The sequence below is a fragment of the Scyliorhinus canicula genome, chromosome 6 (assembly GCF_902713615.1).
Source record: "Scyliorhinus canicula chromosome 6, sScyCan1.1, whole genome shotgun sequence".
Classification (NCBI taxonomy): domain Eukaryota; kingdom Metazoa; phylum Chordata; class Chondrichthyes; order Carcharhiniformes; family Scyliorhinidae; genus Scyliorhinus; species Scyliorhinus canicula.
Window position 1 is genome coordinate 219,330,601 of NC_052151.1, and position 72,089 is coordinate 219,402,689.

At 53.4% G+C, this 72,089-nt stretch overlaps 1 protein-coding gene across 2 annotated transcripts; it reads right to left on the reverse strand.

Moving 5' to 3' along the window:
• Nucleotides 1-4,262: 4,262 nt before the first annotated feature.
• Nucleotides 4,263-25,713, reverse strand: LOC119967883 (beta-1,3-galactosyltransferase 5-like). 2 transcript variants are annotated; one of them, XM_038800970.1, is made up of 2 exons: nucleotides 25,612-25,713; nucleotides 4,263-5,933 (listed from the first exon to the last, which is right to left on the reverse strand). In XM_038800970.1, exon 2 carries the CDS (start codon nucleotides 5,919-5,921, stop codon nucleotides 4,872-4,874), a length of 1,050 nt encoding a protein of 349 aa, XP_038656898.1. In that variant the 5' UTR covers nucleotides 5,922-5,933; nucleotides 25,612-25,713; the 3' UTR covers nucleotides 4,263-4,871. The 2 variants fall into 2 exon arrangements, with proteins under 2 accessions (XP_038656898.1, XP_038656899.1); XM_038800971.1 differs by lacking the exon at nucleotides 25,612-25,713 and adding an exon at nucleotides 21,804-21,831.
• Nucleotides 25,714-72,089: the final 46,376 nt, after the last annotated feature.

Sequence of the window (72,089 nt, forward strand, 5' to 3'; positions counted from 1 at the left end):
TCCTGACGCAGTATGCAGATAGGCCAACAAGAGGCGAGGCCGTATTGGATTTGGTACTGGGTAATGAACCAGGACAGGTGTTAGATGTGGAGGTAGGTGAACACTTTGGTGTTAGTGACCACAATTTGGTTACGTTTACTTTAGCGATGGAAAGGGATAGGTATATACCGCAAGGCAAGAGTTATAGCTGGGGGAAAGGTAATTGTGATGCGATGAGGCAAGACTTAGGATGCATAGGATGGGGAAGGAAACTGCAGGGGATGGGCACAATGGAAATGTGGAACTTGTTCAAGGAACAGCTACTGCGTGTCCTTGATAAGTATGTACCTATCAGGCAGGGAGGAAGTGGTCGAGCAAGGGAACCATGGGTTACTAAAGCAGTTCAAATACTTGTCAAGAGGAAGAAGGAGGCTTATGTAATGATCAGACGTGAAGGTTCAGTTAGGGCGCTTGAGAGTTACAAGTTAGCTAGAAAGGCTCTAAAGAGAGAGCTAAGAAGAGCCAGGAGTGGACATGAGAAGTCTTTGGCAGGTAGGATCAAGGATAACCCTAAAGCTTTCTACAGGTATGTCAGGAATAAAAGAATGACTAGGGTAAGAGTAGGGCCAGTCAAGGACAGTAGTGGGAAGTTGTGCGTGGAGTCCGAGGAGATAGGAGAGGTGCTAAATGAATATTTTTCATCCGTATTCACACAGGAAAAAGACAACGTTGTCGAGGAGAATACTGAGATACAGGCTACAAGACTAGAAGGGCTTGAGGTTCAGAAGGAGGAGGTGTTAACGATTCTGGAAAGTGTTAAACTAGATAAGTCCCCTGGGCTGGATGGGATTTATCCTAGGATTCTCTGGAAAGCTAGGGAGGGGATTGCAGAGCCTTTGGCTTTGATCTTTAAGTCATATTTGTCTACAGGAATAGTGCCAGAAGACTGGAGGATAGCAAATGTTGTCCCCTTGTTCAAGAAGGGGAGTAGAGACAACCCCGGTAACTATAGACCAGTGAGCCTTACTTCTGTTGTGGACAAAGTCTTTGACAGGTCTATAAGAGATAGGATGTATAATCATCTGGAAATAAATAATTTGATTAGAGAAAGTCAACATGGTTTTGTGAAGGGTAGGTCGTGCCTCTCAAACCTTATTGAGTTCTTTGAGAAGGTGACCAAACAGGTGGATGTGGGTAAAGCTGTTGATGTGGTGTATATGGATTTCATTAAAGCATTTGATAAGGTTCCCCACGGTAGGCTATTGCAGAAAATACGGAGGCATGGGATTCAGGGTGATTTAGCAGTTTGGATCAGAAATTGGCTAGCTGGAAGAAAACAAAGGGTGGTGGTTGATGGGAAATGTTGAGACTGGTGTCCAGTTACTAGTGGTGTACCACAAGGATCTGTTTTGTGGCCGCTGCTGTTTGTCATTTTTATAAATGATTTGGAGGAGGGTGTAGAAGGATGGGTGAGTAAATTTGCAGATGACACTAAAGTCGGTGGAGTTGTGGACAGTGCAGAAGGATGTTACAAGTTACAGAGGGACATAGATAAGCTGCAGAGCTGGGCTGACAGGTGGCAAATGGAGTTTAATGCAGAAGACTTTGAGGTGATTCATTTTGGAAGGAATAACAGGAAGACAGAGTACTGGACTAATGGTAAGATTCTTGGTAGTGTGGATGAGCAGAGAGATCGTGGTGTCCATGTACATAGATCCCTGAAAGTTGCCATGAAGGTTGAGAGGGTTGTTAAGAAGGCGCATGGTGTGTTAGCTTTTATTGGTAGAGGGATTGAGTTTCGGAGCCATGAGGTCATGTTGCAGCTTTACAAAACTCTGGTACGGCCGCATTTGGAGTATTGTGTGCAGTTCTGGTCGCCACATTATAGGAAGGATGTGGAAGCATTGGAAAGGGTACAGAGGAGATTTACCAGGATGTTTCCTGGTATGGAGGGAAGATCTTATGAGGAAAGGCTGAGGGACTTGAGGCTGTTTTCGTTAGAGAGAAGAAGGTTAAGAGTGACTTAATAGAGGCATACAAAATGATCAGAGGGTTAGATAGGGTGGACAGCGAGAGCCTTCTCCCGCGGATGGTGATGTCTAGCACGAGGGGACATGCCTTTAAATTGAGGGGAGATAGATATAGGACAGATGTCAGAGGTAGGTTCTTTACTCAGAGAGTAGTAAGGACGTGGAATGCCCTGCCTGAAACAGTAGTGGACTCGCCAACACTAAACGCATTCAAATGGTCATTGGATAGGCATATGGACGATAAGGGAATAGTGTAGATGGGCTTTAGAGGGGTTTCACAGGTTGGAGCAACATCGAGGGCCGAAGGGCCTGTACTGCGCTGTAATGATCTATGTTCTATGTTCTAAGACATAGGAGCAGAATTAGGCCACTCGACCCATCGAGCCTGCTCCGCCATTCAATCGTGGCTGAAATCAATAAATTTACAGTGCAGAAGGAGGCTATTCGGCCCATCGAGTCTGCACCTGCTCTTGGAATGAGCAACCTATCTACCCCACACGCCCACCCTATCCCTGTAACCCCGCCCAACCCAACCTTTTTGACCCAACCCAACCCCAAATCGGCTTTTCTAATTCTATGGCTACAATGTGGCCGATGTCTTCGGCCGTCACCAGCATGGTTGGTAGGGGAGAAAGGGAGCCCCCTCCCACATCATCTTACTTTGTGCCCAATCCTGAGACGCCTAAGAGTCTGATGAGTGATTACGACCCAAATCCTTCAGGCTTTTATCTCTTTTGGGCATTTTTATAAAGCAAGTGTCTTCCTCCGCCATGTTGCTGAGTTTTAAAGTTATTTCAATTGTCCACTCCATTCCGAAAAAAGTATTTTAATAGAGAACCTTCCATGTGCGTGTTACATCAGCGGTTCATCACCTCTGCTCCTTCTGTCAATTGCCTGAAACAATTACAAGATGAGATTGGAACAGGATGGGTCAATATGGTTCAGTGGAGGGTGTGGTGATGTGCATCACTGTAAATACACAAGGGGTTAATGTAAATACATGTAGACTAGCTAGACACTAGAGGGAGCACCAGAGACATGACACACAGACACTCAATCAATAGATCAGTTAGATAGGACACGACCAATGGGCATTCACGATACACACAGAGGTGACACTGCCACAGGGGGGTATTACACCAACCCATATATAAGGACACAACACACATGATCTTCCTCTTTCTAGTGGAGACACTCAGTGAGTACAGACACAGGGTTGACTGAATATCACACCCAACACGTGGATTGTAGCAGACTGGTTCATCAGTCTGAGTAGCTGTAGAAGGATTAACAGGAGAGTCGAATCCATGTAGGAGAATCGTTAACAGTTTAATAAATATGTTAAAGCTACCTCCAAGTCTGAACCTTCCTTTGTCAGAGTGCCCGTCAAGGAAGCAGCTTATGCTACGTCAAGAGCGTAACAAGACAGAGGGTAAACACCATCAATTGCTAGCTGGGCCGAATGTGGTATCTATCTTGCAACCTCTATGTATTTCCCCGGGGTCAGCTTGAGTTTAGTGATTCAGTATTGGGGGGATGAGGTGGTGATTCTCCGCACCCACCCTGGCTGTGAGGTAATGTGGTTGACATCCCGGCTGGGCGTGAGCCAGACGGGGATATCTAAATTATAAGTCAAACCTGCAGAATCGGCTTTGAGCTGAATCCCCTGGCCTCCAATTCTCCCGTCTGCCACAGCGCAAGGTGAAGCTGGTAAGAATCGCTGCTGGTTTCCAAAAAAACAGAGACCAGTCCCAGGGGGTGGTCAGGGAAATGGCTGGAAAGGTGACGCGCACTGCCCTCTGTTGGCTTGGCAGTGCCAGGGTGCCAGGGGAGCATCGCCCAGTTGGCACTGCCCAGGGGTGGGACCTGAAGGGGGGGGGCAAAGCTTGAAGTGGGGAGGGGTGATCTTTGCCGACCCCATAGCGGGGTGTCGCTCACATTGGGGGGGGGGGGGGGGGCCATGACAGCAATTTGGGGGGGGGGGGGGGGGGGTTTGCGGACAATTGGGGTTGTGTAGTCCTGTCTTCAGGTCGGACGCTCTTCAAAAACGGCCTCTGAGGGACAAGGTGGCCTCCGTGTTTGGGCCCCGCACATTTCGGTAACAGCGCTCACCCCAACCTCACAACAAAATGGCCTCGTCTGGGTGGGCTGCGATCTGGATTGCGTCGTCCGACCCAACGTGAATTGTAACCCGCCTCCTGCCTCAGACCGCACTTAGGAATTTGTTTCGAGAATTGGTCCGTGATTTTTAAAAAACTTAATTTAGATTGTGGCTGAGCTTAGAAATTCCAGCCACTGTGTTCCCTGAAAAGCATTCAGTTCAATTTGACCGTCCCTGGACCCCCCTCCCTTCCTGTGAAAGAGCTCTCTAATCAGTTCCAATCTCACCCAGCTCTTTTCCCCAGAACTCTGGAAAAACAATTCTCCCCTTCGACAATTTATCCAGTTCCTCTTTGGAAAGTTATTTCTGAAGCTGGTCACAGCGGCGGACAAGTTCTCCACATCTTCACCCTGATCCATTTATCTTCCCAAAAAAAAAACTCTTCGATACGATGATATTAATTTTAAAATGACACTAGATGTCGGGATGTGACTTTGGCTTTGCTCCAGGTTGAGAAGCTGGGAGATGCCAAACTGAGTCTCCGCAGCACCATCACTGGGTGGAGGGTGTAACTACAGCATGGCCACCACTTAAACTCTATTTCCACAATAAATGTGAAGAGAAAGGAGGAAATGTGTGCAGGTGGATCATTTTCTTCAGTGACAAGAGAAACGAAACACCTTGTATCTCTTCGCAACATGTGCAACATATTTATATGAATGTGCATTAACTATTAAGCCAGCACAGCAGCAACAAGGTCCTTACAAGGTTGCAATGATGTTGAAGAGCACAGGGATTAGGGGAAGTGTATTTGATGGAGTCAGCGTGAAGCCTCCCCCAGATAGCCTCCCTCCTTCGCCCATCTCTGGGCAGTGCTCATCTGCTGCATCTTCCAGTGATTCCCAGTAGCTCAGCAGCTCGGAGGGATTCACCTGGTGCACGGTGATGAGTTTACGAAACTCGCAAACAGAAAACGTCACCTTCCAATTGTGGAACTTCTCCTCCGAGTGGATTTGCACTGGATCAATCTTCAACTCCGCCAAGCACAGCCCGATGTAGACGTCCTCCAGTTTAAAATGGGGGACGATCCTGGAAATGTTCCAGACTCGATTGGCAACATCGGCCGACATCACGTACCCAGTGCCGGAGCAGAATGGTGGATATTTTTCCTGAGGATATTCCTGTCGACTGATGAACCATTTACTGAATATATTCCTAACAGGTCCAAAGTTTCTCATGATGAATCCAGTGAAGATGTCCTTGTGATTCATTTGCAACAAGAGCTCGGTCAGATAATCCACGTTCACAAACATGTCGGAATCGGTTTTCATCACGAAGGATACGGACGGACAGAATCGGTTCACCCATTCCAGGCCCATCAGCACCTTGAGGGTCAGGTTGTAATAAGTGTCGGTGAAATCTTTCTGGATGATGTCCTTGTGCAGTGAACTCTCTTTCTGCAGCTGTTCCTGATGCTCTCGGCTGTACCCCAGCAAGAAGTAGGTCACCACCCTCTGGCCGTGGGCGGTCCTCACTCTCCCCCACGTCTGGCGAATGGCCGAGCGAGCTTCCAACTGGTCCTGGGCACTGGTGACCAGGAGGACCAGGAATGGGGGCCGGGTCTGACAGCTGCTTTTGGGCAACATGAGGAAAGGAATGTCAATGAGGTCTGCAGAATGCCAATCGTCAACCCTGTACTGGCTTAAATATCCAAGTATAATTAATAACAGCAACAAAGGCGCTAAAAGCAAAATAAATTTGTTTTTTTGAAGCAATTTGAAACAACAACTTGCAGCATAAAATGTCTTCATGCTCCGAGTGATCTGTAACATAAAATAAATAAAACAAGTTGGTTTTAGTGGGGCCCAGATAACACAAGGGGAATCATTTTCCAATTTAAAATTATTTGCTTCAACTGGGAACACAGGAATCCAAGGCCATTCAGCCCGATGAACCGCTGTTCAGGAACAGCAGGAGGCCATTCAGCCACCTGAGCCTATTTCAAGGAACAGAAAGAGGCCATTCAGCCCCTTCTCCAGCCTGTTACACAGGAACAGGAGGAGGCCCCATTCAGCCCCTTCTCCAGCCTGTTACACAGGAACAGGAGGCCCCATTCAGCCCCTTCTCCAGCCTGTTACACAGGAACAGGAGGCCCCATTCAGACCCACTCCAGCCTGTTACACAGGAACAGGCCCCATTCAACCCCTTCTCCAGCCTGTTACACAGGAACAGGAGGAGGCCCCATTCAGCCCCTTCTCCAGCCTGTTACACAGGAACAAGAGGAGGCCCCATTCAGCCCCTTCTCCAGCCCGTTACACAGGAACAAGAGGAGGCTCCATTCAGCCCCTTCTCCAGCCTGTTACACAGGAACAAGAGGAGGCCCCATTCAGCCCCTTCTCCAGCCTGTTACACAGGAACAGGAGGCCCCATTCAACCCCTTCTCCAGCCTGTTACACAGGAACAGGAGGGGGCCCCATTCAGCCCCTTCTCCAGCCTGTTACACAGGAACAGGAGGGGGCCCCATTCTGCCCCTTCTCCAGCCTGTTACACAGGAACAGGAGGCCCCATTCAGCCCTTTCTCCAGTCTGTTACACAGGAACAGGAGGGGGCCCCATTCTGCCCCTTCTCCAGCCTGTTACACAGGAACAGGAGGCCCCATTCAACCTCTTCTCCAGCCTGTTACACAGGAACAGGAGGGGGCCCCATTCAGCCCCTTCTCCAGCCTGTTACACAGGAACAGGAGGGGGCCCCATTCTGCCCCTTCTCCAGCCTGTTACACAGGAACAGGAGGCCCCATTCAGCCCCTTCTCCAGCCTGTTACACAGGAACAGGAGGAGGCCCCATTCAGCCCCTTCTCCAGCCCGTTATACAGGACCAAGAGGAGCCTTAACTCCGAACACCCCATCCCATCACAAATCTGTCAATCCCCGATCCAACCCCTTCAAATGACCCGCCAGCCTCAAAATCTTTTGAGGGACAGAGTTCCAGACTTTCAACTCCTCTTTGGTGAAAGTTGTACATCCTGAATGGCTGAGTTCTCATTTAAAGATTCTAACCCTCACTTACATATCCCTTCATCAGAAGAAATCATTTATTTCTATCGTCATTCGTAACATATTTAGTAATTTTAAATACTTTAATTCAACACGAAATGGAATCTTTGGACGATATTAACACAAATCTATGAGAAAGACAAATGGGCAGAAAATGTTAGTGGAGGTTGCATGCAGATCCCCAAAATGATGTTGGAAATGGCATTCAACAGGAAATTAGAGACGCATGCAATAAATCAACATGGGTGATCTTAATCTGCATATACATTGGGCAAATCAAATCGATTCCCGGCTTGGGTCACTGTCTGTGCGGAGTCTGCACGTTCTCCCCGTGTCTGCGTGGGTTTCCTCCGGGTGCTCCGGTTTCCTCCCACAGTCCAAAGACGTGCTTGTTAGGTGAATTGGACATTCTGAATTCTCCCTCCGTGTACCCGAACAGGCGCCGGAGTGTGGCGGCTAGGGGATTTTCCACAGTAGCTTCATTGCAGTGTTAATGTAAGCCTACTTAGGGGCAGCACTGTAGCACAGTGGTTAGCATAAATGCCTCACAGCGCCAGGGTCCCAGGTTCGATTCCCGGCTGGGTCACTGTCTGTGAGGAGTCTGCACGTCCTCCCCGTGTGTGCGTGGGTTTCCTCCGGGTGCTCCGGTTTCCTCCCACAGTCCAAAGATGTGCGGGTTAGGTGGATTGGCCATGATAAATTGCCCTTAGTGTCCTAAAAAATAAGGTTAATGGGGGTTGTTGGGTTACGGGTATAGGGTGGATACGTGGGTTTGAGTAGGGTGATCATTGCTCGGCACAACATCGAGGGCCGAAGGGCCTGTTCTGTGCTGTACTGTTCTAATTCTAATTCTAATTCTAATTCTACTTGTGACAATAATAAAGATTATTATTATTCGTACTAGTACCAATACCGTCGAGGAGGAATTCCTGGAGTGTATACGGGGTGGTTTTCTGGACCAATATGTTGAGGAACCAACTAGAGAGCAGGCCATCATAGACTGGGATTTGTGTGATGAGAAATGAATAATTGACAGTCTGGTTGTGCGAGGCTCCTTGTGGATCAGCCACCATAAGATCCTCTTATGAAGATGAAGAGTGAAGTAGTTGATTCTGAGAGGAGTGTCATGAATCTCAATAAACAAAAGTATGATGGTATGAAGCACGGGTTGGCTGTTACGGATTGGGAAGGGTTACTTAAAGGGATGATGGTGAATAGTGTAACGATGTCCTGACAAGCGGTAAATTCCAGGCGCACTTGTCCCAGAATCATAACACAAGTGGGCGGCACGGTAGCATGGTGGTTCTCCCCGTGTCTGCGTGGGTTTCCTCCGGGTGCTCCGGGTTTCCGCCCACATGTCCCGAAAAACGTGCTCGTTAGGTGAATTGGACATTCTGAATTCTCCCTCCGTGTACCCGAACAGGCGCCGGAATTTGGGGACTAGGGGCTTTTCACAGTCGCTTCATTGCAGTGCTAATGTAAGCCTACCTGTGACAATAAAGATTGTTTTTGAATTTAAGTGAATTCAGAAGGGGAAAATGGAGTACGAGCGAAATCTTGCGGGGAACATGAAAACTGACTGTAAAAGCTTCTGTGAGTATGTGAAGAGAAGAAGATTGGGGAAGACAAATATCTTCATCAGAAACAGGGGACTTTATAATGTGGAACAAAGAAATGGCTGAACAACTAAATACACACTTTGGGTCTGTATCACAAAGGAGGATGCAAATAATACACCAGAAATGTTGGGTCGCACAGGGTTTAGTGAGAGGGAGGAACTGGAGGAGATGAGTATCAGTAGGGAGATGGTGTTGGGGAAATTGATGGGGTGAAAGGATAATAAATCGCCAGGGCTGAATAATTTACATCCCAGGGTACTTAAGGAAGTGGCCCTCGAAGTAGAAGATGCGGAGGTTGTTATCTTCCAAGATTCTATAGACTCTGGAACAGTTCCCACAGATTGGGGAGTAGCTAATGTAACTCTACTATTGAAAATGGGAGGTCAAGGGGCTTCCGGTGACGGCCATGGTGTGAGTGGTCACGTGGGGCTGGTTTAGCTCACTGGGCTAAATCGCTGGCTTTTAAAGCAGACCAAGGCAGGCCAGCAGCGCGGTTCGATTCCCGTAACAGCCTCCCCGAACAGGCGCCGGAATGTGGCGACTAGGGGCTTTTCACGGTAACTTCATCGAAGCCTACTCGTGACAATAAGCGATTTTCATTTAATTTCATTTCATTTAATAGCTCCCACTTGTTGCGAAGTTTTTGGGTATTTTACCCGGTTAATGGGCAGACTTTTTAATGGAAAAAGGTACAAAAGTAGCGGAGGAAGGGTTTGTCCCACCAGTAGATGGATTCATGGACCAGGAGAGGTTTGAGGCGAAAGGAGCTGCTGGAGCGAGCAACTTTCCCAGGGACACAGGGGAAGATTTCAGAGGGTAAAGGACCGGCCCTGATGTCACAGTGGTCAATCGAGCAGCTGGTAGGCCTCTTGAACGAGTTCACCCAGCAGTGGTAGGAGTCTCTGGAACATCTTGACCACGTACAAGCCAGCGTCCACTCTCCCAATGTCCTCTGGCAACTCCACGATCCTCAGGGTCTGTCTCCGGGGAGCGCTTCTCCAGATCCTCCACCTTCTCATGAAGTCGCTTCTGGATATCACGCATCGCCCCCATCTCAGCCAGCAACGATGGACGGTAGACCTGATTAAAGCGGGGATCGACCATGCAGTGATGAAGTTGGAGGCTCAAAGCCAGGCAATGGAGAAGGTAGAGGAGATGGTGGGGGAGTATGAGGTTCAGCTCACATCGTTGCCCGCAGAGATGGGGGCAATTCGTGATATCCAGTAGCGAGTTCAGAAGGTGGAGGATCTGGAGAGCCGCTCCCGGAGACAGATCCTGAGGATCGTGGGGTTGCCAGAGGACGTTGAGAGAGTGGACGCTGGCTTGTACGTGGCCAAGATGTTGGAGAAGTTGTTGGGAGAGGAGGTCTCCCAACGGCGACTGGAGGTGGACCGGGCGGACAGGACGCCGATGAGGAAGCCGCAGAGTAACGAGCCTCCGAGGGCGATGATGGTGCAGCTGCACTGGTTTCTGGGAGATCCTGAGGAGGCAGACGAGGCAGTATACCTGGGCGGGCAGTGAACTTCGAGTTTACCAGGACCTGGGCGCACAGCTGGCCAAAAGGAGAGGAGGGGTGCACCAAAGTGAAGGCTGCCCCTCTTTAAGAACGGGTGAAGTTTGGGATGCTGTGCCCAGCCCGTCTCTGAGCGACCGACAATGGCCGATAATATTATTTTGGGATGTCGGAGGAAGAGATGGATGGGCAGGAGAGGGAAAAACTTCGCAGGAGGTGTTCCTTTTTCTTTGGGGGCCATTGTTCTTTGTTCTTCTGTGAGGGATGGGCGGTTGTTCTGTTCTTTTTTGGTCTTTGAATGTTGATATTGTTGTTTGTTACCAAGATATTGTGAGAGCCGGGGGGAGGGGGAAATGAGTGTGAGATAGAATGGGGAGTGGGAAATTGGAGGGGATGCTGGCGGTGTTGGTGAATGTTTATGTCCCGAATTGGGACGATGTAGAGTTTACGAGGCGGGTGTGGACTCGCACCGGTAGATATTGGTGGGGGGGGGGATTTTATCACAGTTCTGGAGCCGGAATGGGATCGGTCCAGCCCAAAGTCGCTGAGGGTGTCGGCGGTGACAGGGGGGAATTGAGGCGGTTTATGGAACGTATGGGGGGGGAGGGGGGGGGGGGGGCTGGAGGCTTGGTAGGCCGAGAGCGAAGGAATTCTCGTTTTTTTCTCTCTCATGTGCACAGGGTGTGCTCCCCGATCGATTATTTTGTGTTGCGTACGACGTTGTTGGCAGGGGTGGTCGGCGCGGAGTATTCGGTAATTGTGGTTTCAGACGCCATGTTGGTTGGACTTGCAGGTGAATTGGGGAAGAGGGGGAGGGGGGTAACGCCCGCAGTGGAGTTGGGATTGGCAGGTGAGGAGGTCCCTGAGCGGGCGAGGGCTGCCATTCGCGGTGTGTAAGCTGAATGACGCGGTGGGGGGGGAGGTTTCGGCCGCCATGTTGTGGGAGGCACTGAAGGCAGTAGTCAGGGGGGGGGGGAGCTTATTTCAATACGTAGTGTATGAGATTCTGTAGGTGGTTAGGAGATATTCGGAGTCCCCCAGAGGCCCGCATCCGGGGGGTTGTTGAGGGAGGGGCAGAAATTCCAGGTTGAGTTTGGGCGATACAGGCGGGGAATGCCCCGTGCCCGGACAGGTTCCCGTTGGAATTTTATACAACGCCTTTGGGGGACTAGGGACCCCCTGCTGGTAGGGGCGTTTAATGTAGGATCCTGGCATTGATAGAGGATTGGCTGACTGGCAGAAGGCAGAGAATGGGGATTAAGGGGTCTTTTTCATGGTGGCAGCTGGTGACGAGTGGTTTGCCTCAGGGGTCGGTACTGGGACCACAACTTTACACAATATACATTAATGATCTGGAAGAAGGCACTGTTAGTAAGTCTGTAGATGATATGAAGATATGCAGAGAAACATGTAGTATTGAGGTAGCGGGGGGGTGGGGGGAGGGGGGTGCAGAAGGACTTGGGCAGGCTATGAGAGCGGGCAATGAAGTGGCAGATGGAATACAATGTGGAAAAGTGTGAGGTTATGCAGTTTGGAAGGAGGAATGGAGGCACAGACTATTTTCTAAATGGGCAAATGCTTCGGAAATCAGAAGCACAAAGGGACTTGGGAGTCCTTGTTCACGATTCTATTAAGGTTAATGTGTAGGTTCAGTCGGCAGTTAGGAAGGTAAATGCAATGTTAGCATTCATGTCGAGAGGGCTAGAATACAAGGCCAGGCATGTACTTCTGAGGCTGTATAAGGCTCTGGACAGACCCCATTTGGGGTACTGTGAGCAGTTCTCTGCCCCGTATCTAAGGTGTTAAGGGAAATTTACATTAGATGTTATTCATTTAATTTCTTTATTTTATTATGTTTAATTATTAACTTCTGCCTGCAATAGTGTGGACTGACAATGACGACAATCTAACTCTGCAATGACCTGAAAAGAAGGGTCAGTGGTGAATCATTCCCTCTGATTAATTGTTGAGTCACTCTGTCGCTGACAAACTCACTATTGACACACCTATTATCCTTGGAATTGTGAACAAGGAGTTGCGAGCATCAGATAACGAATGGTTTCAGAGGAAAGTGATTGGAAGCTAATTATTGCTAGGGGGGTATGTAACCCCTACCCCTACATCCCCCAAAAGCTGCCACCAATAAATTGACTTGACTCAACTCTTTGGTGTGAATACGTTAGTTGCCATTTCTAAGGAAGGATGTGTTGGCCTTGGAAAGGGTCCAGAGGGAGGTTCACAAGAATTATCCCTGGAATGAAGAGCTTGTCGTATATGAGAAACATATGAGGACTCTGTGTCTGTACACGTTTGAGTTTATATGGATGAGGGTTCTTGTTGAAACGTACAAGATACTGCGGGGCCTGGATAGAGTGGACGTGGAGTGGATATTTCCACGAGTAGGAGAAACTAGAACCAGAGGATACAGCCTCAGACTAAAGGGACCATCCTTTAAAACAGAGATGAGGAGGAATTTCTGCAGCCAGAGGGTGGTGAATCTGTGGAACTCTTTGCCGCAGAAGGCTGTGGAGGCCAAATCACTGAGTGTCTTTAAGACATAGATAGATAGGTTCTTGATTAATGAGGGGATCGGGGGCTGTGGAGAGAAGGCAGGAGAATGGGAATGACAAACATATCAGCCATGATTGAATGGTGGAGCAGACTCGATGGGCCAAGTGGCCTAATTCTGATCCTGCATCTTATGGAATAATGGCGGTGGGGGGTCCGGAGGCTGCAGTGGGAGGTGATGTGTTGGGCAGGCTGGGTCTATGTGGACTGCGTTTGATGCAGTGCAGAAGAGAGACAGGCTTCCAACACTTGATGAGATGCAACACGATATTATTTCACATCGAACTATAATACATGCTTAACTGTGGGTTGGCACTATGCTGAGTTGACTGGAGACCTGAGGCTAACCTGACCAGACTAACTGACTACCACATGGTGTTTGTACTAGTTGCTGCTCACGAGCTCTGACTATCCCAGAGGCTGGATCCCGAGGGAGCGGGAAAACTGGTGCCCTCTGGCTTTTTAGTGGTCGTGTCCTGTCTGGTGATTGGCTGCTGTGTTCTGTGTGTTCACTGGCCATCCTGCGTGTCAATCACGGCCTGTCTGTGCATCATCATATACATGGATGTATATTATGACATCCCCCCCTTTTTAAAAAAATATGTGTTCCGGTAATATATAATGAGGTGTGTGTGCGTGAAGATGTGTACAGGTACTTGACTATATACAGAGCATGCTAACTTGTATACATGGGAAGGTGTCTAGTGCAGAGAGAGGGCAGATAAAACATTTTTAAAAACGATATGTACAGATGTGCAAACGATGAGAGAACAAGGTAATGCAACAGACAGTCTATAAGTTCAGTCTCGGTGGTGGGCGACGAATTCTGGTTGACCGTCTCAAGGGTGGGTCAGGGGCTGCCTGCACCTGGTCGGGGGGGGGAGGGGGCTGCCTCCAACGCGGTGGTCGCAGAGGTCGGTAGAATAGCTGGTGGCCTCATGGCAGGGCGAGTCCGGAGGAAGCAGTGTGCAAGGCGAGCTGGAGACATCCCAGTGGACAGCGGGGTCGCTCTGTATGCCAACAGCGCCAGGTTGAAATCGGAGCCTGAGTTTGCAGCCTTACATAGTAATCTTTTGACAATGTGGACCCCTTTTTCGGCCTTCCCGTTTGACTGGGGGTAGTGGGGGCTGGATGTGACGTGCTGAAAGTTGTACAGCCGGGCAAAGTCAGACCACTCCTGGCTGTAAAAACAGGGGCCGTTGTCACTCATCACCGTGAGTGGGATCCCATGTCGGACGAAAGTTTCCTTGCATGCCTTGATCACCGCCGCTGATGTGAGGTCAGACAGTCTGACCACTTTAGGGTAATTGGAAAAGTAGTCCACTTGGAGGACATAGTCACGCCCCTTGGCATGGAACAGGTCAATCTCGACTTTGGACCATGGGGAGGTCACCATCTCACGTTGCTGTAGAGTTTCTTAAGGCTGAGCCGGCTGGAGCTTTTGACACGTAGAGCAATTGACGACCATGTTGACGACGTCTTGGCTGATGCCCGGCCAGTAGACTGCCTCTCGAGCTCGACGGCGACCCCCAGGTTACCCTCATGGATTTGGCCGAGCACCATATCTCGCACGCTCTGCGGGATCACAGTTCTGTCAAGCTTCATGAGGATGCTGTCTCCCACCATCAGATCGTCCTTGACATTGTAAAACTGGGGACACTGCCCCTTCTGCCAGCCATTCGTGAGGTGCTGCATCACCCGCTGGAGCAGAGGGTCCCTGGCCGTCTCCTCACGAATTTGCACAACCCTCTCATCAGAGGCCGGGAAGTTGGAGGCACAGAGTTGCACCTGCGCGTCGATTTGACATACGATGTCAGTCTGCTCACACGGTGTGGTGACAGACCTGGAAAGTGCATCTGCAACAATGGGCTCTTTGCCCGGGGTGTAAACCAGGTCAAAATCGTAGTGACGGAGCTTGAGGAGGATGCGTTGTGAACGTGGCGTCATGTCATTGAGGTCTGTTTGGATGATGTGGACCAATGGCCTGTGGTCCATCTCAACCGTGAATTTTCGGAGGCCATACACATAGTGAAACTTGTCGATTCCCGTTAGGACGCCCAGGCATTCCTTCTGAATCTGAGCGTACCGTTGCTCAGTGGGCGTCATGGCTCTAGAGGCATAGGCAACTGGGCCCAGGAGGAGGAGTCATCCCGTTGGAGGAGCTCCGCCCCAATACCGTCCTGGCTCGCATCAGTGGATATTTTGGTCTCCTTGGTAGGGTTGAAGAACACCAGAACCGGGGCTGTGGTGAGCTTCGCCCTCAGCTCACGCCATTCTTTCTCATGAGCGGCAGCCACTGGAATTCTGTCGATTTTCTGACGAGATGGCGGACGGCTGTGGTGTGGGACGCCATGTTGGGAATCAACTTCCCGAGGAAGTTGACCATCCCAAGAAAGCGGAGGACCGCCTTCTTGTCCTCTGGGGTCTTCATGGCGTTGATCGCCGAGACCTTGTCAGCATCTGGCCGCACGCTTTGCTGCGCGATGTGGTCGCCAAGGAATTTGATTTCTGATTGGCCGAACGAGCACTTGGCCTTGTTGAGCTGGAGGCCATGCTCATAGATTCTGTGGAAAACCTGCTTGAGGTGATCGATGTGTTCTGTGGAGCAGGTTATGACATCGTCAACATACACGCGCACCCCCTCGATACCCTCCATCATCTGTCCCATGATGCGGTGAAATACCTCTGAGGCAGAGATGATGCCAAAAGGCATCCGGTTGTAGCAGTAGCAACCAAACGGGGTATTGAACGTGCACAGCTTGCGACTGGATGCGTCCAGCTGTATTTGCCAAAAACCCTTGGAGGCATCCAGCTTAGTAAAGAATTTGGCATGAGCCATCTCATTGGTCAACTCTTCACGTTTCGGGATCGGGTAATGCTCCCGCATGATGTTGCGGTTTAAATCTTTGGGGTCGATACAGATTCGAAGTTCCCCGACGGCTTCTTGAAGCAGACCATGGAGCTGACCCAGTCGGTGGGTTCTGTGACCTTTGGTATGATGCCCTGGTCCTGGAGGTCTTCCAGCTGCTGCTTGAGGCGGCCCTTGAGGGGTGCCGGCACCCGACATGGTGCGTGACCCACAGGGATGGTGTTTGGCTTCAATAGGATTTTGTATCGGTATGGGAGTGTGCTCATACCTTCGAACACGCTATGGTATTGCGCTATGATGTCATCGAGTTGAGCCTGGAAGTTATCATTCGGTGAGGCTGGTGCCTATGCGGACGACATGGTGTGAACCTGCTGTACTAGGTTCAGGGGTTTGCAGGCCCGAGCACCGAGCAGGGAAGCTCTGTCAGGCCCGAGCACCGAGCAGGGAAGCTCTGTCAGGCCCGAGCACCGAGCAGGGAAGCTCTGTCAGGCCCGAGCACCGAGCAGGGAAGCTCTGTCAGGCCCGAGCAGGGATGCTCTGTCAGGCCCGAACAGGGAAGCTCTGTCAGGCCCGAGCAGGGAAGCTCTGTCAGGCCCGAACAGGGAAGCTCTGTCAGGCCCGAGCACTGAGCAGGGAAGCTCTGTCAGGCCCGAGCAGGGATGCTCTGTCAGGCCCGAGCACCGAGCAGGGAAGCTCTGTCAGGCCCGAGCACCGAGCAGGGAAGCTCTGTCAGGCCCGAGCACTGAGCAGGGAAGCTCTGTCAGGCCCGAGCACCGAGCAGGGAAGCTCTGTCAGGCCCGAGCACCGAGCAGGGAAGCTCAGTCAGGCCAGAGCAGGGAAGCTCTGTCAGGCCCGAGCAGGGAAGCTCTGTCAGGCCCGAGCACCGAGCAGGGAAGCTCTGTCAGGCCCGAGCACCGAGCAGGGATGCTCTGTCAGGCCCGAGCACCGAGCAGGGAAGCTCTGTCAGGCCCGAGCAGGGAAGCTCTGTCAGGCCCGAGCACCGAGCAGGGAAGCTCTGTCAGGCCCGAGCACCGAGCAGGGAAGCTCTGTCAGGCCCGAGCAGGGAAGCTCTGTCAGGCCCGAGCACCGAGCAGGGATGCTCTGTCAGGCCCGAGCAGGGAAGCTCTGTCAGGCCTGAGCACTGAGCAGGGAAGCTCTGTCAGGCCCAAGCACCGAGCAGGGAAGCTCTGTCAGGCCCGAGCACCGAGCAGGGAAGCTCTGTCAGGCCCGAGCACCGAGCAGGGAAGCTCAGTCAGGCCCAAGCAGGGAAGCTCTGTCAGACCCGAGCACCGAGCAGGGAAGCTCTGTCAGGCCCGAGCAGGGAAGCTCTGTCAAGCCCGAGCACAGAGCAGGGAAGCTCTGTCAGGCCCGAGCAGGGAAGCTCTGTCAGGCCCGAGCACCGAGCAGGGAAGCTCTGTCAGGCCCGAGCACCGAGCAGGGAAGCTCAGTCAGGCCCGAGCAGGGAAGCTCTGTCAGGCCCGAGCACCGAGCAGGGAAGCTCTGTCAGGCCCGAGCAGGGAAGCTCTGTCAGGCCCGAGCAGGGAAGCTCTGTCAGGCCCGAGCACCGAGCAGGGAAGCTCTGTTAGGCCCGAGCACCGAGCAGGGAAGCTCTGTCAGGCCCGAGCACCGAGCAGGGAAGCTCTGTCAGGCCCGAGCAGGGAAGCTCTGTCAGGCCCGAGCAGGGAAGCTCTGTCAGGCCCGAGCACCGAGCAGGGAAGCTCTGTCAGGCCCGAGCACCGAGCAGGGAAGCTCTGTCAGGCCCGAGCAGGGAAGCTCTGTCAGGCCCGAGCACCGAGTAGGGAAACTCTGTCAGGTCCGAGCAGGGAAGCTCTGTTAGGCCCGAGCACCGAGCAGGGAAGCTCTGTCAGGCCCGAGCAGGGAAGCTCTGTCAGGCCCGAGCACCGAGCAGGGAAGCTCTGTCAGGCCCGAGCAGGGAAGCTCTGTCAGGCCCGAGCAGGGAAGCTCTGTCAGGCCCGAGCACCGAGCAGGGAAGCTCTGTTAGGCCCGAGCACCGAGCAGGGAAGCTCTGTCAGGCCCGAGCACCGAGCAGGGAAGCTCTGTCAGGCCCGAGCAGGGAAGCTCTGTCAGGCCCGAGCAGGGAAGCTCTGTCAGGCCCGAGCACCGAGCAGGGAAGCTCTGTCAGGCCCGAGCACCGAGCAGGGAAGCTCTGTCAGGCCCGAGCAGGGAAGCTCTGTCAGGCCCGAGCACCGAGTAGGGAAACTCTGTCAGGTCCGAGCAGGGAAGCTCTGTTAGGCCCGAGCACCGAGCAGGGAAGCTCTGTCAGGCCCGAGCAGGGAAGCTCTGTCAGGCCCGAGCACCGAGCAGGGAAGCTCTGTCAGGCCCGAACACCGAGCAGGGAAGCTCTGTCAGGCCCGAACACCAAGCACGGAAGCTCTGTCAGGCCCGAGCACCGAGCAGGGAAGCTCTGTCAGGCCCGAGCAGGGAAGCTCTGTCAGGCCCGAGCAGGGAAGCTCTGTCAGGCCCGAGCACCGAGCAGGGATGCTCTGTCAGGCCCGAGCACCGAGCAGGGAAGCTCTGTCAGGCCAAGCAGGGAAGCTCTGTCAGGCCCGAGCACCGAGCAGGGAAGCTCTGTCAGGCCCGAGCAGGGAAGCTCTGTCAGGCCCGAGCACCGAGTAGGGAAGCTCTGTCAGGCCCGAGCACCGAGCAGGGAAGCTCTGTCAGGTCCGAGCAGGGAAGCTCTGTTAGGCCCGAGCACCGAGCAGGGAAGCTCTGTCAGGCCCGAGCAGGGAAGCTCTGTCAGGCCCGAGCACCGAGCAGGGAAGCTCTGTCAGGCCCGAGCACCGAGCAGGGAAGCTCTGTCAGGCCCGAGCAGGGAAGCTCTGTCAGGCCCGAGCACCGAGCAGGGATGCTCTGTCAGGCCCGAGCACCGAGCAGGGAAGCTCTGTCAGGCCCGAGCAGGGAAGCTCTGTTAGGCCCGAGCACCGAGCAGGGAAGCTCTGTCAGGCCCGAGCACCGAGCAGGGAAGCTCTGTCAGGCCCGAGCAGGGAAGCTCTGTCAGGCCCGAGCACCGAGCAGGGAAGCTCTGTCAGGTCCGAGCACCGAGCAGGGAAGCTCTGTCAGGCCCGAGCACCGAGCAGGGAAGCTCTGTCAGGCCCAAGCACCGAGCAGGGAAGCTCTGTCAGGCCCGAGCAGGGAAGCTCTGTCAGGCCCGAGCACTGAGCAGGGAAGCTCTGTCAGGCCCGAGCAGAGAAGCTCTGTCGGTTCCCCCGATTTCAAATCGCAGCGTCGCTTTCAATGACCTATTGGACACCCCAAGCTGGCATGAGCCACTGGCAGCAATGGCAATGCCATTGTAGTCAAGGAGCTGGCAGGCCGGTGGAAGAATGCTTGGTTTGACACGGATGGTGTCGAGGTCAGACTTTGAAATGAGGTTTGCCGGTGTCCAGCCTGAAGCGTGTGCGAGCCTTGTTAACCGTAAGGGTGGCACACAACTCGTCGTCCGGATCAATGCTCAGGATTGGGAAGTGTTTCACCATCGTTGAGAAAGGCAGCGCATGCTCAGTAATGATGCCCACCCGGAATGGGGATTTGAGGCACTCGGTGTCAGGATCTGGTGGGCTGTCGGGGTCGGAGTCTGTAACGGGCTGCTGTACTGACCGGACGCCCCTGCGCTGTGGCTGGGATCGCTCTGTGCTGGGCAGTGGAGCAGATCTGCAAAGAGCTGCATAGTGGCCAAGCTTGCCACACTATAGACACCGTCGTGATTTTGCTGGACATTGCCGCTTTAAATGGGCAGAGCCACAATTCGGACACGTCATGACGCCAACGTCAGCGCTTTCCGTGCGCCAACGCACCTGCGCAGGCTGGTCGTCTGTCTCGTCGTCCCCTTGGCCATGGCGTGCATGCGCAGGGGCCCGGGAAAAGCGAGCGAAATGGCCATTCTCATTGATCTGTCGGCCCTGCATTTGTGCGATAGCCGGCAGCCGTTCCGCCTCGTGGGAGGTTAGCTTTGTGGTTTCTGCCGCCCTGATGTGGGAGTACCGGTTGTTAGCGTGCTCGTGGAGAACGCACGTTTCGATGGCGATGGTGAGGGTGAGCTGCTTGACTTTCAGGAGCTGCTGGCAAAGGGAATCGGAGTGGACCCCGAAAACGATCTGATCCTGGATCATGGAATCAGTTGTTGAGCCATAGTTACATGACTGCGCGAGGATGTGGAGATGGGTCAGAAAGGATTGAAAAGGTTCATCCTTACCCTGAAGCCTCTGCTGAAAAACGTACCGTTCAAAGCTCTCATTTACCTCAATGTCACAGTGGCTGTCAAACTTCAGCAGGACTGTTTGAATTTTGTCTTGTCTTCGCCTTCAGCGAATGTAAGGGAGTTGTCGATGTGGATGGCGTGGCCCCCGGCTGTGGAGAGAAATAGTGCGATCTTCCTGGCGTCCGATGTGGCCTGGAGGTCAGTGGCTTCGAGATAGAGTTGAAACTTCTGTTTGAAGATCTTCCAGTTGGCACCGAGGTTGCCGGCGATGCGGAGCTGCGGGGGAGGGCGGACGTTGCCCATGTTACCGGATGGCTGATTGCTGGTCACGGCAGATTACCTCAAGGTAGGTCCGTCAATTCTCAACATCCAGACCTGGTACCATGATGTGTTGGGTAAGCTGGGTCGATGTGGACTGCGTTTGATGCAGTGTAGAGAGAGACAGGCTTCCAACACTTGATGAGATGCAACACAATATTATTTAACAACTAACTATATTACATGTTTAACTGTGGGTTGACACTATGCTGAGTTGACTGGAGACCTGAGGCTAGCCTGACCAGACTTACTGACTACCACATGGTGTTTGTACTGGCTGCTGCTCACGAGCTCTGACTGTCTCAGAGGCTGGATCCCGAGAGAGCGGGAAAACTAGTGCCTCTGGCTTTATAGTGGCCGTGTCCTGTCTGGCGATTGGCTGCTGTGTTCTGTGTGTTCATTGGTCGTCCTGTGTGTCAATCACTGCCTGTCTGTGCACCATCATATACTTGGATGTATATTATGACAGGGGGCACTGAGGGGGACTGAAAGATCAGAGCTGCCTTTATAAAGGGCGTCCTGAATATGACTTGAAAAATGAACACATGAAATGAAAAATGAAATGAAAATTGCTTATTGTCACGAGTAGGCGTCAATGAAGTTACTGTGAAAAGCCCCTAGTCGCCACATTCCGGCGCCTGTCCGGGGAGGCTGGTACGGGAATCAAACCGTGCTGCTGGCCTGCCTTGGTCTGCTTTCAAAGCCAGCGATTTAGCCCAGTGTGCTAAACCAGCCCCTCGACGGGGAGTTCCTCGCTTTGGCCAAAATAAATCGGCAAAATGCCATTGAGCAGCGGGGGTTTAAACAGACTTTAACTCAAGTCGTGATTAACCGCACCCAATGGTTGATGTTGGAGTGAAGGTTTGGACTTGGCCATGCATGCCAGCCAGACTTGACCATTGTACAAACACTGAATTCTGCAGAACACGAACTTTGGGCGAAGCAAGTGGCCCCTGACCAGGTGCATGCTGTGTCTGTGACTGACCCTTGCTCCCCACCCCACAGGACGGGTGCCCAAACCTTCGAGACAGCAACAGGAAAAATATTTTCTCCCAATACTTAAGATCGGCAATCATTCTTTAGCGCTGCCAGATCTGGCATGTATTTCCATAATCAAATTAGCAAAGCCGTGTTCTACATCCTAAACATGAAATACATTTGCTACGGGGCAGGAGGGGTGGGGGGTGGCACGGTAGCTCAGTATTTAGTATTGTCTGCGCAGAGTCTGCACGTCCTCCCCGTGTCCGCGTGGGTTTCCTCCGGGTGCTCCGGTTTCCTCCCACAAGTCCCGAAAGACGTGCGTTCGGTGAATTGGGCATTCTGAATTTTCTCTCTGTGTACCCGAACAGGCACCGGAATGTGGCGACTAGGGGCTTTTCACAGTAACTGTGTTGCAGTGTTAATGTAAGCCGACTTATGACAATAATAAAGATTATAATTATATGTTAACACCGTCATTACCTTCTTTCTGTACCCAGCAAATCTGAACAAGTTTAACTCACCACACTTTCCACAACATTTAGCTCTGACATACCTGACTAAGTCTTCAGCAGCCTGTCTCTGAATTACTTTGACGCAGAGTGAGACTGCAGAGGAAGCAAACCCGTGCTCTATATTGGGCGGCTTCATCCTGATTGGTCACTGTGGATCATACCTGTAACTACCTACAGGCTCTGGACTGTTTACAATGAAGATGCAAATAACCTCACCCACCCCATCACCTCATTCACCGCACGGAACGTCCCACTCACATCGGTTTTCTGTGCATTATTTCAATGCTGGAATTGTCTATTGAAAAACAACATGCCAACGTTCACCTTAAATGCCACACCCTTCTTTATAGACATGCAGGCAGCTCACCGGCTGTTTACATGATCAAATCATTGGGCCTGTACCAACGCTGTGAAAAATTTGAATCATTAATGCCAAAAAGTGGGAAAGATCCGTTGGAGTGTGTGTCTTATTGGCCCATTTCATTGTTAAATACTGACATTAGGATGCTGGCCAAGGTGTTGTTGGGAAGGCTGGAGGGATGTGTGCCATTGTTGGTAGCAGAAGACCCAACTGGTTTTATAAGAACAAGTAATATCATAGATCATAGAATTTACAGTGCAGAAGGAGGCCATTCGGCCCATCGAGTCTGCACCGGCCCTTGGAAAGAGCATCCCTACCCAAGTTCAACACCTCCACCCTATCCCCATAACCCAGTAACCCCACCCAACACTAAGTGCAATTTTGGACACTAAGGGCAATTTATCACGGCCAATCCACCTAACCCGCACATCTTTGGACTGTGGGAGGAAACCGGAGCACCCGGAGGAAACCCACGCACACACGGGGAGGATGTGCAGACTCCGCACAGACAGTGACCCAAGCCGGGAATCGAACCTGGGACCCTGGAGCTGTGAAGCCATTGTGCTATCCACAATGCTACCGTGCTGCCCTCTCAGGAAGCATTTAAATGTGATAATGACTCAGTCGAGGGGGCTGTTGTCTCCATAGATGTGGAGAAGGCCTTCGACTAGGTGGAATGGAGCAGATGGGAGTTACTGTCTTACTTGAAACTTTGGACAGGTTTGGATTTGGACTGAAGTTTGTGGCGTGGGCATGCTTGTTAGATACAACCCCAGTGGCAAGTTGCCACAAACGGAATGAATTCACGAAAATTCGAGCCATACAGGGGTATGAGGCAGGCAAGTCCACTGTTGATGTTGCTTTCTGTGCTGGCGATTGAACCCTTGGCGATGGCCCTCAGGGGATTGACGGAGGATTGTGAGGGGCAATAGGGAGCATCGGGTATCGCTATATGCGGGCAATCTGTTGTTGTGTGTGTCAGATGCACTTGAGAGAATGGACAGCATCATGAGAATACTGGAGAGGCTGGGGCCTTCTCAGGGTATAGATTAAATGTGGAGAAAGTAGGCTGACATTAACACTGCAATGAAGTTACTGTGAAAAGCCCCACTCTGGCGCCTGTTTGGGTACACTGAGGGAGAATTCACAATGTTCAATTCACCTATCAGGTCTTTGGACTGTGGGAGGAAACCGGAGCACCCGGAGGAAACCCACGCAGACACGAGGAGAACGTGCAGACTCCGCACAGACAGTGACCCAAGCCGGGAATCGAACCTCGGATCCTGGCGCTGTGAAGCAACAGTGCTAATCACTGTGTTAACCAGCCGCCCCACACCTAGGATTCGGGTGACAAGGGAATGGGAACTTGACAACACTGGTGGAAGAGATTAAAGGGGACCTTAAGAGATTGGATACACTGCATCCGATGTTGGCAGGGACAGTGCGGGTCAGAAAGATGAATGTGTTCTCAAGGTTCTTGTTTGTCTCCGAGGGAGTACACAGAGAGCCCAGTGGTGCAATCACTGGTTGAGGTATGGAACCGACTGAGAAGGCAATTTAAATTGGAGGGACGGCAGCGTTGACACTATTGTGTGAGAACCACAGGTTTAAGCCGGGGGAGATGGATGTGATATATAAAAGATGGAGGGAGGTGGAACTGGAGAAGGTGAGGGGCTTGTACCTGGAAGGGCAGTTTGCGGGTTTAGATTTGAGCTGCCAAGAGGGGGTGAATTTAGGTTAATGCAGGTATGGGACTTTGTAAGGAAGGAGTGAAGGGTGTTTTCCATGCTGCCTGGGTGTACTCTGTTGGAGCATTTGATGCTCCCAGACGAGGCTTGAAACGGCGATTGGAGATATATGGGTTGCTTGGGGAGCTGTGGGGGTGGTACACAACTCAAGAGGACTAAATGTAAGTGGGAGAAGGAGAATGTCATAATGTACACACAGGTATATGATGGTGCACAGACAGGCATTGATTGACACACAGGATGACCAATCAACACACAGAACACAGCAGCCAATCACCAGACAGGACACGGCCACTATAAAGCCAGAGGGCACTAGTTTTCCCGCTCTCTCGGGATCCAGCCTCTGAGACAGTCAGAGCCCGTGAGCAACAACTAGAACAAAAACCATGTGGTAGTCAGTTAGTCTGGTCAGGTTAGCCTCAGGTCTCCAGTCAACTCAGCATAGTGTCAACCCACGGTTATAGATCATAGAATTTACAGTGCAGAAGGAGGCCATTCGGCCCATCGAGTCTGCACCGGCTCTTGGAAAGAGCACCACACCCAAGGTCAACACCTCCACCCTATCCCCATAACCCAGTAACCCCACCCAACACTAAGGGCAATTTTGGACACTAAGGGCAATTTATCACGGCCAATCCACCTAACCTGCCCCTCTTTGGACTGTGGGAGGAAACCGGAACACCCGGAGGAAACCCACGCACACACGGGGAGGATGTGCAGACTCCGCACAGACAGTGACCCAAGCCGGGAATCGAACCTGGGGCCCTGGAGCTGTGAAGCGATTGTGCTAACCACAATGCTACCGTGCTGCCCCGAGTTAAAGTATGAATGATAGTTAAGAGTTCAATAAAATCGAGTTGTATTTCTCCAAGTGTTGGAAGTCTGTCTCTCTCACTGCTGCAGTAAACGCAGTCCTCGCAGACCCAGCTTACCCAACACATCAGAGAAGAGTAAGAAAATGGATTGAGTCTGTGGTGCAATGCTATTTATGGGGTGTATGTTACTTCCTCTCGTATGTAGGTGAGACCAATGCAGTTTAAGACTGTGCACAGAGTGCAAACGACTCGAGCACGAATTAGCGGTTTTTTTGTGAGGTAGTTAACGTTTGTGGAAAATATGGGTGAGGGCGAGTGAACCACATGCTCATATTCTGGGGGCCAGGGAGGGGGGAAGCTGGCAAGGGACTGGGAAGCTGCGTTTGGGATATTAAGTTAAACTATTGGGGTAGAGGTCAGGCCAGACCCGATGGTGGGGAGGATTTTGTTAAATTGAAAGGCGGACTCGCCAGCAGGAGTGGCAGCCAGGCTGGGTTTAGCTTTCTACTTTTGGAAAAAAAAATCTAATTTGAGTTCAGGGGGTCGGAGGAAGGTTTTGAGTCACGGTGGGGATTGCTCATGACAATGTTTGAAGAGCTGTTCATCATGCGGAAGGGGCAGGGTCCGGGAAAAACAAGATCAAATGATACAAACTGAATGTTGCTGATTGTTCTGTTGGATTTATTACTGTTCTTATTTATACATGTTTGGAATAAAATACAATTTAAAAAAAAGACAATCTTTCTTCAGAACTGTATCTTTCAACTGTTAAACATGCAAAGCCGTTCGCTACGTCCTAAATTCAGACATGAAGCAATACATGTTGCTACGGGGCGGGAGAGATACGATAAAACCATAATTACCTGCCACAAATCCGAACAGGTTTAACTCACCACACTATCCACAACATTTTGCTCTGACATACCTGACAACGTCTTCAGCAGCCTGTCTCTGAATTACTTTGACGGAGAGTGAGACGGCGGACGAAGGGAACCCGTGCTCTACCTTGGCATGCTGTATCCTGATTGGTCATGTGGGTGAGACACTGAGACAATGTAGGACTGTTAAAAAAATGTGCATGTTATCCCACCCCATCAACTCATTCACTGCACAGAAAGTCCCACCCATTTGCTGCGCATTATTTCAATGCTGGACCCCGAAAAATATTCAACACCACAAATGCAGGCAGCTCACCCACAGTTGAAAGATGAAGTTATTACTCCTGTGAGAACTCTGTGAAAGACTCGAATCAATGATCCTCGTACCCCTGTTCCTTATCTCCCTGCGAGAGTTTATGCAATTTCTTTGAGAAAATTCCTATTGAAACTACACCCTCTCCCATCCAGTCAATTCTGGATTACAACTCTCTGTGCTTAATATTGTTTCACATGTTGCCTCTGTCTCTTTGCCAATTGCCTTACTCCTCTCCTCTCTGATTACAGACCCTTCACTCAGGGGGTACATTCTCTCTCTGTTTATGTGTGTCTTGAAAACACACATGATTTTGATAAACTATTAAATCTTCCCTCCAACTTTCCCGCTCCAAGGAGAACAGCTGCCGCTTTGACAAAGAGAGATCGGACTCGAAATGTTAGCTCCTTTCTCTCTCCCGACAGATGCTGCCGGACCCGCTGAGCTTTTCCAGCATTTTCCCTTTCGTTTCAGATTCCAGCATCCGCAGTAATTTGCTTTTATCCCCTATACCCAACGGCCTGGCGGAATGATTACTGTGCTGCACGCATCCGCCTGTGAATCTACCACGACAGAAGCTGCCCCAGAACGACTATTCTCCAGGTGTACCCCCTTCTAATTCTCACTACTAAGGCCCTGCTTGCAGTCCAAACTTGAGACCAACATGAATGAAGTAGGCAGATTAAGAAGCAAAACGCATTCTGATCGAGATGCCCACAGACTCGGCCCTCTGAAACCTGGTCAAAGGGTCAGGATTCAGACCGCAGGGAGCCATGACAGGTTGGCGATGGTATACAATCATTCCCCACAACTGAACAGTTACATGGTGGACTCAGATGGTGCCCACCATGTACGCAACCACCGTCACCTCATAAAGGTACCAGAACCAGCGCTGGCTGATACCGCAGCATTCCCATCATCCAGTCTACACAACAGGCCCCTCTGCCCCAGTGGACGAGGAGACACAGCGAGTCCGGCACTCAACGGGTACGCTGACGGAGCACTCCAGGTGGTTCCACACTGAGAATCTCAGCCTGAGAGACGATCCCCACACAGTCAGGGCATCTGACAAAGCTGCACACTACAAGTTTCCAGGATTTTATTATCACCTAATCTAGGAGTGGGTGGGGGAAGGGGGTTGGGGGGGGGGGGGGGGGGGGGGGGGGGTGCACGATTGGATAAACTGCGCACCGGCTGCATCAGTTTAATCTGTGCTTCAACCTAATGCAAATAGTTATGTGTTTCTAGTCTGTTGAATTTGTGTGCTGCAAAATGGTCTGCACATAGTTTCCAGCCACACACACTGTTACACCTCACGCCCCCGACACGAAACAGAGAAGGTGTCGACCAAGTGGTCACGGGATGAGGGGGGCGACTAAACAGGTCACGTGTCAGGAGTGCGGGACTCCCCCCCCCCCCCCCCCCCCCCCCCCCCCCGGAGAACGGACAGTGTACAAGTGTGAAGGTTGAGGCCTAAATTGCTGGCTTTTCAAGCAGGCCAGCAGCACGGTTCGATTCCCGTACCAGCCTCCCTGGACAGGTGCCGGAACGTGGCGACTAGGGGCTTTTCACAGTAACTTCATTGAAGCCCACTCGTGACAATAAGCCATTTTCATTTCAAGTCTTTGTTGTCAGTGTTTTGGGAACCCAACACACTTACAGGCAGATATGGAAACTCCTGACCTAACCCTCCACCACCTTTCATAGAATCAGAGAATTTGCAGTGCAGAAGGAGGCCGTTCGGCCCACCGTCTGCTCCGGCCCTTGGAAAGAGCACCCTACTTAAGCCCACACCTTCACCCTATCCCAGTAATCTCACCGAAACGTTTTGGTCACTAAGGGACAATTTAGCACGGCCAATCCACCTAACCTGCACGTCTTTGGACTGTGGGAGGAAACCGGAGCACCCGGAGGAAACCCACGCACACACGGGGAGGACGTGCAGACTCCACACGGACAGTGACACAAGCGGGGAATCCAAGAGAGTTCCAGAAACTCGGGACCCTCTGAGAGAAAAACATTTCTCCTCATCTCCGTCTGAAATGGGCGACCCCCTTATTTTCAAACAGTGACCCCCAAGTTTGGGCAGCACGGTAGCATTGTGGATAGCACAATCGCTTCACAGCTCCAGGGTCCCAGGTTCGATTCCAGCTTGGGTCACTGTCTGCACGGAGTCTGCACATCCTCCCCCTGTGTGCGTGGGTTTCCTCCGGGTGCTCCGGTTTCCTCCCACAGTCTAAAGATGTGCAGGTTAGGTGGATTGGCCGTGATAAATTGCCCTTAGTGTCCAAAATTGCCCTTAGTGTTGGGTGGGGTTACTGCGTTATGGGGATAGGGCGGAGGTGTTGACCTTGGTAGAGGTAGGGTGCTCTTTCCGGTGCAGACTCGATGGGCTGAATGGCCTCCTTCTGCACTGTAAATTCTATGTAAAAAAAGTTCTAAAATCTCCCACAAGAGGAAACATCTTCACATCCATCCTAATGAATCTATTCATAGGTTGTCAAATTCCCTGTCAAACTCCACACACCAAAGCTATCTGGCTGACGTTCTCCAATGTCCACGGCCATTTCACTTTATGGGCGGCACAGTAGCACAGTTAGCACCGTTAGTGGTTAGCACTGTTGCTTCACAGCGCCAGCAGCCCGGTGTGTCTCTTCCCGGCTTGGGTCACTGTCTGTGCGGAGTCTGCACATTCTCCCTGTGTCTGTGTGGGCTTCCTCCGGCTGCTCCGGTTTCCTCCCACAGTCTAAAGATGTGCAGGTTAGGTGGATTGGCTCCCACAAATCCCGAAAGACGCGCTTGTCAGATGAATTAGACATTCTGAATTCTCCCTCTGTATCTACATCGCTTTGTAGCTTCCTTATGTCCCCTTCACAACATATCTCCCGACCTATCTATGTATCATCAGCACAGTTAGCAAACATACCTTAGAACACTTCACCTAAATCATCTCTATGAATTGCAAAGATCCCTATGGCTTACCAGAACTTGCCCCCAGAAAACAACACATTTTTTTGCCTGCTCAATGCTTCCTGTTGGCTGGGTATGTGTGACATGTACAGCAAAATTCAATGTCATCTTCATGCAGTCCAATAAAAATGTATTCTAACTGAGTTTTCCTTAGTCCTAAATAATCCCCAACTACAACCTCATGCGCTATCCGCATAACCTCCTTTCTATAACGCAGTGGCAACGCCACGATGAACCTCTGCCCATTTCTATTGTGCCTGAATATGTAACGGTCTCCATATTCTCATTAGTACATTAGTTCTAATGTAATAACACTCTAGTATGCACTCAGATTTTATTTCTGCATATGCTCTCTGATACAACTGCTCCAACTTTTTGATTTGATTCATTGTCACATGTACCGAAGTACAGTGAAAAGTATTTTTTCTGTGGCCGAGGGAATGTACACAGGACGTACATAGTAGACAAAAGAGTAATCAAGAAACATTAACAAATGGCACGTCGACAGACAGTGATTGGTTACAGTACAGAACAAGGGGCCAAACAAAGCAAATACATGAGCAGGAGCAGCATAGGGCACCGTGAATAGTGTTCTTACAGGTAACATCAGTCCGAGGGGGAGTCGTTGAGGAGTCTGGTAGCTGTGGGGAAGAATCTGTTCCGACATAGAACATAGAACATACTGTGGGCAGTATGGTAGCTTGGTGGTTAGCATAAATGCTTCACAGCTCCAGGGTCCCAGGTTCGATTCCCTGCTGGGTCACTGCCTGTACGGAGTCTGCACGTCCTCCCCCTGTGTGTGTGGGTTTCCTCCGGGTGCTCCGGTTTCCTCCCACAGTCCAAAGATGTGCGGGTTAGGTGGACTGGCCATGCTAAATTGCCCATAGTGTCCTAAAAAGTAAGGTTAAGGGGGGATTGTTGGGTTGCGGGTATAGGGTGGATACGTGGGTTTGAGTAGGGTGATCATTGCTCGGCATAACATCGAGGGCCGAAGGGCCTGTTCTGTGCAGTACTGTTCTATGTCTATACAGTGCAGAAGGAGGCCATTCGGCCCATTGAGTCTGCACCAACCCACTTAAGCCCTCACTTTCACCCTATTTCCATAACCCCTCCTAACCTTTTTTAGTCAATAAGGGCAATTTCTCATGGCCAATCCACCTAACCCGCACATCTTTGGACTGTGGGAGGAAACCGGAGCATCCGGAGGAGACCACGCAGACACGGGGAGGACGTGCAGACTCCGCACAGACAGTGACCCAGCGGGGACTTGAACCTGGGACCTGGTGCTGTGAAGCCACAGTGCTAACCACTGCGCTACCGTGCTGCCCATAAACATCCTATGTCTGTGCGGGTCTGCAGACTTCTGTACCTTCTGCCTGATGGAAGGGTCTGGAAGAAGGCAATGCCTGGGTGGGAGGGGTCTCTGATAATGCTGTCTGCCTTCCTGAGGCAGCGGGAGGTATAGACAGAATCAATGTGGGGGTGGCAAGCTTGTGTGAGTTGGGCTGAGTTCACCACACTCTGCAGTTTTTTGCAATCTTGGGCTGAGCAGTTGCCATTCCAGGCTGTGATGTAGCCGGATAGGATGCTCTCTATCGCACATCTGTAGAAGTTTGTGAGAGTCGATGCAGACATGCTGAATTGTTTGAGACACAGCCAACCACAATCGTATCACCCGCAAACTTGTAGATTGAGTTGGAGTTAAATCTTTCCACACAGTCATGTGCGTATAGGGAGTACAGCAGAGTCTCAATCTTTCTGCTGAAATTCTATGAACTTTCCTGAACTAAAGATATTCGCTTCATCCACCACCTGCGCTTGTTCTTTGTCAACCATCTGATCAAACACGGTTTCTGATAACTGAACCTCAGTCTCCCTATCGATACTCCCCGAGTTCTCTTCCTCCTGTCCCAGCCTGTGACTCTGCAATCTCGTCACCACACGATCTGGAAACAACTCAGGATGTGCTTCTTGCAATTACCTCAGTTGTTTGACATTTCACTGGCTTTTCAATCACAGCAGCCATCACTCTCAAATGTGGTCCAGCTATATCATTACCCAGGATAAACTGTACCCCTGAGAAAGGTCATTTTTCTATTACTCCTACCACCACTTCACTACTTTTCACCAGATTCTCTAACCGTACCTTACATAATGGCACACTACTGATCTCACCACTAATTCCACATATTATCACCTTTTCTAGCAATACTCCTTCCGAACTGTATATCCCCTGATCTCTCACCATTACAGATTGACTTGCTCCTGGATCCCTTAAGATCTTAATTTCCACCTTGTGCTTGTTTTAGATAGAGTCCATGCCAATGCTCTGAAGCTGAACAGATCCAGGTGTTGCTTTGGTATGTCGACGCTCAAGTTCCGAGGAGACCAGATCTCTCAGCAGGGCGTGCGCCCGGACACAGACAAGGTCAAGTCCATCAAAGCCATGAAGGTCCCTGAAGACAAGAAGGCGGTGTTGCGCTTCCTAGGCATGGTCAATTTTCTGGGCAAGTTCATCTCAAACCTGGCCTCACACACCACGGCCCTACGAAACCTGGTTAAAAAGTCCACTGCCTTCAAGTGGAAGGCGGCCCATCAGGCAGAGTGGTTGGAGCTGAAAGCCAAGCTCACCACTGCACCCGTCTTGGCATTTTTTTTGACCCAGACAGGGAGACGAAGATCTCGACAGATGTGAGCCAGGATGGCATCGGTACGGTGCTGCTTCAACGTGATCACCCTTCATCCTGGGCACCGGTAGCCTATGCATCGAGGGCCATGACGCCCACCGAAACAAGGTATGTGCAAATAGAGAAGGAATGCCTGGGTCTTCTCACTGGCATTCTCAAGTTTCACGACTATGTCTACGGCCGACATTCACTGTCGAGACGGATCATCGGCCTCTGGTCCACATTATCCACAAGGGCCTGAACGACATGATGCCTTAGTTGGAGCGCATCCTCCTTAAACTCAGAAGGTACGACTTTGACTTAGTGTACATGCCTGGTAAGGAGCTCATCATCGCTGATGCATTGTCCCACTCCATCATCGCTGATGCATTGTCCCACTCCATCATCGCTGATGCATTGTCCCACTCCATCATCGCTAATACATTGTCCCACTCCATCATCACTGATGCATTGTCCCACTCCATCATCGCTGATGCATTGTCCCACTCCATCATCGCTGATACATTGTCCCACTCCATCATCACTGATGCATTGTCCCACTCCATCATCGCTGATGCATTGTCCCACTCCATCATCGCTGATACATTGTCCTGCTCCATCATCGCTGATACATTGTCCCACTCCATCATCGCTGATGCATTGTCCCACTCCATCATCGCTGATACATTGTCCCACTCCATCATCGCTGATACATTGTCCCACTCCATCATCGCTGATGCATTGTCCCACTCCATCATCGCTGATGCATTGTCCCACTCCATCATCGCTGATGCATTGTCCCACTCCATCATCGCTGATGCATTGTCCCACTCCATCATCACTGATGCATTTTCCACTCCATCATCGCTGATGCATTGTCCCACTCCATCATCGCTGATGCATTGTCCCACTCCATCATCGCTGATACATTGTCCCACTCCATCATCGCTGATACATTGTCCCACTCCATCATCACTGATGCATTGTCCCACTCCATCATCGCTGATACATTGTCCCACTCCATCATCGCTGATACATTGTCCCGCTCCATCATCGCTGATGCATTGTCCCGCTCCATCATCGCTGATGCATTGTCCCACTCCATCATCGCTGATGCATTGTCCCACTCCATCATCGCTGATGCATTGTCCCACTCCATCATCGCTGATGCATTGTCCCACTCCATCATCGCTGATACATTGTCCCGCTCCATCATCGCTGATACATTGTCTCACTCCATCATCGCTGATGCATTGTCCCACTCCATCATCGCCGATACATTGTCCCACTCCATCATCGCTGATGCATTGTCAAGCTCCATCATCGCTGATACATTGTCCCACTCCATCATCGCTGATGCATTGTCCCACTCCATCATCGCTGATGCATTGTCAAGCTCCATCATCGCTGATACATTGTCCCACTCCATCATCGCTGATGCATTGTCCCGCTCCATCATCGCTGATGCATTGTCCCACTCCATCATCGCTGATACATTGTCCCACTCCATCATCGCTGATGCATTGTCCCACTCCATCATCGCTGATGCATTGTCCCACTCCATCATCGCTGATGCATTGTCCCACTCCATCATCGCTGATGCATTGTCCCACTCCATCATCGCTGATGCATTGTCCCACTCCATCATCGCTGATGCATTGTCTCACTCCATCATCGCTGATACATTGTCCCACTCCATCATCGCTGATGCATTGTCCCACTCCATCATCGCTGATACATTGTCCCACTCCATCATCGCTGATGCATTGTCCCACTCCATCATCGCTGATACATTGTTCCACTCCATCATCGCTGATGCATTGTCTCACTCCATCATCGCTGATACATTGTTCCACTCCATCATCGCTGATGCATTGTCTCACTCCATCATCGCTGATACATTGTCCCACTCCATCATCGCTGATGCATTGTCCCACTCCATCATCGCTGATGCATTGTCCCACTCCATCATCGCTGATGCATTGTCCCACTCCATCATCGCTGATGCATTGTCTCACTCCATCATCGCTGATACATTGTCCCACTCCATCATCGCTGATGCATTGTCCCACTCCATCATCGCTGATGCATTGTCCCGCTTCATCATCGCTGATGCATTGTCCCGCTCCATCATCGCTGATGCATTGTCCCACTCCATCATCGCTGATGCATTGTCCCACTCCATCATCGCTGATGCATTGTCCCACTCCATCATCACTGATGCATTGTCCCACTCCATCATCGCTGATGCATTGTCCCGCTCCATCACATTGCCTAGTCAACCGCTGGAAATCATCCGGCAGATTGAATCACAGGTGCAGCTGTGTGCTAGCACCCTCCCGGCGTCTGATGAGAAGGTGATTCGTATCCGCGAGGAGACAGACAAAGACCCCCTCTTGCAGCCTGTCATGCACCACCTCGTCAATGGCTGGCAGAAAGGGCAGTGCCCTCAATTCTTCAATGTAAAGGATGATCTGACGGTGATTGATGGTATCTTCCTCAAGCTGGACCGGATTGTCATTCCACTCAATCTCCAGAGCTTGGAGCTCCGCCAAATCCATGAGGGACATCTGGGTGTCGGGAAGTGCAGATGCAGAGCCCGGCAGGTTGTCTACTGGCCTGGGATTAGCCAGGACATCTCAAACATGGTCCTCAACTGTGCGACCTGTCAATGCTTCCAGCCAGCTCAGAGCAAGGAGACGCTCCAGCAGCATGAAATTGACACTTCCCCATGGTCCAAGGTTGGCATCGATCTCTTTTGTACGAATGGTCATGACTACGTGTTGATTATTGACTATTTCTCCAATTACCCTGAAGTCGTGAAGCTCTCAGACCTCATATCTCGAACCGTCATCAAGGCCTGTAAGGAACCGTTCTCCAGGCATGGTATCCCACTCACTGTCATGAGTGACAATGGCGGGCAGCACGGTGGCCTAGTGGTTAGCACAACTGCCTCACGGAACTGAGGTCCCAGGTTGGATCCCGGCTCTGGGTCACTGTCCGTGTGGAGTTTGCACATTCTCCCCGTGTCTGCGTGGGTTTCACCCCCACAACCCAAAAATGTGCAGAGTAGGTGGATTGGTCACACTAAATTGCCCCTTAATTGGAAAAAATATTTGGGCAATCTAAATTTATAAAAAAAAAATGAGTGACAATGGCCCGTGCTTCAACAGCCACGAGAGGTCTATGTTTGCCAAGTCATACCATTCCAAACATGTCACTTCCAGCCCACACTATCCGCAGTCCAATCGGAAGGTTGAGAAAGGGGTGCACATTGTGAAACAGCTCATCTGCAAGGCCGCCGATTCTGCTTCTGACATCTACCTTGCGCTGCCTGCGTACAGGGTGACCCCGCTGTCCACTGGCATGTCGCTGGCTCAACTCCTGATGAACAGGGACCTGTGAGCGACACTTCCAGCCATACACTTGCCCAACTCTGGATCACCTCCTGGTGCTGCAGAGGGTGCAGCAGCTCCGAAACCAGCAAAAGCAGGGCTATGATGCTCATGCCACCGATTTGCCCGTGTTATCCCCGGCAGACACTGCCAGGATCAAGATACCGGATGGTGGCTGGTCTGCTCCAGTTGTCGTTGTTCGATGGGCTGCCCCCCACTCGTATGTTGTACGTATGGCTGATGGTTCTGTTGTGCGACGAAACAGACGGGCACTGTGCAAAGTTGCCTGCCTGCAACTGCTTTCTTCTCCGTTTCCATCCATTTTGCCACCTCCTGATACCTCGAACTACGAGGCCACCAGTCCGGCTTCTACCCCACCTGTCAAGGCGCCGTCATTCCCACCACCACCTCTCCGGCGGTCGACAAGGATCAGGCGCAAGCCCCAGAGACGGGACTTATGAACATTTATTTTGTTTGCTATGTTCTGTTTTCTCACATTAGACAGCTGTCTTCACATGTAAATACGTTCACATATGCCACCGCTTGTAAATATGTTAATATATGCCACCACATGTAAATACATTCCCATATGCCAACAAACCATTAAAAAAAGGGGAGATGTCATGATATGCAGACATGCAGATAATGATATACAGACAGGCAGCTAATGAACACAGAGAACAGGACATGACCAATGAGCAGGCAGGACACTCAGGGGTGGGATCTGACTATAAAAGGCACGAGGCACTCACACTCCGCCTCTTTCCACTGATGAACATCTACAGAGTGAGTCAGGGTGTATGTACAGTATCACACCTCCAGCACGTGGCTAAGAGCTAGTCTGCTTCAGTCAGACAGAGTAACCACACTTAGGTGAGCAGAGAGTCGATCTCATAGAGAACTCTGCTAACTGTGCCACTGGTTCAATAAATCAGATTGAACTAACTTCAAGGTCTGGAGTATCTTTTGGTTAAAGCTGCATCCAGTTGCAGCCCGTGTTATCCCAGAGTACATAACATGACAGGGACGATTTGCGAGTCTAGAACAGTTGGGAGAGAAATGTAGATTGACGCAGAGAGAGGGGTTTAGGTAATGTCAGTGCTGGATTTCGCAAGGTAGGTGTTCCCAATCTTCCCGGCAGCACAGGTCCATCATTCTTGGAGTAAATCCTGTCAGCGGGGGGACTGGAGAAGGGAGTTGTTTCGGTGATTTATGGGGGAAGTCCTGGAGGAGGGTGTCAATGGAAGGGATTAAGATGAAATGGGAAGAGGAGCTGGGGATGGTGCTTGAAGAGGGACTGTGGTGTGAGGGGCAATGGAGGGTGAATGTGCGAGGGTGGGGCTGATACAAATGAAGGAAATGTATCGGGCACACCTCACTAAATCAAGGATGAGCCAACTGTTCGAGGGGGTGGAGGATGTCTGTGAGTGATGTGGACGGGGTCTTGCTTATTTGGGAGTTGCTTTGGGCTGTTCGGGTGTTGTACTGTGAACATTGTGAAACACGACGGAGGGTATCCTCAATGTGAAGGCGATAGTTTGTCTCCACAAGGACTCTGCAGTAGTCACTGCTGCCGATACTGTCATGGACAGGTACATCTGCAACAGGTAGGTTGATTTTTCCTTCATGTAGGTTCCCTCACCCCCTGCTGCAGACCCAGTCCAGCAGTTGTTGTCCTTTAGGCCCCGGCCAGCTCGGTCTGTGGTGGTGCTACCGAGCCACCCTTGCCGATGGACATTGAAGTCCCCCCACCCAGAGTATATTCTGTGCCCTTGCCACCCTCAGTGCTTCCTCCAAGTGGCGGAGTAACTGATTCACCAGCTGAGGGTGGCCGGTACGTGGTAATCAGCCGGAGGTTTCCTTGTCCGTGTTTAACTTGAAGTCACGAGACCTCATGGGGTCTGGAGTGGATGCTGAGGACTCCCAGGGCAACTCTCTCCCCACTGTATCCCACTGTGCCCCAACCCCTGCTGGGTCTGTCCTGCAGGTGAGACAGGACAGCAGAGCTGGGCTGAGAGGTGGCAAATGGAGTTTAATGTAGAGAAGTGTGAGGTGATTCACTTTGGAAAGAATAACAGGAATGCGGAATATTTGGTTAATGGTAAAATTCTTGGCAGTGTGGATGAGCAGAGGGATCTCGGTGTCCATGTATATAGATCCCTGAAAGTTGCCACCCAGGTTGATAGGGTTGTGAAGAAGGCCTATGGTGTGTTGGCCTTTATTGGTAGAGGGATTGAGTTCCGGAGCCATGAGGTCATGTTGCAGTTGTACAAAACTCTAGTACGGCCGCATTTGGAGTATTGCGTACAGTTCTGGTCGCCTCATTATAGGAAGGACGTGGAAGCTTTGGAACGGGTGCAGAGGAGATTTACCAGAATGTTGCCTGGTATGGAGGGAAAATCTTATGAGGAAAGGCTGATGGACTTGAGGTTGTTTTCGTTAGAGAGAAGAAGGTTAAGAGGTGACTTAATAGAGGCATACAAAATGATCAGAGGGTTAGATAGGGTGGACAGCGAGAGCCTTCTCCCGCGGATGGAGGTGGCTATCACGAGGGGACATAGCCTTAAATTGAGGGGTAATAGATATAGGACAGAGGTCAGAGGTGGGTTGTTTACGCAAAGAGTGGTGAGGCCGTGGAATGCCCTACCTGCAACAGTAGTGAACTCGCCAACATTGAGGGCATTTAAAAGTTTATTGGATAAGCATATGGATGATAAGGGCATAGTGTAGGTTAGATGGCCATTAGTTTTTTTTCCATGTCGGTGCAACATCGAGGGCCGAAGGGCCTGTACTGCGCTGTATCGTTCTATGTTCTACGACGTGCCCAGGAATGGTGTCGTGATTCTGTGAGTATGACAGGCTGTTGCTTAACTAGTCTGTGAGACAGCTCTCGTAATGCTGTCACCAGCCCCCAGATATTGCAAGGCCGATTTTACAGGGTCGTCAGGGCTGGGGTCACCTTTGGCATTTTCGGTGCCTCGGTCGATGACAGGTGATGTGTCCGGATTCATTCGTTTATGTTTCTTTCCACAGATGGAATACAATTGAGTCAGTCACACTGTTGGCTACCTGAAGTCACCTGGAAACCAGACCAGGTCAGGATGCCAGATTACCTCCACAAAGGACCAGGTGTATTTGTACGACAATCATTTCAGGGTCAACACTGGGCTTTTCATTCCAGGTGGGGTTTTTTCTCTTCATTAAGTTTTATTTTTAATTTCACCATCTGCTGCGATGGGATTGGAACCCGGGTCCCCACGGGATTACCATGGCTTCCTGGATTAACGGTCCAGTCACAACACCGCTTCACCATCGCCTTCTCACCTGAGGAAGCAGCTGCGCTCCGAAAGCTGGTGTTTGAAACAAACCTGTTGGACTTTAACCTGGTGTTGTCAGACTTCTTACTGTGCTCACCCCAGTCCAACGCCGGCATCTCCACATCTTACCATAATCAACCAGCAACACCAATATTAATCAGTCTCTCCTTGTGGTTTTCTGGGAATTGCTCTGTTCCCTGAAACATTGCCAAGTTGTACAGAGCGCACGGAGCTCCCGAGATGGTTGCGAAAGCTGCTCATTAAAAAAAACGTACAGGCAGCACGGTGGGACAGTGGGTTAGCCCTGCTGCCTCACGGCGCCGAGGTCCCAGGTTCGATCCCGGCTCTGGGTCACTGTCCGTGTGGACGTGGTGCAGTGGGTTAGCCCTGCTGCCTCACGGCGCTGAGGTCCCAGGTTCGATCCCGGCTCTGGGTCACTGTCCGTGTGGACGTGGTGCAGTGGGTTAGCCCTGCTGCCTCACGGCGCCGAGGTCTCAGGTTCGATCCCGGCTCTGGGTCACTGTGCGTGTGGACGTGGGGCAGTGGGTTAGCATTGCTGCCTCACGGTGCCGAGGTCCCAGGTTCGATCCCGGCTCTGGGTCACTGTCCGTGTGGACGTGGTGCAGTGGGTTAGCCCTGCTGCCTCACGGTGCCGAGGTCCCAGGTTCGATCCCGGCTCTGGGTCACTGTCCGTGTGGACGTGGTGCAGCGGGTTAGCCCTGCTGCCTCACGGCGCTGAGATCCCAGGTTCGATCCCGGCTCTGGGTCACTGTCCGTGTGGAGTTTGCACATTCTCCCCGTGTCTGCATGAGTTTCCTCCCACAACCCAAAAGATGTGCAGGCTAGGTGAATTGGCCACGCCAAATTGCCCCTTAATTGGAAAAAAATAATTGGGTAATCTAAATGTATAAAATAAACTCACTTTCTCTGTTGTCCCTATCCAGGGATAGTTTCTCATTTACCTTTCATTTGAATCACGGATTGGGATCCTGATATGCACATTGATCCTGCGCCCGTCTTTGACAATCACTAGACGCCACAGAAATGCGCGATTGCTATCGAGGCGGTGTAAGTAGCAGGGGGTCGGAGAGGAGGAGGAAGGTTATCGAGGGTGAAACGGTCAGACAGAAGCAAGAAAGAGAGATGTTGAAATTCCAAAGTGTAAAGAGGAAATGCTGAAAATACCCAGCAGTTCCCAGAAAATGCCACTGACGGTTAAGAGGAAACTGGGTTAACAGTTCAGGTCAATGAATTTTCTTTAGGACTGTCAGACCTGTCGAGTGCTTCCTTGATTCAGCTATCAAAGCCGTGTTTCTGATCTCATATTGGAGCGTAAAGGGTGTTGCAAATGTACAAGAACACCACACAATTAAAAGCAACAAGTTGTCTGGTTCCAGAGGTGGGGCACATTTACAACCTAAAGGAATGTAATTTTGAAATCCAGCGTACACACCTTTCCACCCGCAGAGGCATCAGAAACCTTGTTATCTTTTCGTAGCACATGACTGTGATTGCCTAAGCACATCCCGAAGTGCCTTTGAGAAGCTGGTGTGAAGTTGCAATCCACGTGGTGTCGGTACACGCACAGAGCTGTTAGGGTGGGAGCTCTAGGATGTTGACAGCGACAGTGAAGGAACGGCCGATATATTTCCCAGTCAGGGCGGTGAGTGACTTGGAGGGGGAACCTCCAGGTGGTGGGGTTCCCAGGTATCTGCTGCCCTTGTCCCTCGAGATGGTAGAGGCCATGGGTTTGGAAGGTGCTGCCTGAGGGGCCTTGGTGAGTTGCTGCAGTGCATCTTGTAGATGGGACACACGGCTGACACTTGGTAAAGGGAATATGAGGCACTATTTTTCGGCCGCAACACGACCGACGTAGTGTCAGGAGACGGCAATTGAATCTGACATGAGGCCTATCGCGGGATTCGAGATGATCAAAGAGTCTTGTCATATTTAATGGAGTCTCACAAGGTGTCGAGATCTGTATTCTCTGACAGTGCAGCACTCCCTCAGTACTGACCCTCTGACAGTGCGGCACTCCCTCAGTACTGACCCTCTGACAGTGCAGCACTCCCTCAGTACTGAGCCCCTGACAGTGCAGCTCTCCCTCAGTACTGACCCTCTGACAGTGCAGCACTCCCTCAGTACTGACCCTCTGACAGTGCAGCACTCCCTCAGTACTGACCCTCTGACTGTGCAGCACTCCCTCAGTACTAACCCTCTGACAGTGCAGCACTCCCTCAGTACTGACCCTCTGACAGTGCGGCACTCCCTCAGTACTGACCCTCTGACAGTGCGGCACTCCCTCAGTACTGACCCTCTGACAGTGCAGCACTATCTCAGTACTGACCCTCTGACAGTGCAGCACTCCCTCAGTGCTGACTCTCTGACAGTGCTGCACTCCCTCAGTACTGACCCTCTGACAGTGCAGCACTCCCTCATTACTGACACTCTGACAGCGCAGCACTCCCTCATTACTGACTCTTTGACAGTGCAGCACTCCCACAGTACTGACCCTCTGACAGTGCAGCACTCCCTCAGTACTGACCCTCTGACAGTGTAGCACTCCCTCAGTACTGACCCTCTGACAGTGCAGCTCTCCCTCAGTACTGATCCTCAGACAGTACAGCACTCCCTCAGTACTGACCCTCTGACAGTGGAGCACTCCCTCAGTGCTGACTCTTTGACAGTGCAGCACCCCTCAGTACTGACCCTCTGACAGTGCAGCATTCCCTCAGTACTGACCCTCTCACAGTGCAGCACTCCCTCAGTACTGACCCTCTGACAGTGCAGCACTCAATCAGTACTGACCCTCTGACAGTGCAGCGCTCCCTCGGTACTGACCCTCTGACAGTGCAGCACTCAATCAGTACTGACCCTCTGACAGTGCAGCGCTCCCTCGGTACTGACCCTCTGACAGTGCAGCACTCCCTCAGTACTGACCCTCTAACAGTGCAGCACTCCTTCAGTACTGATCCTCTGACAGTGCAGCACTCCCTCAGTACTGACTCTCTGACGGTGCAGCACTCCCTCAGTACTGACCCTCTGACAGTGGAGCACTCCCTCAGTACTGCCCCTCTGACAGTGCTGCACTCCCTCAGTACTGACACTGACAGTGCTGCGCTCCCTCAGTACCGACCCTCTGACAGTGCAGCGCTCCCTCAATACTTACCCTCTGACAGTGCAGCGCTCCCTCAGTACTGACCCTCTGACAGTGCGGCACTCCGTCAGTACTGACCCTCTGACAGTGCAGCTCTCCCTCAATACTTACCCTCTGACAGTGCAGCGCTCCCTCAATACTTAGCCTCTGACATTGCAGCACTTCCTCAGTGCTGACCCTCTGACAGTGCACTCTCCCTCAGTACTGACCCTCTGACAGTGCAGCTCTCCCTTAGTTCTGATCCTCTGACAGTACAGCACTCCCTCAGTACTGACCCTCTGACAGTGCAGCACTCAATCAGTACTGACCCTCTGACAGTGCAGCACTCCCTCAGTACTGACCCTCTGACAGTGCAGCGCTCCCTCAGTACTGACCCTCTGACAGTGCAGCACTCCCTCAGTACTGACCCTCTGACAGTGCCCCACTCCTTCTGTACTGGCCCTCTGACAGTGCAGCACTCCCTCAGTACTGACCACCTGACAGTGCAGCACTCCCTCAGTACTGACCCTCTGACAGTGCAGCACTCCCTCAGTACTGACCCTCTGACAGTGCAGCACTCCCTCAGTACTGACCCTCTGACAGTGCAGCACTCCCTCAGTACTGACACTCTGACAGTGCAGCACTCACTCAGTACTGACTCTCTGACAGTGCAGCACTCCCTCAGTACTGACCCTCTGACAGTACAGCCCTCCCTCAGTACTGACAGTCTGACAGTGCAGCGCTCCCTCAGTACTGACCCTCTGACACTGCGGAACTCCCTCAGTACTGACCCTCTGACACTGCGGCACTCCCTCAGTCCTGACCCTCCGTCAGTGCTGCACTCCCTCAGTACTGACCCTCTGACAGTGCAGCGCTCCCTCAGTACTGACCCTCTGACAGTGCAGCACTCCCTCAGTACTGACCCTCTGACAGTGCCCCACTCCTTCTGTACTGGCCCTCTGACAGTGCAGCACTCCCTCAGTACTGACCACCTGACAGTGCAGCACTCCCTCAGTACTGACCCTCTGACAGTGCAGCACTCCCTCAGTACTGACCCTCTGACAGTGCAGCACTCCCTCAGTACTGACCCTCTGACAGTGCAGCACTCCCTCAGTACTGACACTCTGACAGTGCAGCACTCACTCAGTACTGACTCTCTGACAGTGCAGCACTCCCTCAGTACTGACCCTCTGACAGTACAGCCCTCCCTCAGTACTGACAGTCTGACAGTGCAGCGCTCCCTCAGTACTGACCCTCTGACAGTGCAGCACTCCCTCAGTACTAACCCTCTGACAGTGCAGCTCTCCCTCAGTACTGACCCACTGACAGTGCAGCACTCCCTCAATACTTACCCTCTGACAGTGCAGCACTCCCTCAGTACTGACCCTCTGACAGTGCAGCGCTCCCTCAATACTTACCCTCTGACAGTGCAGCACTCCCTCAGTACTGACCCTCTGACAGTGCAGCACTCCCTCAGTACTGACCCTCTGACAGTGCAGCACTCCCTCAGTACTGACCCTCTGACAGTGCGGCACTCACTCAGTACTGACGCTCTGACAGTGCAGCAGTCCCTCAGAACTGACACTCTGACAGTGCAGCACTCCCTCAGTACTGACCCTCTGACAGTGCAGCACTCCCTCAGTATTGACCCTCTGACAGTGCAGCACCCTCAGTACTGACCCTCTGACAGTCAGCACTCCCTCATTACTGATCCTCTGACAGTGCGGCACTCCCTCAGTCCTGATCCTCTGACAGTGCAGCATTCCCTCAGTACTGACCCTCTGACAGTGCAGCACTCCCTAATTACTGACCCTCTGACAGTGCAGCACTCCCTCAGGACTGACCTCTGACAGTGCTGAAATCCCTCTTTACTGACCCTCTGACAGTGCAGTACACCCTCAGTACTTACCCTCTGACAGTGCAGCACTCCCTCAGTACTGACCCCTAGACAGAGCAGCACTCCCTCAGTACTGACCCTCTGACAGTGCAGCACTCCCTCAGTACTGACCCCTAGACAGTGCAGCACTCCCTCAGTACTTACCCTCTGACAGTGCAGCACTCCCTCAGTACTGACCCCTAGACAGTGCAGCACTCCCTCAGTACTGACCCTCTGACAGTGCAGCACTCCCTCAATACTGACCCTCTGACAGTGCAGCGCTCCCTCAGTACTGACTCTCTGACTGTGAGGCACTACCTCAGTACTGACCCTCTGACAGTGCAGCGCTCCCTCAGTTCTGAGCCTCTGACAGTGCAGCACCTCCTCAGTACTGAGCTTCTGACAGTGCAGCACTCCCTCAGTACTGACCCTCTGACAGTGCAGCACTCCCTCAGTACTGACCCTCTGACAGTGCAGCACTCCCTCAGTACTGATCCTCTGACAGTGCTGCACTCTCTCAGTACTGACACTCTGACAGCGCTGCACTCCCTCAGTACTGACACTCTGACAGTGCAGCACTCCCTCTGTACTGACCCTCTGACAGTGCAGCACTCCCTCATTAGTGACCGTCTGGCAGTGCAGCTCTCCCTCAGTACTGATCCTCTGACAGTGCTGCACTCTCTCAGTACTGACCCACTGAAGTGCGGCACTCCCTCAGTACTGACCCTCTGACAGTGCAGCACTCCCTCAGCACTAACCCACTGACAGTGCGGCACTCCATCAGTACTGACCCTCTGACAGGGCGGCAGTCCCTCAGTACTGACCCTCTGACAGTGCAGCGCTCCCTCAGTACTGACCCTCTGACAGTGCAGCACTCCCTCAGTACTGACCCTCTGACAGTGCGGCACTCCCTCAGTATTGACCCTCTGACAGTGAAGCACTCCCTCAGTACTGACCCTCTGACAGTGCAGCACACCCTCAGCACTGACACTCTGACAGTGCAGCACTCCCTCAGTACTGGCCCTCTGACAGTGCAGCACTCCCGCAGTACTGACCCTCTAACAGTGCGGCATTTCCTCAATACTGACCCTCTGACAGTGCAGCACTCCCTCAATACTGACCCTCTGACAGTGCAGCATTCCCGCAGTACTGACCCTCTAACAGTGCGGCATTTCCTCAATACTGACCCTCTGACAGTGCAGCACTCCCTCAGTACTGACCCTCTGACAGTGTAGCACTCCCTCAGTACTGACCCTCTGACAGTGCAGCATTCCCGCAGTACTGACCCTCTAACAGTGCGGCATTTCCTCAATACTGACCCTCTGACAGTGCAGCACTCCCTCAGTACTGACCCTCTGACAGTGTAGCACTCCCTCAGTACTGACCCTCTGACAGTGCAGCTCTCCCTCAGTACTGATCCTCAGACAGTACAGCACTCCCTCAGTACTGACCCTCTGACAGTGCGGTGCTCCCTCAGTGCTGACTCTTTGACAGTGCAGCACTCCCTCAGTACTGACCCTCTGACAGTGCAGCACTCCCTCAGTACTGACCCTCTGACAGTGCAGCACTCCCTCAGTGCTGACTCTTTGACAGTGCAGCACTCCCTCAGTACTGACCCTCTGACAGTGTGGCACTCCCTCAGTACTGACCCTCTGACAGTGCAGCGCTCCCTCAGTACTGACCCTCTGACAGTGCAGCACTCCCTCAGTACTGACCCTCTGACAGTGCCCCACTCCTTCTGTACTGGCCCTCTGACAGTGCAGCACTCCCTCAGTACTGACCACCTGACAGTGCAGCACTCCCTCAGTACTGATCCTCTGACAGTGCAGCACTCCCTCAGTACTGACCCTCTGACAGTGCAGCACTCACTCAGTACTGACTCTCTGACAGTGCAGCACTCCCTCAGTACTGACCCTCTGACAGTACAGCCCTCCCTCAGTACTGACAGTCTGACAGTGCAGCGCTCCCTCAGTACTGACCCTCTGACAGTGCAGCACTCCCTCAGTACTAACCCTCTGACAGTGCAGCTCTCCCTCAGTACTGACCCACTGACAGTGCAGCACTCCCTCAATACTTACCCTCTGACAGTGCAGCACTCCCTCAGTACTGACCCTCTGACAGTGCAGCGCTCCCTCAATACTTACCCTCTGACAGTGCAGCACTCACTCAGTACTGACCCTCTGACAGTGCAGCACTCCCTCAGTACTGACCCTCTGACAGTGCAGCACTCCCTCAGTACTGACCCTCTGACAGTGCGGCACTCACTCAGTACTGACGCTCTGACAGTGCAGCAGTCCCTCAGAACTGACACTCTGACAGTGCAGCACTCCCTCAGTACTGACCCTCTGACAGTGCAGCACTCCCTCAGTATTGACCCTCTGACAGTGCAGCACCCTCAGTACTGACCCTCTGACAGTCAGCACTCCCTCATTACTGATCCTCTGACAGTGCGGCACTCCCTCAGTCCTGATCCTCTGACAGTGCAGCATTCCCTCAGTACTGACCCTCTGACAGTGCAGCACTCCCTAATTACTGACCCTCTGACAGTGCAGCACTCCCTCAGGACTGACCTCTGACAGTGCTGAAATCCCTCTTTACTGACCCTCTGACAGTGCAGTACACCCTCAGTACTTACCCTCTGACAGTGCAGCACTCCCTCAGTACTGACCCCTAGACAGAGCAGCACTCCCTCAGTACTGACCCTCTGACAGTGCAGCACTCCCTCAGTACTGACCCCTAGACAGTGCAGCACTCCCTCAGTACTTACCCTCTGACAGTGCAGCACTCCCTCAGTACTGACCCCTAGACAGTGCAGCACTCCCTCAGTACTGACCCTCTGACAGTGCAGCACTCCCTCAATACTGACCCTCTGACAGTGCAGCGCTCCCTCAGTACTGACTCTCTGACTGTGAGGCACTACCTCAGTACTGACCCTCTGACAGTGCAGCGCTCCCTCAGTTCTGACCCTCTGACAGTGCAGCACCTCCTCAGTACTGAGCTTCTGACAGTGCAGCACTCCCTCAGTACTGACCCTCTGACAGTGCAGCACTCCCTCAGTACTGACCCTCTGACAGTGCAGCACTCCCTCAGTACTGATCCTCTGACAGTGCTGCACTCTCTCAGTACTGACACTCTGACAGCGCTGCACTCCCTCAGTACTGACACTCTGACAGTGCAGCACTCCCTCTGTACTGACCCTCTGACAGTGCAGGACTCCCTCATTAGTGACCGTCTGGCAGTGCAGCTCTCCCTCAGTACTGATCCTCTGACAGTGCTGCACTCTCTCAGTACTGACCCACTGACAGTGCGGCACTCCCTCAGTACTGACCCTCTGACAGTGCAGCACTCCCTCAGCACTAACCCACTGACAGTGCGGCACTCCATCAGTACTGACCCTCTGACAGGGCGGCAGTCCCTCAGTACTGACCCTCTGACAGTGCAGCGCTCCCTCAGTACTGACCCTCTGACAGTGCAGCACTCCCTCAGTACTGACCCTCTGACAGTGCGGCACTCCCTCAGTATTGACCCTCTGACAGTGAAGCACTCCCTCAGTACTGACCCTCTGACAGTGCAGCACACCCTCAGTACTGACACTCTGACAGTGCAGCACTCCCTCAGTACTGGCCCTCTGACAGTGCAGCACTCCCGCAGTACTGACCCTCTAACAGTGCGGCATTTCCTCAATACTGACCCTCTGACAGTGCAGCACTCCCTCAATACTGACCCTCTGACAGTGCAGCATTCCCGCAGTACTGACCCTCTAACAGTGCGGCATTTCCTCAATACTGACCCACTGACAGTGCAGCACTCCCTCAGTACTGACCCTCTGACAGTGTAGCACTCCCTCAGTACTGACCCTCTGACAGTGCAGCATTCCCGCAGTACTGACCCTCTAACAGTGCGGCATTTCCTCAATACTGACCCTCTGACAGTGCAGCACTCCCTCAGTACTGACCCTCTGACAGTGTAGCACTCCCTCAGTACTGACCCTCTGACAGTGCAGCTCTCCCTCAGTACTGATCCTCAGACAGTACAGCACTCCCTCAGTACTGACCCTCTGACAGTGCGGTGCTCCCTCAGTGCTGACTCTTTGACAGTGCAGCACTCCCTCAGTACTGACCCTCTGACAGTGCAGCACTCCCTCAGTACTGACCCTCTGACAGTGCAGCACTCCCTCAGTGCTGACTCTTTGACAGTGCAGCACTCCCTCAGTACTGACCCTCTGACAGTGTGGCACTCCCTCAGTACTGACCCTCTGACAGTGCAGCGCTCCCTCAGTACTGACCCTCTGACAGTGCAGCACCTCCTCAGTACTGAGCTTCTGACAGTGCAGCTCTCCCTCAGCACTGACACTCTGACAGTGCAGCACTCCCTCTGTACTGACCCTCTGACAGTGCAGCACTCACTCAGTACTGACCCTCTGACAGTGCAGCACTCCCTCAGCACTAACCCACTGACAGTGCGGCACTCCATCAGTTCTGACCCTCTGACAGGGCGGCAGTCCCTCAGTACTGACCCTCTGACAGTGCAGCGCTCCCTCAGTACTGACCTTCTGACAGTGCAGCACTCCCGCAGTACTGACCCTCTGACAGTGCAGCACTCCCTCAGTACTGACCCTCTAACAGTGCGGCATTTCCTCAATACTGACCCTCTGACAGTGCAGCACTCCCTCAGTACTGACCCACTGACAGTGCAGCACTCCCTCAGTACTGACCCTCTGACAGTGCAGCACTCCCACAGTACTGACACTCTGACAGTCAGCACTCCCTCATTACTGACACTCTGACAGCGCAGCACTCCCTCATTACTGACTCTCTGACAGTGCAGCACTCCCACAGTACTGACCCTCTGACAGTGCAGCACTCCCTCAGTACTGACCCTCTGACAGTGTAGCACTCCCTCAGTACTGACCTCTGACAGTGCAGCACTCCTTCAGTACTGACCCTCTGACAGTGCAGCTCTCCCTCAGTACTGATCCTCTGACAGTGCAGCACTCCCTCAGTACTGACTCTCTGACGGTGCAGCACTCCCTCAGTACTGACCCTCTGACAGTGGAGCACTCCCTCAGTATTGACCCTCTGACAGTGCAGCACTCCCTCAGTACTGACCCTCTGACAGTGCAGCACTCCCTCAGTACTGACCCTCTGACAGTGCAGCACTCCCTCAGTACTGACCCTCTGACAGTGCAGCGCTCCCTCAATACTTAGCCTCTGACATTTCAGCACTTCCTCAGTGCTGACCCTCTGACAGTGCACTCTCCCTCAGTACTGACCCTCTGACAGTGCAGCACTCCCTCAGTACTGACCCTCTGACAGTGCAGCACTCCCTCGGTACTGACCCTCTGACAGTGCAGCACTCCCTCAGTACTGACCCTCTGACAGTGCAGCACTCCCTCAGTACTGACTCTCTGACGGTGCAGCACTCCCTCAGTACTGACCCTCTGACAGTGCAGCACTCCCTCAGTACTGACCCTCTGACAGTGCAGCACTCCCTCGGTACTGACCCTCTGACAGTGCAGCACTCCCTCAGTACTGACCCTCTGACAGTGCAGCACTCCCTCAGTACTGACTCTCTGACGGTGCAGCACTCCCTCAGTACTGACCCTCTGACAGTGCAGCACTCCTCCAGTACTGACCCTCTGACAGTGCGGCACTCCCTCATTACTGACCCTCTGACAGTGCAGCGCTCCCTCAGTACTGACCCTCTGACAGTGCAGTCCCTGACCCTCTGACAGTGCAGCACTCCCTCAGTACTGACCCTCTGACAGTGCGGACTCCCTCATTACTGACCCTCTGACAGTGCAGCACTCCCTCAGTACTGACCCTCTGACAGTGCGGCACTCCCTCAGTACTGACCCTCTGACAGTGCAGCACTCCCTCAGTACTGACCCTCTGACAGTGCAGCGCTCCCTCAGTACTGAACCTCTGACAGTGCAGCGCTCCCTCAGTACTGAACCTCTGACTGTGCAGCGCTGCCTCAATACTGACCCTCTGACAGTGCAGCACTCTCTCAGTACTGACCCTCTGACAGTGCAGCGCTCCCTCAGTACTGACCCTCTGACAGTGCGGCACTCCCTCAGTACTGACTCTCTGACTGTGCGGCACTCCCTCAGTACTGACCCTCTGACAGTGCAGCACTCCCTCAGTACTGACTCTCTGACAGTGCAGCACTCCCACAGTACTGACCCTCTGACAGTGCAGCACTCCCTCAGTACTGACCCTCTGACAGTGTAGCACTCCCTCAGTACTGACCTCTGACAGTGCAGCACTCCTTCAGTACTGACCCTCTGACAGTGCAGCTCTCCCTCAGTACTGATCCTCTGACAGTGCAGCACTCCCTCAGTACTGACTCTCTGACGGTGCAGCACTCCCTCAGTACTGACCCTCTGACAGTGGAGCACTCCCTCAGTATTGACCCTCTGACAGTGCAGCACTCCCTCAGTACTGACACTCTGACAGTGCAGCACTCCCTCAGTACTGACCCTCTGACAGTGCAGCACTCCCTCAGTACTGACCCTCTGACAGTGCAGCGCTCCCTCAATACTTAGCCTCTGACATTTCAGCACTTCCTCAGTGCTGACCCTCTGACAGTGCACTCTCCCTCAGTACTGACCCTCTGACAGTGCAGCACTCCCTCAGTACTGACCCTCTGACAGTGCAGCACTCCCTCGGTACTGACCCTCTGACAGTGCAGCACTCCCTCAGTACTGACCCTCTGACAGTGCAGCACTCCCTCAGTACTGACTCTCTGACGGTGCAGCACTCCCTCAGTACTGACCCTCTGACAGTGCAGCACTCCCTCAGTACTGACCCTCTGACAGTGCAGCACTCCCTCGGTACTGACCCTCTGACAGTGCAGCACTCCCTCAGTACTGACCCTCTGACAGTGCAGCACTCCCTCAGTACTGACTCTCTGACGGTGCAGCACTCCCTCAGTACTGACCCTCTGACAGTGCAGCACTCCTCCAGTACTGACCCTCTGACAGTGCGGCACTCCCTCATTACTGACCCTCTGACAGTGCAGCGCTCCCTCAGTACTGACCCTCTGACAGTGCAGCACTCCCTCAGTACTGACCCTCTGACAGTGCGGACTCCCTCATTACTGACCCTCTGACAGTGCAGCACTCCCTCAGTACTGACCCTCTGACAGTGCGGCACTCCCTCAGTACTGACCCTCTGACAGTGCAGCACTCCCTCAGTACTGACCCTCTGACAGTGCAGCGCTCCCTCAGTACTGAACCTCTGACAGTGCAGCGCTCCCTCAGTACTGAACCTCTGACTGTGCAGCGCTGCCTCAATACTGACCCTCTGACAGTGCAGCACTCTCTCAGTACTGACCCTCTGACAGTGCAGCGCTCCCTCAGTACTGACCCTCTGACAGTGCGGCACTCCCTCAGTACTGACTCTCTGACTGTGCGGCACTCCCTCAGTACTGACCCTCTGACAGTGCAGCACTCCCTCAGTACTGACCCTCTGACAGTGCAGCACTCCCTCAGTACTGACCCTCTGACAGTGCTGCACTCCCTCAGTACTGACCCTCTGACAGTGCAGCACTCCCTCAGTACTGACCCTCTGACAGTGCGGCACTCCCTCAGTACTGACCCTCTGACAGTGCGGCACTCCCTCAGTACTGACCCTCTGACAGTGTGGCATTCCCTCAGTACTGACCCTCTGACAGTGCAGCACTCCCTCAGTACTGACCCTCTGACAGTGCAGCACTCCCTCAGTACTGACCCTCTGACAGTGCGGCACTCCCTCAGTGCTGACCCTCTGACAGTGCAGCACTCCCTCAGTACTGACCCTCTGACAGTGCGGCACTCCCTCAGTACTGACCCTCTGACAGTGCAGCGCTCCCTCAGTACTGACCCTCTGACAGTGCAGCACCTCCTCAGTACTGAGCTTCTGACAGTGCAGCTCTCCCTCAGTACTGACCCACTGACAGTGCAGCACTCCCTCAGTACTGACACTCTGACAGTCAGCACTCCCTCATTACTGACACTCTGACAGCGCAGCACTCCCTCATTACTGACTCTCTGACAGTGCAGCACTCCCTCAGTACTGACCCTCTGACAGTGTAGCACTCCCTCAGTACTGACCCTCTGACAGTGCAGCTCTCCCTCAGTACTGATCCTCAGACAGTACAGCACTCCCTCAGCACTGACCCTCTGACAGTGCAGCACCCCCTCAGTACTGACCCTCTGACAGTGCAGCACTCCCTCAGTACTGACCCTCTGACAGTGCAGCACTCCCTCAGTACTGACCGTCTGACAGTGCTGAACTCCCTCAGTACTGACCCTCTGACAGTGCAGCATTCCCTCAGTGCTGACCCTCTGACAGTGCAGCACTCCCTCAGTGCTGACCCTCTCACAGTGCAGCTCTCCCTCAGTACTGACCCTCTGACAGTGCAGCACTCCCTCAGTACTGACCCTCTGACAGTGCAGCACTCAGTCAGTACTGACCCTCTGACAGTGCAGCGCTCCCTCAGTACTGACCCTCTGACAGTGCAGCACTCCTTCAGTACTGATCCTCTGACAGTGCAGCGCTCCCTCAGTACTGACCCTCTGACAGTGCAGCTCTCCCTCAGTACTGATCCTCTGACAGTGCAGCACTCCTTCAGTACTGACCCTCTGACAGTGCGGCACTCCCTCAGTACTGACCCTCTGACAGTGCGGCACTCCCTCAGTACTGACCCTCTGACAGTGCAGCACTCCCTCAGTACTGACTCTCTGACGGTGAAGCACTCCCTCAGTACTGACCCTCTGACAGTGGAGCACTCCCTCAGTACTGCCCCTCTGACAGTGCTGCACTCCCTCAGTACTGACACTCTGACAGTGCAGCACTCCCTCAGTACTGACCCTCTGACAGTGCAGCACTCCCTCAGTACTGACCCTCTGACAGTGCAGCGCTCCCTCAATACTTAGCCTCTGACATTGCAGCACTTCCTCAGTGCTGACCCTCTGACAGTGCACTCTCCCTCAGTACTGACCCTCTGACAGTGCAGCACTCTCTCAGTACTGACCCTCTGACAGTGCAGCACTCCCTCGGTACTGACCCTCTGACAGTGCAGCACTCCCTCAGTACTGACTCTCTGACGGTGCAGCACTCCCTCAGTACTGACCCTCTGACAGTGCAGCACTCCCTCGGTACTGACCCTCTGACAGTGCAGCACTCCCTCAGTACTGACCCTCTGACAGTGCAGCACTCCCTCAGTACTGACTCTCTGACGGTGCAGCACTCCCTCAGTACTGACCCTCTGACAGTGCAGCACTACCTCAGTACTGACCCTCTGACAGTGCGGCACTCCCTCATTACTGACCCTCTGACAGTGCAGCACTCCCTCGGTACTGACCCTCTGACAGTGCAGCACTCCCTCAGTACTGACCCTCTGACAGTGCGGCACTCCCTCATTACTGACCCTCTGACAGTGCAGCACTCCCTCAGTACTGACCCTCTGACAGTGCGGCACTCCCTCAGTACTGACCCTCTGACAGTGCAGCACTCCCTCAGTATTGACCCTCTGACAGTGCAGCGCTCCCTCAGTACTGAACCTCTGACAGTGCAGCGCTCCCTCAGTACTGAACCTCTGACTGTGCAGAACTGCCTCAATACTGACCCTCTGACAGTGCAGCACTCCATCAATACTGACCCTCTGACAGTGCCGTGCTCCCTCAGTACTGACTCTCTGACTGTGCGGCACTCTCTCAGTACTGACCCTCTGACAGTGCAGCGCTCCCTCAGTACTGACCCTCTGACAGTGCGGCACTCCCTCAGTACTGACTCTCTGACTGTGCGGCACTCCCTCAGTACTGACCCTCTGACAGTGCAGCACTCCCTCAGTACTGACCCTCTGACAGTGCAGCACTCCCTCAGTACTGACCCTCTGACAGTGCTGCACTCCCTCAGTACTGACCCTCTGACAGTGCAGCACTCCCCCAGTACTGACCCTCTGACAGTGCGGCACTCCCTCAGTACTGACCCTCTGACAGTGCGGCACTCCCTCAGTACTGACCCTCTGACAGTGTGGCATTCCCTCAGTACTGACTCTCTGACAGTGCGGCACTCCCTCAGTACTGACCCTCTGACAGATCAGCACTCCGTCAGTACTGACTCTCTGACAGTGCAGCACTCCCTCAGTACTGACTCTCTGACAGTGCAGCACTCCCTCAGTACTGACCTCTGACAGATCAGCACTCCGTCAGTACTGACCCTCTGACAGTGCAGCACTCCCTCAGTACTGACCCTCTGACAGATCAGCACTCCGTCAGTACTGACTCTCTGACAGTGCAGCACTCCCTCAGTACTGACTCTCTGACAGTGCAGCACTCCCTCAGTACTGACCTCTGACAGTGCTGAAATCCCTCTTTACTGACCCTCTGACAGTGCAGTACACCCTCAGTACTTACCCTCTGACAGTGCAGCACTCCCTCAGTACTGACCCTCTGACAGTGCAGCACTCCCTCAGTACTGACCCTCTAACAGTGCGGCATTTCCTCAATACTGACCCTCTGACAGTGCAGCACTCCCTCAGTACTGACCCTCTGACAGTGCAGCACTCCCTCAATACTGTCCCTCTGACAGTGCAGCGCTCCCTCAGTACTGACTCTCTGACTGTGAGGCACTACCTCAGTACTGACCCTCTGACAGTGCAGCACCTCCTCAGTACTGAGCTTCTGACAGTGCAGCACTCCCTCAGTACTGATCCTCTGACAGTGCTGCACTCTCTCAGTACTGACACTCTGACACTGCAGCACTCCCTCAGTACTGACCCTCTGACAGTGCGGCACTCCCTCAGTACTGACACTCTGACAGTGCAGCACTCCCTCTGTACTGACCCTCTGACAGTGCAGCACTCCCTCAGTACTGATTCTCTGACAGTGCTGCACTCTCTCAGTACTGACACTCTGACAGTGCAGCACTCCCTCAGTACTGACCCTCTGACAGTGCAGCACTCCCTCAGCACTAACCCACTGACAGTGCGGCACTCCATCAGTACTGACCCTCTGACAAGTCGGCAGTCCCTCAGTACTGACCCTCTGACAGTGCAGCGCTCCCTCAGTACTGACCCTCTGACAGTGCAGCACTCCCTCAGTACTGACCTTCTGACAGTGCGGCACTCCCTCAGTACTGACCCTCTGACAGAGCGGCACTCCCTCAGTACTGACCCTCTGACAGTGCAGCACTCCCTCAGTACTGACCCTCTGACAGTGCAGCACTCCCGCAGTACTGACCCTCTAACAGTGCGGCATTTCCTCAATACTGACCCTCTGACAGTGCAGCACTCCCTCAGTACTGACCCACTGACAGTGCAACACTCCCTCAGTACTGACCCTCTGACAGTGCGGCACTCCCTCAGTACTGACCCTCTGACAGTGTAGCACTCCCTCAGTACTGACCCTCTGACAGTGCAGCTCTCCCTCAGTACTGATCCTCAGACAGTACAGCACTCCCTCAGTACTGACCCTCTGACAGTGCAGCACTCCCTCAGTGCTGACTCTTTGACAGTGCAGCACTCCCTCAGTACTGACCCTCTGACAGTGCAGCACTCCCTCAGTACTGACCCTCTGACAGTGCAGCACCCTCAGTGCTGACCCTCTCACAGTGCAGCTCTCCCTCAGTACTGACTCTCTGACAGTGCGGCACTCCCTCAGTACTGACCCTCTGACAGTGCAGCACTCAATCAGTACTGACCCTCTGACAGTGCAGCGCTCCCTCAGTACTGACCCTCTGACAGTGCAGCACTCCCTCAGTACTGACCCTCTGACAGTGCAGCACTCCTTCAGTACTGATCCTCTGACAGTGCAGCACTCCCTCAGTACTGACCCTCTGACAGTGCAGCTCTCCCTCAGTACTGATCCTCTGACAGTGCAGCACTCCCTCAGTACTGACTCTCTGACGGTGCAGCACTCCCTCAGTACTGACCCTCTGACAGTGGAGCACTCCCTCAGTACTGCCCCTCTGACAGTGCTGAAATCCCTCTTTACTGACCCTCTGACAGTGCAGTACACCCTCAGTACTTACCCTCTGACAGTGCAGCACTCCCTCAGTACTGACCCTCTGACAGTGCAGCACTCCCTCAGTACTGACCCTCTAACAGTGCGGCATTTCCTCAATACTGACCCTCTGACAGTGCAGCACTCCCTCAGTACTGACCCTCTGACAGTGCAGCACTCCCTCAATACTGTCCCTCTGACAGTGCAGCGCTCCCTCAGTACTGACTCTCTGACTGTGAGGCACTACCTCAGTACTGACCCTCTGACAGTGCAGCACCTCCTCAGTACTGAGCTTCTGACAGTGCAGCTCTCCCTCAGTACTGATCCTCTGACAGTGCTGCACTCTCTCAGTACTGACACTCTGACAGTGCAGCACTCCCTCAGTACTGACCCTCTGACAGTGCGGCACTCCCTCAGTACTGACACTCTGACAGTGCAGCACTCCCTCTGTACTGACCCTCTGACAGTGCAGCACTCCCTCTTTACTGACCGTCTGGCAGTGCAGCTCTCCCTCAGTACTGATTCTCTGACAGTGCTGCACTCCCTCAGTACTGACCCTCTGACAGTGCAGCACTCCCTCAGCACTAACCCACTGACAGTGCGGCACTCCATCAGTACTGACCCTCTGACAAGTCGGCAGTCCCTCAGTACTGACCCTCTGACAGTGCAGCGCTCCCTCAGTACTGACCCTCTGACAGTGCAGCACTCCCTCAGTACTGACCTTCTGACAGTGCGGCACTCCCTCAGTACTGACCCTCTGACAGTGCGGCACTCCCTCAGTACTGACCCTCTGACAGTGCAGCACTCCCTCAGTACTGACCCTCTGACAGTGCAGCACTCCCGCAGTACTGACCCTCTAACAGTGCGGCATTTCCTCAATACTGACTCTTTGACAGTGCAGCACTCCCTCAGTACTGACCCTCTGACAGTGCAGCACTCCCTCAGTACTGACCCTCTGACAGTGCAGCACCCTCAGTGCTGACCCTCTCACAGTGCAGCTCTCCCTCAGTACTGACTCTCTGACAGTGCGGCACTCCCTCAGTACTGACCCTCTGACAGTGCAGCACTCAATCAGTACTGACCCTCTGACAGTGCAGCGCTCCCTCAGTACTGACCCTCTGACATTGCAGCACTCCCTCAGTACTGACCCTCTGACAGTGCAGCACTCCTTCAGTACTGATCCTCTGACAGTGCAGCACTCCCTCAGTACTGACCCTCTGACAGTGCAGCTCTCCCTCAGTACTGATCCTCTGACAGTGCAGCACTCCCTCAGTACTGACTCTCTGACGGTGCAGCACTCCCTCAGTACTGACCCTCTGACAGTGGAGCACTCCCTCAGTACTGCCCCTCTGACAGTGCTGCACTCCCTCAGTACTGACCCTCTGACAGTGCAGCACTCCCTCAGTACTGACCCTCTGACAGTGCAGCGCTCCCTCAATACTTAGCCTCTGACATTTCAGCACTTCCTCAGTGCTGACCCTCTGACAGTGCAGCACTCCCTCCGTACTGACCCTCTGACAGTGCAGCACTCCCTCGGTACTGACCCTCTGACAGTGCAGCACTCCCTCAGCACTAACCCACTGACAGTGCGGCACTCCATCAGTACTGACCCTCTGACAAGTCGGCAGTCCCTCAGTACTGACCCTCTGACAGTGCAGCGCTCCCTCAGTACTGACCCTCTGACAGTGCAGCACTCCCTCAGTACTGACCCTCTGACAGTGCGGCACTCCCTCAGTACTGGCCCTCTGACAGTGCGGCACTCCCTCAGTACTGACCCTCTGACAGTGCAGCACTCCCTCAGTACTGACCCTCTGACAGTGCAGCACTCCCGCAGTACTGACCCTCTAACAGTGCGGCATTTCCTCAATACTGACCCTCTGACAGTGCAGCACTCCCTCAGTACTGACCCACTGACAGTGCAGCACTCCCTCAGTACTGACCCTCTGACAGTGCAGCACTCCCACGGTACTGACACTCTGACAGTCAGCACTCCCTCATTACTGACACTCTGACAGCGCATCACTCCCTCATTACTGACTCTCTGACAGTGCAGCACTCCCTCAGTACTGACCCTCTGACAGTGCAGCACTCCCACAGTACTGACCCTCTGACAGTGCGGCACTCCCTCAGTACTGACCCTCTGACAATGTAGCACTCCCTCAGTACTGACCCTCTGACAGTGCAGCTCTCCCTCAGTACTGATCCTCACACAGTACAGCACTCCCTCAGTACTGACCCTCTGACAGTGCAGCACTCCCTCAGTACTGACCCTCTGACAGTGCAGCACTCCCTCAGTGCTGACTCTTTGACAGTGCAGCACTCCCTCAATACTGACCCTCTGACAGTGCAGCATTCCCTCAGTACTGACCCTCTGACAGTGCAGCACTCCCTCAGTACTGACCCTCTGACAGTGCAGCACCCTCAGTGCTGACCCTCTCACAGTGCAGCACTCCCTCAGTGCTGACCCTCTGACAGTGCAGCACTCCCTCAGTACTGACCCTCTGACAGTGCAGCACTCCCTCAGTACTGACCCTCTGACAGTGCGGCACTCCCTCAGTACTGACCCTCTGACAGTGCAGCACTCCTTCAGTACTGATCCTCTGACAGTGCAGCACTCCCTCAGTACTGACCCTCTGACAGTGCAGCTCTCCCTCAGTACTGATCCTCTGACAGTGCAGCACTCCCTCAGTACTGACTCTCTGACGGTGCAGCACTCCCTCAGTACTGACCCTCTGACAGTGGAGCACTCCCTCAGTACTGCCCCTCTGACAGTGCTGCACTCCCTCAGTACTGACACTCTGACAGTGCAGCACTCCCTCAGTACTGACCCTCTGACAGTGCAGCACTCCCTCAGTACTGACCCTCTGACAGTGCAGCACTCCCTCAGTACTGACTCTCTGACGGTGCAGCACTCCCTCAGTACTGACCCTCTGACAGTGCAGCACTCCCTCATTACTGACCCTCTGACAGTGCAGCACTCCCTCAGTACTGCCCCTCTGATAGTTCAGCACTCCCTCAGTACTGACTCTCTGACAGTGCAGCACTCCCTCAGTACTGACCCTCTGACAGTGCAGCTCCCTCAGTACTGACCCTCTGACAGTGCAGCGCTCCCTCAATACTTACCCTCTGACAGTGCAGCGCTCCCTCAGTACTGACCCTCTGACATTGCAGCACTCCCTCAGTACTGACCCTCTGACAGTGCAGCGCTCCCTCAATACTGACCCTCTGACAGTGCAGCACTCCCTCAGTACTGGCCCTCTGACAGTACTGCACTCCCTCAGTACTGAACCTCTGACTGTGCAGCACTGCCTCAATACTGACCCTCTGACAGTGCAGCACTCCCTCAATACTGACTCTCTGACAGTGCCGTGCTCCCTCAGTACTGACTCTCTGACTGTGCGGCACTCTCTCAGTACTGACCCTCTGACAGTGCAGCGCTCCCTCAGTACTGACCCTCTGACAGTGCGGCACTCCCTCAGTACTGACTCTCTGACTGTGCGGCACTCCCTCAGTACTGACCCTCTGACAGTGCAGCACTCCCTCAGTACTGACCCTCTGACAGTGCAGCACTCCCTCAGTACTGACCCTCTGACAGTGCTGCACTCCCTCAGTACTGACCCTCTGACAGTGCAGCACTCCCTCAGTACTGACCCTCTGACAGTGCAGCACTCCCTAAGTACTGACCCTCTGACAGTGCGGCACTCCCTCAGTACTGACCCTCTGACAGTGTGGCATTCCCTCAGTACTGACTCTCTGACAGTGCGGCACTCCCTCAGTACTGACCCTCTGACAGTACAGCACTCCCTCAGTACTGACCCTCTGACAGTGCAGCACTCCCTCAGTACTGACCCTCTGACAGTGCGGTACTCCCTCAGTACTGACCCTCTGACAGTACAGCACTCCCTCAGTACTGACCCTCTGACAGTGCAGCACTCCCTCAGTACTGACCCTCTGACAGTGAAGCCCTCCCTCAGTACTGACCCTCTGACAGTGCAGCTCCCTCAATACTGTTTTGTTCCGCTCTTGATGTAGCATAAGCTGCTTCCTTGATGTTCACTCTGACAAAGGAAGGTTCGGACTTGGAGATAGGTTTCACACATTTATTAAACTGTTAATAATTCTCCTACTTGAATTCGACTCTCCTGTTAATCCTGCTACAGCTACTCAGACTGACAAACTACTCTGCTGCAAACCAGGTGGTTGGTGTGATGTGTTTCAAATCAACCCTGTGTACTCACTGAATGTCTCCACTGGAAATAGGAAGATCATGTGTGCTGTGCCCTTTATATGGGTTGGTGTAATGCCCTCCTGTGGTAGTGTCACCACTGTGTGGATCGTGAATGCCCATTGGTCGTGTCCTATCTTACTGACCTATTGGTTGGATGTCTGTCATTATGTCTTTTGTGCTCCCTCTAGTGTGTAGCTGGTCTACGTGTACTGACATTAACCCCTTGTGAATTTACAGTGATGTATATCACCACATCCCCCTTTATTCGTGTTACTGATTTTCTGTACAGTGTTAAAGGAAATTGAACAAAAACAGGTAGATAACTGATGCTTGCTCTGGGGGGTTGGGGGGCAGGGGTGGCTTCAGGAGGTGGCAACGGGCAGGGATTGAGAGCTTTGGGGATCTCTCCATTGAGGACGGTTTCCCGGGACGGAGGAGCTAGAGGAAGTGTTTGAGTTGCCGGGTATGAACGGGTTCAGGTCCTTGCAAGTGCGGGATTTTGTTCTGAGGCAAGTTGCTGGGCTTGCATCGCCTCCCACTCAGGGGGCTACAGGGTAAGGTGGGGAGGGGAGGGTCTCGGAAATATATAAGTAACTGATGGAGTGGGAAAGGGGTTCCAATTGGGGAGGTGAAGAGGAAGAGCTGGGAGAGGGGTTGGAAGTCGGGGTGTGGGAGATTCCAATTGGGGAGGTGAAGAGGAAGAGCTGGGAGAGGGGTTGGAAGTTGGGGTGTGGGAGACGTCCCTGAGGAGAGTCAATACATCCTGGCCGTGTGCCAGGCTCAGCCTGATCCAGCTCAAGGTGGTGCACAGGGCTCAGATGGCTGTGGCCCGGCTGAGGAGGTTTTTGAGGAGGTGGAGGACAGGTTCTGGGAGAGGGCCTGCGAATCATGGCCATATATTCTGGGCCGTGTCCGAGGCCGAGGGGATTTTGGCCGGGATTATCGGATGTCATGTCAGAGGTCCTGGAAGGGAGGGTGACTCCGCGTCCGGAGGTGGTGATATTCGGAGTGTCGGAAGATCCGGGAGCCTGGGGTGGGGGGGGGAGGGGTTCTGCTGGGATGGAGGGACTCGGGGCTTCCAATGTTGGGGGTTTGGGTCAGTGACATGCCAGGGCTTCTCAGGCTAGAGAAAATCTAGTTCGTCTTTCGGGGTTCAGTTACAGGGATTCGCTCGGAGGTGGCAGCCGTCCATCGAGTACTTCAAGGAGAATTGACCGTCAGCAGGAGTTGGGAGTGGGGTGAAGGGGAGGCATAGAAGTGGCGAATAAGGGTCAGGAATCTAATGTATGGGTAGTTAGGGTCTATTGCTAGGGGAGTTGGGTATGTTATTGCGGGTTTATTGTGCGTGATGGATTTCTTTGTTGTTAAAGTGTTAAAATTATAAATGCCTCAATCAAATATTTTCAAACAAAAAAGTATGTTTAAGGCCGAGATGGGGAGATTTCTAATCAGTGAGGGAGTCAAAGGTTATGGGGGTGAAGTGGGAAAGTGGAGTGGGGATTATCACATCAGATTAGCCATGATCTCATTGAATGGCGGAGCACACTCGATGGGCCGAATGGCCGACTTCTGCTCCTCTCTCTTCGGGTGCAGACTGAGGAGCTGAGAGATGTCAAACTGAAGCTCGACAGCGCCATCACTGGGAGGAGGTTATAATCACAGTGTGGCCACTTCCCAAATACTGTTTCCACAATAAATGTGCAGAGAAAAAGGAGGAGATGTGTGCAGAGAGAGAATGTTCTGCAGTGGAGAGCTACATCAAACACTCTGTCCCGTCCGAGAAACATTTTAAAGCATCTGTACAGATAGTTTTGTAAGTATATTGAAGATTTTGCCAGCGCAGCATCAGCCCCGACGACGGGACCTTACCATGTTGGAATAATGCAGGACAGCACAGGAGTCAGGGGGAAGTGTATTTGATGGGGTCGGCGTGAAGCCTCTTCCAGATGGCCTCCCTCCTTCACACATCTCCAGGGCAGTGCTCATCTGCTGTATCTTCCAGTGATTTCCAGTAGTTCTGCAGATCGGAGGGCAACATAACGGCACAGTGGTTAGCACTGCTGCATCACGACGCCACACTCCGGCACCTGTTCGTGTTCACCGAGGGAGAATTCAGAATGTCCAAACTACCCATGTCCTTCGGGACTTGTTTGAGGAAACCGGAGCACCCGGAGGAAACCCACGCAGGCGCGGGGGAGAGCGTGCAGACTCCGCACAGAGAGTGACCCAAGCCAACAATCAAACCTGGGACTCTGGTGCGGTGAAGCAACAGTGCTAACCACTGGTGCCGCCCTGAGATGTCCTTGACATTCATCATCAATTTGAATTGATCTCCACGAATAAAGCAGTTCAGCAGTTTCAATGTTCTGGGGGGCACCGTCTATGAACATGGGGAAGAGGCGGGTCGTCTCCTTGCGTATCAACTCAGGAAGTAGGTTCTCCCAAGAAATCCCTCAGATTCAGAACAAAGGAGGTAACCCAGTGTCAGCCCTTCTCTGGGTAAGGCAGCTTCCAGTTCGTTTTACCGTGAGCTATATGAGGCAGAGCCCCCTGCAGATGTCTGCAAAGTTTCCGAGTGATTCGGGGCTGTTCGAACGTACTGCACCACATTAGCCTTCAGCAATCCCAAAAATTCTTCACTTGTGAAAAGTGTTCCAGTATCGGTAACAAATACATCTGCGATTCCAGTGTGGCTACTCTGGAAGTGGTCGCTTACATCCTATGGACTTCCAACCACGGAGAGTGGCCATCTATCAGGAGCAGGAACCATAAGGCCATAAGTAATAGGAGCAGAATTAGGCCACTCAGCCCATCGAGTCTGCTCCGCCATTCAATCATGGCTGATAATTTTCTCATCCCCATTCTCCTGCCTTCTCCCCATAACCCCCGATCCCCTCATTAATCAAGAACCTATCTAACTCTGTCTTAAGGACACTCAGTGATTTGGCCTCCACGGCCTTCCTGCGGCAAAGCGTTCCACAGATTCACCACCCTCTGGCTGAAGAAATTCCCCTCATCTCTGTTTTAAAGGATCGTCCCTCCAGTCTGAGATTGTGCCCTCTAGTTCTAGTTTTTCCTACAAGATGTGAAATTATCGACAAAGTTAATTGATGAGGGAAGGGCTGTAGATGTCATATACATGGACTTTAGTAAGGTGTTTGATAAGGTTTCCCATGGCAGGTTGATGGAAAAAGTGAAGTTGTATGGGGTTCAGGGTGTACTAGCTAGATGGATAAAGAACTGTCTGGGCAACAGGAGACAGAGAGTAGTGGTGGAAGGGAGTGTCTCCAAATGGAGAAGGGTGACTAATGGTGTTCCACAGGGATCTGTGCTCGGACCACTGCTGTTTGTGATCTACATAAATGACCTGGAGGAAGGTATAGGTGGTCTGATTATCAAGTTTGTAGAACTAAGATTGGTGGAGTTGCAGATAGTGAGGAGGACTGTCAGAGAATACAGCAAAATATAGATAGATTGGAGAGTTGGGCAGAGAAATGGCAGATGGAGTTCAATCCAGGCAAATGCGAGGTGATGCATTTTGGAAGATCCAATTCAAGAGCGGACTATATGGTCAATGGAAGAGTCCTGGGGAAAATTGATGTGCTAATTGAACTGTGCTAATGGTTCAATAAATCACAGTGAACCTACAGAGATCTGGGAGTTCAGGTCCATTGTACCCTGAAGGTGGCAACACAGGTTGATAGAGTGGTCAAGAAGGCATACAGCATGCTTGCCTTCATCGGACGGGGTATTGAGTACAAGAGTCGGCAGGTCATGTTACAGTTGTATAGGACTTTGGTTCGGCCACATTTGAAATACTGCGTGCAGTTCTCGTCGCCACATTACCAGAAGGATGTGGATGCTTTGGAGAGGGTGCAGAGGAGGTTCACCAGGATGTTGCCTGGTATGGAGGGTGCTAGCTATGAAGAAAGGTTGAGTAGATTAGGATTGTTTTCGTTGGAAAGACGGAGATTGAGGGGGGACCTGATTGAGGTCTACAAAATTATGAGAGGTATGGACAGGGTGGATAGCAACAAGCTTTTTACAAGAGTGGGGGTGTCAGTTACAAGGGGTCACGATTTCAAGGTGAGAGGGGGAAAGTTTAAAGGAGATGTGCGTGGAAAGTTTTTTACACAGAGGGTGGTGGGTGCCTGGAATGCTTTACCAGCGGAGGTGGTAGAGGTGGGCACGATAGCATCACTTAAGAGGCATCTAGACAGGTATATGAACGGGCGGGAACAGAGGGAAGTAGATCCTTGGAAAATAGGAGACAGGTTTAGATGAAGGATCTGGATCGGCGCAGGCTGGGAGGGCTGAAGGGCCTGTTCCTGTGCTGTCATTGTCTTTGTTCTTTGTTCTTTGTATTTAGCTACACTATCCTCCTATTTCTAGCTCCACTGGCACGTGGCACAGGGAGTTATCCTGAGATTACAACCCTAGAGGTCCTGCTTTTTAGCTGACTGCCTAACTCCCTGAACTCCTTTTGCAGGATCTCATCGCTCTTCCTGCCTATGTCGTTAGTGCCTAGGTGTGCTACGACCTCCGGCTGTTGACCCTCTCCCTTCAGGATGTCAGGAGCCCTGATACGGACCAGCAAAATTGATGTGTAAAAGGTGCCCATGGGCTAAGAGGGGCAGCAGGCGGGAGCTTTTGATATGCATTGCGCTGCTAGGCTACTCTCTGTATGTTAGCACCTAGGCCTGGCTACCAAACGTAGCGACATGGTAACATTTTCATTTTGGACAATCCTGGGTGTCCGTTGTGCAGATCTCTCAGGAGCAGGTCTGGGCGCTTGCTTGGGATGACAACACACATACTCCACAACGTGATGCCATCTTCAAATCTTAATTCAGGCAACTTAGTTGAAAAAACCCTCGATTGGCTAGGCAGCTATGCTGACCCCCCTCCCCCCCCCTCCATATAGAACTGAGGACGGGATTCACCGACCACCCCACCGTGTGTTTTTCGGCAGGGCTGGTGGCTCACCAGGACGATCTCCCGGTCTTGCCGCTTTTCAATGGGACCGCAATTTCCCACCAGCCTAAATCCCGCCCTGTGTGTCGTACCTTCGAGAGGACTGGGTTGGTCAGCGTCCACCCAAGGATTTGGGAGCAAAGGGTAGTCAGTCCATAAAGTTGAATGCGGCCACCACCTCATCCATGCTGGGAGGAGAAGGAGGGTACGTCACCAAGGACTCATCTTACTGCATCCGCGTTTGCTAGCTGGGTGTCGGGGTGATGAATACCCGTCGGCAGCAAACAGGAGGGTCCAACGCTGGATCTTGGCGGAGGCAATGGATGGAATTGCGTTGTCGTCCTCGAAAGGACCCATTAGGGGCAGCACGGTAGCACAGTGGTTAGCATAAATGCTTCACAGCTCCAGGGTCCCAGGTTCGATTCCCGGCTGGGTCACTGTCTGTGCGGAGTCTGCACGTCCTCCCCGTGCGTGCGTGGGTTTCCTCCGGGTGCTCCGGTTTCCTCCCACAGTCCAAAGATGTGCGGGTTAGGTGGATTGGCCATGCTAAATTGCCCGTAGTGTCCTAAAAAGTAAGGTTAAAGGGGGGGTTGTTGGGTTACGGGTATAGGGTGGATACGTGGGTTTGAGTAGGGTGATCATGGCTCGGCACAACATTGAGGGCCGAAGGGCCTGTTCTGTGCTGTACTGTTCTATGTTCTATGATTGTCGACTGTACACATATCGGTGGAACTGTTCCACGGCGATGACAGTTCTCATTTTGCGCTCTGCCGCGGCCAGAGTCCGGGAGGCGAAAGTGATCGGCCTCTCTCTCTGTCATCTGCCATGCGATGTGATAAAATGGCGCCAATGCCAGATGCGATGCGTCACGTGTGATAAGTAGTTGGTTGGTGGGATTACAATGCATCAATATGCCGTGAGAAGTCAATTGTTTCTTTACCTTTGTGAATGTCTCTTCCTGTTGCTTTCTCCACATCCATTCCTGGTTCATTCTGCGGAGGGGATGTAGAGGAGCTCTATAGGTGTTTCCTGGGTTTGAGGCTTGCTGAATGATTTGTACCTTCTCTGCGATCGGGTGCAACCCTTCACTGCCTACTTGGTAGTCCAGGTACACCACTTACCTCGCGTGAAAAATGCACTTTTCTCTCTGCGGGCGGACAACCCGACCACCTCGGTCAAGTTACTTCAATGTTCTTGTTCGGTCAACATATCAACATATCCCCGTGATCAACATATCATCTGGTCTAATGCTCCAGAACAACTTTGTGATGGGCTCAAGAAAGTGCTTGACTATGAATTGAAATTAAATCATGACAAATGCCAATGTGGGATCCACAAATTGAAATTTTTAGGCGATATCACATCACAGGACGGTATTCAACCGCATCCAGACGAAATCAACGCCATCGGTGAACTGCCAGTACCAACTGACAAGAAAGAAATTCTGCCAAAGCTTGGTGTTGTAAACTTTATGGGGAAATTCATTCCCAACCTATCCAATCGAACAATGGTTCTGCGCAATCTCATCAAAACGAACGTTGACTTCTAATGGACGCCTGAACATGCAGATCATAGAATCATAGAATTTACAGCGCAGAAGGAGGCCATTCGGCCCATCGAGTCTGCACCGGCTCTTGGAAAGAGCACCCTCCCCAAGGTCAACACCTCCACCCTATCCCCATAACCCAGTAACCCCACCCAACGCTGAGGGCAATTTTGGACACGAAGGGCAATTTATCACGGCCAATCCACCTAACCTGCACATCTTTGGGCTGTGGGAGGAAACCGGAGCACCCGGAGGAAACCCACGCAGACACGGGGAGGACGTGCAGACTCCGCACAGACAGTGACTCAAGCTGGGACCCTGGAGCTGTGAAGCAATTGTGCTAACCACAATGCTACCCTGCTGCCCAGATGCGTGGCAGGACATGGAAACAGCTCTGACTGCTCCCGTGTTAGTGTTCTACGACTCGACAAAGGAAATTAAAGTTTCTACTGATGCCAGCAAACAGGGCATTGGCGAAGTCCTACTTCGAAAAGATGTTCGTGATCTGCGTAAACCTGTAGCGTGTGCATCTCGCTTGATGACTCCTGCAGAGCAACGGTGTGCACAAATAGAAAAAGAATACCTCGGTCTCTTTAACAGACGTCACCAAATTTCATGATTATGGAGATGGTTTACCACACATTGTCACCTAGTTAGCATCATCAAGAAAGACTGAATTTGCAACAATTGAAACATTGTTTTCCTTCTGCTGGACAGGTTTTTTTTTGACTGTGGGCGTGACCACGGCGCACGCGCACGGCATCACGCTCGTGACGTCACTCTCAAAATGGCCACCAGCCGTTGTACGCAGTTTTCTGTGCTGCTGCGACGCAGCATTAATGCCGTCGGGCACGTTTCCTGACTTTGCCCCTTTTAATTTTCCCAGGACTCCACACGTTCAGAGGATGCTTGTTCACTGGCTTGGCCACATATTAATCACTTCATCTAGCGGCAAAATCAGACATCTCAGCATCTCTTTCTCGCAAACGTTCGTCATTAATCCCAAATACAACTTGAACGTGCAGCACCGAATCAGCAACGGAGGAGAAGTTACAAGACTGCGCTCTTCACTTTAAAGCAGTAATAAAAGAATCGACCGACTCCCCGTTCGGCTGAACACGTGGCGCTCACAGGTCTCGTTCACCTGCTTTTCGCAGTGTGCAGCGAATTTCTGCAGCACTCGGTTATACTTCATTTTATCCTCACCTTCAGCAAATTCAAAGGAGTGAGACAACTCTAATGCTTCCGTTCCAGCCAAATTAAGAAGAAACACTGGGCGCGATTCTCCGGGGCCGCTCCGGAGCGACCGCCCCGCCGTGAACTCCGGCGCGTTTCACGGCCCCGATCGCGACCGATTCTGGCCCCAGGATTGACGCCACGCCGGGTCTGAGAGGGCGCGACCCGCGCACGGAAGGACCCGGAGCAGATTAAGGAGGAGAGATGTTCAAGCCACGGAGGGTCCGGGACACGGACCTGGAGACCCTCCTCGATGAGGCGGAGCAGCGCAGGGGCATCCTCTGCCCAGGACGAGGGCATCGCCACCCTGCCAGCGTCGTGCGACGGGCCTGGCGTGAGGTGGGCACGGCAGTCAGTGCTGTGGGGCAGACCCCTCGGTCCGGGGAGCAGGGCCGCAAGAAGCTCCACGACCTCGCCAGGGCTGCCAGGGTCAGTGCCATGAGGGTGCCCCCGGGTGACAACCCTCGCCCCCCCCCATGTACCTCAACACCCACCTCCCCCTCGGGCATGAGGGTGAGGGGGAGGGGAGGGGGGGGCGAGAGTGAGTGGAGGGTGATTAACAAAGTTGTCACAGACCCACATGAGCGCTGCGACCCCCTGGAGAGATGCCATGGTGTAGCTGCAACTTACCCTCCAACCTGTGCCAATATCTGAATACCCTGATGATCCCTGCCTTATGTGATGCTCTATCTATGCCCCCCCCCCCCCCCCATAGGACAAGACTGCTCACAACAGCCAGGAGCGCAACAGAACAGGAGGGGGTTCACCCATTCACACCCCCTGACAGTGTTCGAGCAGATGGCACTGGACCTTGTTGGGGGATCTGCCACCCGGGAGGTGGCGCAATGCGAGGTTGGAGGCGCAGAACCGAGTGAGACAACCCTGCATTGCAAACACCCCCCCCCCCCCCAGCCCATCCTCCGTCCCCTCACACTCTGCCCACTGGACCCCCCATCCTCCGTCCCCTCACACTCTGCCCACTGGACCCCCCATCCTCCGTCCCCTCACACTCTGCCCACTGGACCCCCCATCCTCTGTCCCCTCACACTCTGCCCACTGGACCCCCCATCCTCCGTCCCCTCACACTCTGCCCACTGGACCCCCCATCCTCCGTCCCCTCACACTCTGCCCACTGGACCCCCCATCCTCTCTCCCCTCACACTCTACCCACTGGACCCCCCATCCTCTCTCCCCTCACTGCCCACTGGACCCCCCATCCTCTGTCCCCTCACACTCTGCCCACTGGACCCCCCATCCTCTGTCCCCTCACACTCTGCCCACTGGACTCCCCATCCTCTGTCCCCTCACACTCTACCCACAGGACCCCCCATCCTCTGTCCCCTCACACTCTGCCCACTGGACCCCCCATCCTCTGTCCCCTCACACTCTACCCACTGGACCCCCCATCCTCTGTCCCCTCACACTCTGCCCACTGGACCCCCCATCCTCTGTCCCCTCACACTCTACCCACTGGACCCCCCATCCTCTGTCCCCTCACACTCTACACATTGGACCCCCATCCTCTGTCCCCTCACACTCTACCCACAGGACCCCCCATCCTCTGTCCCCTCACACTCTACCCACTGGACCCCCCATCCTCTGTCCCCTCACACTCTACCCACTGGACCATCCTACGCCCGGCCGAGTGTGTCTAACTAACCCCGTATCATCCTGTTCCCCAGGGCCAGCCGCCGAACGTCCAGGGCCGCCTGGTGCCACACACAGCCGACCATCCGCAACGACACCCGTACCCAGGGCCGCACGCCAGAGGGTGGCAGGAGGTCGGCCAGGGGGGCCATCGTATCATTCCGGGACTCTGGAGGAGGACGCACAGAGGACGGACAGTGACGACAATCATGGCTGTGCGTTGCCCGAAGGTCGGGCCATGAGCCACCACAGTGATGGGGTCAGGACGGGGACAGTGGACGCAGACGCACAGAGGGCGGCCACGCAGGCGACGGAGTCACCCGGTGCGGAACATGACATGGGCCCCGTGCGCCCTGCGCCGGGCCATGAGTGGGACCAGGACACACTGGACTTCCTAAAGGACGAGGACCTAGAGCTTGCGGCACTGCTGTCTCCCACACCATCCACCATCCCAGAGACACTCCCCTCGGTTGGGCAATTCAGTGATGAGGCTCCTGGGTCACGGTCTGGTGCGCACCACACAGCCGAGCCGGTACAGCAGGTGGAGGTCGGAGCAGCCGAGGGGCTGGACAGTCGGAGGGCAGCCCAGGCCCAGCATCCAGCTGCCACCCAGACGTTTCCCGGGTTCCTGGATTTACTTGACCCACCTGGACAGCCGATACATTTTGAAACCCAGGGACACAATGACGGGATGAGGGCCGTCTTCCAGCAGCTGCAATCGCAGTTAGAGGAGTCAAACCGCGTCCAGGAGCAGGGAGTGGTGCCGCTCATGGCAGTCACCCAGGCCGACACCGCACGGGTGGCATCCGCGGTCGAGGCAATGGGTGAAACTGTTTTGGCAATGGGTCATGTTATGCAAGGCTTTATCCATGGCCCAGGACAGGGTTGCCCTCTCACAGGCTGTAATGCGCCAGAGCCAACATGTCATTGCCGGCGCCCTGCAGGCCCTGGCCGAGTCTCACCAGGCCCTGGCCGAGTCTCACCAGGCCATGGCCCAGTCGCGGCAGTCAGTCACCGAGAGCATCAACCGCCTGACACATGTGCTGGATGGCGTCGTGCACTCACAGGTTGAGGACGCGCAGTCCCTAGCGGGAATGTCCCACTCCCTGGACTCCGTCTCAGCGAACCTTCGGACCCTGGGCGATACCGTTGCAGGCCTCCAGGACTGGCATCGCCAGGTGCCGGGGGGCACGACGGGGCACCTCCCCGCTCGCACCTCTGTCCCAAAGTGAGGCCCGGGGGCCACCGGGCTCCCCGAGGGAGGAGGAGGTTTCGGGGCCCGTCCCATTAACTCCACCACGGGACGTCCCGGAATTCTCGGCCTCCCCCCGTCCCATCCCTGGTGCATCGGGTGGGCAGCGAGCAGAGCAGGGTGGCACAACGTCACCCGAGACGCCCGCAGAGCAGCCTGGCCCATCAAGGCCGGGTCGCCCCAGGAAACGAGTGCCGACGGGGAGACATGTCGCGGGCCATGATTCTCAGCAGTCCGCCTCTACTCCTGCTGTACCATCTGGGGATTCACTTAGACGTAGTGGTAGGGCCCATAAGGCAATGAAGTGGGACACAGAGTAAGTTGGCACGGGTGCAGGGCACAGTTTAGTGTAGGGGCTAGGGCATCTTAATGTGACCATCAATTCACTCAAATACACGATTGGAAGGAAACTGTGGCTTTAATCGACTTACAACTGAGCCTGCCTGCGACTAGCTGAACTGAAGGCAGTTTCGCAAGATCGCAGCCACTTTATACTCCCGGATGTGGGCGGAGCCATGGGCAGAGCCATGGGCGGAGCCAAGGGTGGAGCCCTGTACAAGCTCCTCCTCTGCCCCTGTGGACAGAGCCGCACAGTGGCTCACAGATGGAGCCCACAGGGACACAGTGATATCCAGTGTGAATTTATATTATACATTCACCACATTCACCCCCTGTTAAAAAAATCAAGTCCGGCGGGGGTGACGGGTCTATAAGTTGAGTCAGTCCGGCGCCCGATTCGTCCGCTGGGACCAGCGGAGCACCGGGGTTGCTGCCGCTTTGGATGGCTGTGTGCTGACGTCCGGTGTGACAGGTGAATGGGGCGCAGGAAACCTGTAGGTGCCTCCCTCCCCCCTCTCACCCCCCTCCCACCTCTCTCTCTCCCCCTCCCAACTCCACTCCCTCCCTCCCCCCCTCCCACTCCCTTCCTCTCCCACCACCTTTCCTTCATTCTCCCCCTCCCACTCCCTCCCCCCCTCCCACCCCCCCTCCCACCTCACTCCCTCCCTGTCCTACCCCCCCTCCCACCTCCACTCCCTCCCCCTCCCACTCCCTTCCCCCTCCCTCCCCCTCCCACTCCCTCCCCCCTCTCACCCCCCCTCCCACCTCACTCTCTCCCCCCTCCCACCTCCACTCCCTCCCTCTCCCCCTCCCACTCCCTTCTCCCTCCTACCTCCACTCCCTCCCTCCCCCTCCCACTCCCTTCCCCCTCCCACTCCCTTCCCCCTCCCTCCCCCCCACTCCCTTCCCCCTCCCACCTCCACTCCCTCCCCCCTCCCACTCCCTCCTCTCCCACCACCATTCCCTCCCTCTCCCCCCTCCCACTCCCTTCCTCCTCCCCCCTCCCTTCCCCCTCCCACCTCCACTCCCTCCACTCCCCCCTCCCACTCCCTCCCTCCCCCCTCCCACTCCCTCTCTCACCACCATTCCCTCCTCTCCCCCCTCCCACTCCCTTCCCCCTCCCACCTCCACTCCCTCCCTCCCCCCTCCCACTCCCTCCCTCTCCCCCTCCCACTCCCTTCCCCCTCCCACCTCCACTCCCTCCCCCCTCCCACTCCCTCCCTCTCCCACCACCATTCCCTCCCTCTCCCCCTCCCACTCCCTTCCCCCTCTCCCTCCCACTCCCTTCCCCCTCCCACCTCCACTCCCTCCCTCCCTCTTCCCACTCCCTCCCTCCCCCCTCCCACTCCCTCTCTCACCACCATCCCCTCCCTCTCCCCCCTCCCACTCCCTTCCCCCTCCCACCTCCACTCCCTCCCTGTCCCACCTCCACTCCCTCCCTCTCCCACCTCCACTCCCTTCCCCCTCCCACCTCCACTCCCTCCCTCTCCCACCCTCCACTCCCTTCCCCCTCCCACCTCCACTCCCTCCCTCACCCCCTCCCACTCCCTTCCCCCTCCCACCTCCACTCCCTCCCTCCCTCCTCCCACTCCCTCCCTCTCCCACCACCATTCCCTCCCCCCTCCCACTCCCTTCCCCCTC

Excerpts from the sequence above, each read along its gene's own strand:
- LOC119967883 (XM_038800970.1), bottom strand. The coding sequence starts at position 5,921 with ATGAAGACATTTTATGCTGCAAGTTGTTGTTTCAAATTGCTTCAAAAA.